Source organism: Zea mays, chromosome 8, assembly GCF_902167145.1.
Source record: "Zea mays cultivar B73 chromosome 8, Zm-B73-REFERENCE-NAM-5.0, whole genome shotgun sequence".
Lineage (NCBI taxonomy): Eukaryota > Viridiplantae > Streptophyta > Magnoliopsida > Poales > Poaceae > Zea > Zea mays.
This window is the reverse complement of record NC_050103.1, coordinates 99841510-99912905: the sequence shown is the minus strand read 5'-3', so window position 1 is coordinate 99912905 and position 71396 is coordinate 99841510. Positions and strand designations below refer to the sequence as shown.

The window sequence follows — 71396 nt, the reverse complement described above, 5'->3', positions numbered from 1 at the left end:
AAATGTCCTAGGGTACCTCGGGAGCGTAGCCCGAGCCTTGGTTATGTATCGAACGTACCCAAGGTCATCCCTCGCTCTGCGTGCTCTGAGGCGGCTGTCGAACCCTTCGAGGGCCAGCCTACGAACCCCTGATCAGTAGTGGGCGCGGAGCCCGAGCAACCTGAGGCGGCCGTTGAACCCTTCCGAGGGGCTAGCCTTCGAACCTCTGACCAGTAGTGGGCGCGGAGCCCGTGTGCTCTGAGGCGGCTGTTGAACCCTTCCAAGGGGCCAGCCTTCGAACCTCTGATCAGTAGGGGGGCTCGGGGCCCGCTTCCTTCGCGAAGAAGGATCCTTTTCGGAGTATCCCCTTTCCCGGTCCCTGTAGCAAGAGAGAGAAAGAGGAAGTGGAAAAGGATATGAAATCGAACGACGTGGCACACCTTTTTTGACGCGGTCATTATGACGGAGGTGAAGCGTCGCCTGCTTCGCCTGCCAGAGGTGCCACCTGTCCTGCCATAGAGTTAATGCGATGGGACGAGTGGTTCGCGGGGCAGCCGTTGTGCGTGCGCGAGCCGTTCGGGGAACGGAACACGAGCGCGTCGTCTTCACGCCGTGGGAGAGGGCTCTCTCGCTGTCCTAGGAGGGGACGTGAGCTTGCTGATGACTTGACTGCTGTTTCCGCCCGCCTGCCATCGCCATTACTGTCGGCCCATTTCTGGCCGTATCGATCGTCGCGCCTTCTCCCGCGGCTGACTGACCCGTGACCGATGTGCTCGGTTGGCACTATCGGGTCATGCGCAGGGTCGCCTCGAGTCGTGGCACCGGTTCCGCAGTCGAGAAGGTGCGGTACTGGCGCGAGTGGCGGTGCATTTTCTCGCACGTAGTAACCGGCGCGCCGGTTACATGACGTGTGGGCCTGGGCCTCCATGCTGGACGCGTCGAAGTCGAAAGGGTGCGCCCCCTTGGTGCGGTTGCATGCCGCATGCATGGCGGTCCGCTCTTTCACCCGCTGGTCTGGGCAAAAGTGGAGGAGCGCTTGTAACCGCTGGGCAGTTACGCGCACCGCGCGCGGCGGTTTGGCTTCTTCTGCCCTGGGCCAGCTTGCATGACGCGTGGGACCCAACCCCCGTGTCGTAGGGGGAGGACCTTGGAGCGTGTTGGAGAAGACTCGGTCCGCGCCGGCTGAGGACGCAAGTGGGGAGAGTTGCCTTTAAAAGGAGGGTGACCCCCTTGGAAGGCAACCATGTCTTCGCACTCCCTTCATGCATCGCGTCCTTCCACCTTCCGAGCCCCCGGATGGGGAGCGCCCGCGGTTCTTCCGCCTTGTCATCGTTGGAGGAACGCAACTTCGCGGAAGTTGCTACCTTTCAGCCATCGTTCGGCTTCAAGGATTTTCATCAGGCAGCCCGGCTGCATCCCCTCGCCGGTGGTCACCCAAGATGGTGACCACCAGTTCCAGGGTGGGGAGAAGCAAGCCGGGTTGCGGCCTCTGCCCCTCCCTCAGCTTCAAGGATGTTCATCATCAATGCTGGGGAGGGGAGTGCGCCGAGTTGGGGCCTGTCTCCGCGCGGGGAGCGGCCCGCTCCTTCTCTCAGTGATCGGGGGGAAGGGCGTTCGCCGTTCGTGGCGCTGGCAGCTGCCGCGTGTCTGGCTCTCCGGCCTGAGCGGCTTCGGTGCTGCTTCTAGTGCCACCTCCCACCGAGGCAGCCGGAAGAGGTTTCTCCGCCGACGAGATAGTCGGAGCCACCCGCAGACTGACCTCCAACTCCACGGCCTTGGAGGCTTGTCCTCGCCCCTCGAGCGGGGGCGTGGGCGAGGGCCTTGTTGCAGCAGCGTCCGCCGTGAGGCCATCACTACTGTTGTTTGGCCACCTGGAGCGGAGGTCGTTGTCGCTGCTGCCGGAGCAGGCGTCGGCGAGCCACCTGGGGTTTCGTCGCCCCGCAGGCCCTCCAATGTGGGGGGTTGTTCGTACCTGCGGGGGCGGAACCGGAGTTCCGTTTGTAATGGCACCTTGAGTGCCGGTGTCTGTTCATTGTGGCTGTCGGGGCCTGAACATGTATGTATTTTGGCATGAAGCCGTGTTTTTTCCTCATTTCGAGCACTAGGACTCGCCTGTCGGCTAACTGAACCGCTTCACCAAGTGTGAGTTGCCTCGTGCGAAGGTGACGAGTGAGGTATCCGTATCCCGGAGGCGTAGGAGTCCCTCGGCTCGGTCGGCCTTGCCGTCCGAGGCTTCTCTTGCTTAGTTAAAGGAACCCTCGGCCGCTCTGCGGTGAGCCGGAGCCGGGGGCAGCGGTGTCAGCATGGACAGAGGCAGAGTTGGCTCGAAAAGAAGACTTCGTCGGCCGGAGCCTGGTCGGGCCGTCCACTGGCGGGACCAGCGCCAGAGTCGAGTTGCCGAGGCCATGAGCCGGGCTGGTGTCCTCGGGGGACAGCTGGCTGAGGCTTCGGGGCGGCCGGCCGAGCCGTCTGCTCGGGTCAGATTTCTGGAGGAGACCCTGGCGGTGATGGCCCAGGCGTGGTGCTGACGTCGTCCTTCGGAGCGGAGATCCTTCGCCCGTGTTGCCGTCCGAGGCTCGGTCGGACTTCGCCGAAGGTGGAGTTGACGTCGAGGGTGCTGCTGCTCCCCCTCCATCGACGTCTGAGCCTGCAGGATCAGTTCGCCTGTAGTATGCATATGTTTTTTGCGGCCACCGAGGCCCAAACATACTGTTGTCGCATTGTAAAGCTGCGTTTCTTTTCCTCTTGTTTCGAGTATCCGGACTTATTTGTCGGTAACAGAATTGTTTGTCCCAGCGAGAGTTACTTTTCACGGAAGGTGATGAGTGAGGTATCCGTATCCCGGAGGCGTAGGAGTCCCTCGGCTCGGTCGGCCTTGCCGCTTACGTGTACTCTTATTCGTCCGTAGGATTCTGCTATCGATATAGTCGAGAAGGCACGAAAAATCGTTTCGGCAGAAAAGTTTCCGAGCATTAAGACTTGTTCGGTCGGCGGAATCGCTTATCCGAGCGTGAGTTACTTATCGCAGAAGGTGATGAGTGAGGTATCCGTATCCTGGAGGCGTAGGAGTCCCTCGGCTCAGTCGGCCTTGGCTGCTTACGTGTACTCCGTCGTTTTCAGGATCCCACTTTCGAAGTAGTCGAAAAGCACGAAAGACGTTCTGGCAGAAAGACCTTTTCCGAGGAAAATTTTGACGCGGAGGGGGCTCCCCCCTTCTAGCCCCTGAGGGAGGGTCGGGCTTTGTCGAGGCAAGGCTTACCCTTCCTTGATGGTTAGACTTCATATGTAAACAAGGTGTATGAAGGGCTTGAAAACATCTTAAGGGTAGAAGCGACGTAGCTGTCGGATGTTCCAAGCGTTGCTGTAGACCTCGCCTTGACTGTTGGCCAGCTTGTATGTCCCGGGCTTCAAAACCTTGGCGATGACGAACGGCGCTTCCCAGGGAGGCGTGAGCTTGTGCCGCCCTCGGGCGTCTTGTCGCAGCCGAAGCACCAAGTCGCCCACCTGGAGGTCTCGGGACCGAACCCCTCGGGCGTGGTAGCGTCGCAGGGGCTGCTGATACCGCGCCGAGTGTAGTAAGGCCATGTCCCGAGCCTCTTCCAGTTGGTCCAGTGAGTCTTCTCGGTTGGTTCGATTGCTTTGGTCGTCGTACGCCCTCATCCTCGGGGAACCGTATTCTAAGTCTGTGGGCAAGATGGCCTTGGCCCCATAGACTAGAAAGAACGGTGTGAAGCCTGTGGCTCGGCTCGGCGTTGTCCTCAGACTCTAGTCCACCGAGGGGAGTTCCTTCATCCATCGCTTGCCGAACTTGTTGACCTCGTTGTAGATCCTCGGCTTGAGTCCTTGCAGAATCATGCCATTGGCACGTTCTACCTGCCCATTCGTCATGGGGTGAGCCACGGCGGCCCAGTCCACCCAGATGTGGTGATCCTCGCAGAAGTCCAGGAACTTTCTGCCGGTGAACTGGGTGTCGTTGTCGGTGATGATGGAGTTTGGGACCCTAAAGCGATGGATGATGTTGGTGAAGAACGCCACCGCCTGTTCGGACCTGATGCTGTTTAGGGGTCGGATCTCGATCCACTTGGAGAATTTGTCGATGGCGACCAGCAGGTGCGTGTAGCCCCCGGGTGCCTTCTACAAGGGACTGACGAGGTCCAGACCCCACACAGCAAACGACCAGGTGATGGGTATTGTCTGCAGAGCCTGAGCGGGCAGGTGGGTCTGCCTTGCGTAGAATTGACACCCTCGGCAGGTGCGAACAATTCTAGTGGCGTCGGCCACCGCGGTCGGCCAGTAGAAACCTTGTCGGAAAGCGTTTCCAACAAGGGCTCGAGGCGCTGCGTGATGACCGCAAGCCCCCGAGTGTATTTCTTGTAAGAGCTCCTGACCTTCGGCGATGGATATGCATCGCTGGAGGATGCCGGAGGGGCTGCGGTGGTAGAGCTCCTTCCCGTCACCCAGCAAGACGAATGACTTGGCGCGCCGCGCCAGTCGTCGAGCCTCGGCTCTGTCGAGGGGTAGCTCTCCTCGGTGGAGATATTGCAGGTACGGGGTCAGCCAGTTTCGGTTAGGCGTGACCCATTCCGCTCTTCCTCGATGTGCAGTGCCTCACCCTCGGGGGCCGAGGGTGCCTCTGGCTGAGCCGAGGGTGCCTCGGGCTGAGCCGAGGGCACCTCAGGCAGGGCCGAGACCTTCTCGGGCTCGGGCGTGTCGTTTGTCTTGACTGAGGGTTGATGTAGGTCTCGGCAGAAGACGTCCGGGGGAACCGTTGTCCGCCCCGAGGCTATCTTAGCCAGCTCGTCCGCAGTCTCGTTGTATCGTCGGGCGACGTGGTTGACCTCGAGCCCGTCTTGTCCTCCAGGCGCCGAACCTCGTCGCAGTAGGCTTCCATCTTCGGGTCGCGGCAGTGGGAGTTCTTCATGACTTGGTCGATGACAAGCTGCGAGTCACCGCGAGCGTCGGGGCGTCGGACCCCTAGCTCGATGGCGATGCGCAACCCGTTTACCAGAGCCTCGTACTTAGCCACGTCGTTGGACGCTGGGAAATGGAGGCGCAACACGTAGAGGAGGTGCTTCCCGAGGGGCGAGATGAAGAGCAGGCCCGCGCCTGCCCCTGTTTTCATCAGCGACCTGTCGAAAAACATGGTCCAGAGTTCCGGTTGGATCGGAGCCGTTGGAAGCTGGGTGTCGACCCATTCAGCCACAAAGTCCGCCAAGACTTGGGACTTGATGGCCTTCCGAGGGGCGAACGAGATTGTCTCGCCCATGATTTTCACCGCCCACTTTGCAATCCTACCCGAGGCCTCTCGACACTGGATGATCTCCCCTAGGGGGAAGGATGACACCACAGTCACCGGATGAGACTCGAAGTAGTGTCGCAACTTCCGTCGTGTCAGAATCACTGTGTACAGCAACTTCTGAATTTGTGGGTAGCGGTCTTGGTCTCGGACAGTACCTCACTGATGAAGTAGACCGGCCTCTGGACGGGCAATGCATGCCCTTCTTCTCGTCTTTCGACCACGATCGCGGCGCTGACCACCTGAGTGGTAGCGGCGACGTAGATCAAAAGGGCTTCTCCGGCAGCGGGAGGCACCAGGATGGGTGCGTTCGTAAGGAGCGCCTTCAGGTTCCTAAGGGCTTCCTCGGCCTCAAGGGTCCAAGTGAAGCACTCGGTCTTTCTTAAGAGGCGGTACAGAGGTAGGCCTCTTTCGTCGAGGCGCGCGATGAAGCGGCTCAGAGCCGCAAGGCATCCCCTGACCCTCTGTATGCCTTTCAAGTCCTTGATGGGCCCCATGTTGGTGATGGCCGCGATTTTCTCCGGGTTGGCCTCGATGCCCCGCTCGGAGACGATGAACCCCAAGAGCATGCCTCGGGGGACTCCGAAGACGCACTTCTCGGGATTGAGTTTTACGCCTTTCGCCTTAAGACACCGAAATGTCGTTTCAAGGTCGGAGAGGAGGTCGGAGGCTTTCCTCGTCTTGACTACGATGTCATCGACGTAAGCCTCGACCGTTCGACCAATGTGCTCCTCCGAACACGTGGTTCATGCACCTTTGGTATGTCGCACCCGCATTCCTCAAACCAAATGGCATAGTAACGTAGCAGTACATGCCAAAAGGTGTGATGAAAGAAGTCGCGAGCTGGTCGGACTCTTTCATCCTGATTTGGTGATACCCTGAGTAGGCATCGAGGAAAGACAGGGTTTCGCACCCAGCAGTGGAATCCACGATTTGATCGATGCGAGGCAGAGGGTAGGGAACCTTCGGACATGCTTTGTTTAGACCAGTGTAGTCTACACACATCTGCCATTTCCCTCCTTTCTTTCTCACAAGCACAGGGTTGGCAAGCCATTCGGGATGGAATACCTCTTTGATGAACCCTGCGACCATCAGCTTGTGGATCTCCTCGCCTATGGCTCTGGACTTTTCTTCGTCGAATCGGCGCAGAGGCTGCTTCACGGGTCGGGCTCCAGCTCGGATATCCAGCGAGTGCTCGGCGACATCACTCGGTATGCCAGGCATGTCCGAGGGACTCCACGCGAAGACTTCGGCGTTCGCGCGGAGAAAGTCAAGGAGCACTGCTTCCTATTTGGGGTCGAGCTCGGAGCCGATCCGTATCTGCTTGGAGGCGTCGTTGCTGGGGTCGAGGGGGACGGATTTAACCGTCTCTGCTGGCTCGAAGTTGCCGGCGTGGCGCTTCACGTCTGGCGCCTCCTTGGAGAGGCTCTCCAGGTCGGCGATGAGGGCCTCGGACTCGGCGAGGGCCTCGGCGTACTCCACGCACTCCACATCGCATTCGTACGCGTGTCGGTACGTGGGGCCGACGGTGATGACCCCGTTGGGGCCCGACATCTTGAGCTTGAGGTAGGTGTAGTTGGGGACGACCATGAACTTGGCGTAGCATGGCCTCCCCAGTACTGCGTGGTAGGTTCCTCGGAACCCGACCACCTCGAACGTGAGGGTTTCCCTTCGAAAGTTGGAGGGAGTCCCGAAGCAGACGGGCAGATCGAGTTGTCCGAGGGGTTGGACGCGTTTCCCGGGGATGATCCCGTGAAAAGGCGTCGCGCCTGCCCGGATCGAGGACAGATCGATCTGCAGGAGCCCGAGGGTCTCGGCGTGGATGATGTTGAGGATGCTGCCTCCGTCCATGAGGACCTTGGTGAGCCTGACGTTGCCGATGACGGGGTCGACAACGAGCGGATATTTCCCCGGGCTCGGCACACGGTCGGGGTGGTCGCCCTGGTCGAAGGTGATGGGCTTGTCGGACCAGTCTAGGTAGACTGGCGCCACCACCTTTACCGAGCAGACCTCCCGACGCTCTTGCTTGCGGTGCCGAGCCGAGGCGTTTGCCACTTGCCCACCGTAGATCATGAAGCAGTCGTGGACCTCGGGGAACTCCTCTGCCTTGTGATCCTCCTTCTTGTCGTTGTTGTGGGCCCTGCCACCCTCCGCAGGTGGCCCGGCCTTGTGAAAGTGGTGCCGAAGCATGACGCACTCCTCAAGGGTGTGCTTGACGGGCCCCTGATGATAGGGGCACGTCTCCTTGAGCATCTTATCGAAGAGATTGGCACATCCGGGAGGTTTCCGAGGGTTCTTGTACTCAGCGGCGGCGACAAGGTCCGCATCGGTGGTGTCGCGTTTCGCTTGCGACTTCTTGTTCTTCTTCTTGGTGCCGCGCTGAGCGGACGCCTCGGGGACGTCTTCCGGCTGGCGGCCCTGGGGCTGCTTGTCCTTCCGAAAGATGGCCTCAACTGCCTCCTGGCCAGAGGCGAACTTGGTGGCGATGTCCATCAGCTCGCTCGCCCTGGTGGGTGTCTTGCGACCCAGCTTGCTCACCAGGTCACGACAGGTGGTGCTGGCGAGGAACGCGCCGATGACGTCCGAGTCGGTGACGTTGGGCAGCTCGGTGCGCTGCTTCGAGAATTGCCGGATGTAGTCCCGGAGAGACTCTCCCGGCTCCTGGCGGCAGCCTCGGAGATCCCAGGAGTTCCCAGGGCGCACGTACGTGCCCTGGAAGTTGCAAGCGAAGGCTTGGACCAGGTCGTCCCAGTTGGAGATCTGCCCCAGAGACAGATGCTCTAGCCAGGCCCGAGTGGTGTCGGAGAGGAACAGGGGGAGGTTGCGGATGATGAGGTTGTCATCGTCCGTTCCACCCAGCTGGCAGGCCAGTCGGTAGTCCGCGAGCCACAGTTCCGGCCTCGTCTCCCCCGAGTACTTTGTGGTGGTAGTCGGGGTTCGGAACCGGGTCGAGAACGGCGCCCGACGTATGGCCCGGCTGAAAGCCTGCGGACCGGGTGGTTCGGGCGAGGGACTCCGATCCTCCCCGCTGTCATAGCGTCCCCCACGCCTGGGGTGGTAGCCTCGGCGCACCCTCTCATCGAGGTGGGCTCGACGGTTGCGGTGGTGGTGCTCATTGCCGAGGCAACCCGGGGTCGCAGGCGCCGTGTTGCGCGTGCGCCCGGTGTGGACTGAGGCTTCCCGCATGAATCGGGAAGTCGCGGCGTGATGCTCCGAGGGGTGCCCCTGCCTTCGGGAGGCAGAGCTTTCGGCCCGTCGGACCGCGGCATCCTCCAGGAGATTCTTGAGCTCTCCCTGGATGCGCCGCCCTTCGGTGGTCGATGGTTCCGGCATCGCGCGGAGTAGTATTGCTGCTGCAGCCAGGTTCTGGCCGACCCCACTGGAAGCCGGTGGCAGCCTTGCCCTGACGTCGTCGGCAATGCGGTGCTGGATGCCCTGGGGTAGATGGCGCGCTTCTCCGGCCGGAGCTTGGTCTGCCCATTCCTGCCCGATGTTCCGCTGGAACGGCTCAAGTGTTCCTGCTCCCTCGTCGAGCCTGGCCTGCATCTCGCGGATTTGCTTGAGCTGTTGGTCAGACCCCCCGCAGGGACTGGGACCACAGCTAGCTCCCGAAGGATGTCAATGCGAGGCGCAGGCCTACGGGGATCACCATTTTCCGGCATACCAAGATGGTTGCCTTCACCGGGACCCCCTAGATCGACGTGGAAACATTCACGACTTGGGCCACAGTCCTCGTCGCCGAAGCTACGACTACCATCGGAACAATCGGAGAGGCAGTAGTCACATGCGGTCATGAAGTCCCGCATGGCACTGGGGTTACCGAGCTCGGAGAAGTCCCAACAAAAGTCGGGCTCGTCATCTTACTCGGAACCCGAGGGTCCGTAGGTCGAGACGGCCGTCAGTCTGTCCCAGGGGGACCGCAGATGGTACCCTGGAGGGTCGGTACATGCCTCTTTGAAGGCTTCCACCGAAGCGAGGTCGCTTGGTGGGTCGGAGCTGAATCCAAAAGGCACGAGATGGGAATCGATCGGTACCTCTTGGTCGACGGGTGGTGACGAAGTCGCGTCAGGGGCGGACTGCACCGTCGTCTCAGGTACGAGGGTGACGCCCAGCAAGTCCTTTGCGAGCGTGCTGGCGTCGGTCGTCTGCTTGGGGTTGGCATGTTGCGGGGAAACGGCGCTCGTCTTCGTCTCAGACGCAAGGTCGAAGCCCAACGTGTCCCCCGCTGGGGCGCCGGCGTCGTCGACTTGCTCGACATCCGACGAGGTGCCGCCTCCTGCTTGGCCATGGTTGCCCCGCCTCCTCCTCCGTCGGCAGGGGAGGTGACGGGACAAACCCGGATGTTGTTCTTCCGCCACGTGGGGAAGACGTCGTTGATTCCACCGCCGGCGGGCGGGCTGACGACCGCTATTGTCGTTGTCGCGCGGCGGAGGAAGGAGTATCATGTCGTAGCTGCCGTCGAGGGACATGAACTCAAGACTCCCGAAATGGAGCATCGTCCCGGGTTGGAAAGGTTGCTGGAGACTACCCATCTGGAGCTTGACGGGAGGCTGTTCGTCAACACGCAGCAGGCCCCTACCTGGCGCGCCAACTGTCAGCGTTTCGACCCCGGGGGGTCCCTGGACCGACGAGTAAATTGTCGTCGCGTGCCCCAGCCCAGATGGGTCGGCGCGAGGCGGAGCACGAAGGGGGGAAGAAACAGGCAAAGGGGAAACCCGCGGCCTTCGTGTTGCCCTACGCCCAGGTCGGGTGCGCTTGCAGTAGGGGGTTACAAGCGTTCGCGTGGGAGAGCCTTGCGCGTCGGCCCGTCCTCCCGCGTGGCCAACCTTCTCGTACGAGAGCCCTGGACCTTCCTTTTATAGGCGTAAGGAGAGGGTCCAGGTGTACAATGGGGGTGTAGCAATGTGCTAACGTGTCTAGCAGAGAGGAGCTAGAGCCCTAAGTACATGCCGTCGTGGCAGTCGGAGAGGTTTTGGCACCCTGTTCATGTGATGTCGTGGTCGTCGGAGGAGAGCTGGAGCCCTGCGGAAGGACAGTTGTCGGGGCTGTCGAGTCCTTACTGACGTCTCCTTGCTTCCGTAAGGGGCTGAGCGCCGTCGTCATGGAGCACGCGAGGCGCCATCATTATTTGTTTACCGGGGCGAACCAGAGGGGACGCCGGTCTTGTTCCCCGTAGCCTGAGCTAGTTAGGGGTAGGGTAATGATGGCGCCCCCTGTGACGTGGTCGGTCCGAGCCCTAGGTCGGGCGAGGCGGAGGCTCCTCTGAGGTCGAGGTCGAATCCGTCTTCCGAGGTCGAGGCTGAGTCCGACCCCTGAGGTCGGGCGAGGCGGAGCCCGTCTTCCGAGGTCGAGGTTGAGTCCGAGCCCTAGGGTCGGGCGAGGCGGAGTCCATCGTCGTACGGAGCCGAGGCTGTGTCCGAGCCCTGGGGTCGGGCGGGGCGGAGTTCGTCGTCGTCCGGAGCCGAGGCTGAGTCCGAGCCCTAGGGTCGGGCGAGGCGGAGTTCGTCGTCTTCCGGAGCCGAGGCTGTGTCCGAGCCCTGGGGTCGAGCGAGGCAGAGCTTCCTATGGCGCCCGAGGCTGGACTTAGCTGCTGTCAGCCTCACTCTGTCGAGTGGCACAACAGTCGGAGCGACGCAGGCGACGCTGTTTTCTTGTCAGGCCGGTTAGTGGAGCGGCGAAGTGACTGCGGTCACTTCGGCTCTGTCGACTAAAGAGCGCGCGTCAGGATAAGGTGTCAGGCGACCCTTGCATTAAATGCTCCTGCGATTTGGTCGGTTGGCGTGGCGATCTGGCCAAGGTTGCTTCTCTGCGAAGACTGGGCCTCGGGATGGCCGAAGGTGTGTCCGTTGCTTGAGAGGGCCCTCGGGCGAGACGCGAATCCTCCGGGGTCGGCTGCCTTTGCCCGAGGCTGGGCTCGGGCGAGGCGAGATCGTGTCCCTTGAGCGGACTGAGCCTTGACCTTAATTGCGCCCATCAGGCCTTTGCAGCTTTGTGCTAATGGGGGTTACCAGCTGAGATTAGGAGTCTTGGGGGTACCCCTAATTATGGTCCCCGACAACATGTGAGCGAGAGATATATTAGCTCTATTGCTCAGGTCGTTTACACACGAATTTGCAGGGATGATTCATATTCCCTTCCCCATGTATTTCATCTTTGTTGCTGCTATAGGCCGGAAGATCTCAGGGCACCCCAAATTTTAGATTTAACGTCTAGTTGATCATTCAATTTATAAATAACACCTTTCACTACTACACACCTCAAACGTTTGGAGGGTGTCCTTAATTTACAAATAACACCTTCTACTACTAAACACCTCCAACGTTTAGAGGGTGTCCTTAATCCTTAATTTACAAATAACACCTTCTACTACTACACACCTCCAACATTTAAAGAGTGTCCTTAACAAAATATACTGTTTAAAGAGTGTCCTTAACAAAATATACTGTTTGGAGGGTCAAAACACACCTCCAACGTTATACTGTTTGGAGGGTCAAAATAGACGTTAGATCTAAAATAAACAAAATATACTGTTTGGAGGGTCAAAATATACTAAAGAGACGTTAGATCTAAAATGAGTGGTGCTCCCTTTGCCAATTACACATGTGAGCGGGAGATATGCCAATTACACGTGAGCGGGAGATATATTAGCTCTATTGCTCAGGTCGTTTACACACGAATTTGCAGGGATGATTTATATTCTTTTCCCCATTTTCGTCGAACCCATGTATTTCATCTTTGTTGCTGCTATAGACCTGTTATAGACCGGAAGATCTCAGGGCACCCTAAAAATGTAGAACCTCTGCATATCCATGATAATAAGATTTGACTCGGAAGCATAATAAAAGTGTAACTTACATCTCATTCCTTCTACTTCATCACATTAACACACACACAGGATCATGAACTGAGGTGGTTACAATGCAAACACACAACACATACGTTCGTAGCTGCCGCTTATTCTTCATTGCTTTGTTTATTCTGTATACATGTAGTTATCGGCAGTCGTCAGCCGGGAGAGGCAGTTGCTTAGTGCTGACCGGGGAGTTTCTCCTTGATCTTCTCCATGAAGCCCTTCTTCTCGTGCGTACCCTCAGTCGTCGTCCCATACGTCGTGTCGGTGGTTCCGCCATAGCCACCGCCGCCACCGGTTGCCGCGGTGGTGTGCTGATGCTGGTCGTAGTCCTTGTGGCCGCCTGGGATCTTCTCCTTGATCTTCTCCACCACACCCTTCTTCTCGTGGGGGCCTCCGGTCGTCAGCCCAGCCACGTACCCTGTCCCGCCGTACGCGCCGGTGGCCGTCGCCTGGCCCTGGCCTTCCCTGTGGCCTCCTAGCATTTTCTCCTTGATCTTCTCCTTCAGGCCCTTCTTTCGGCGCCCACCCATGCCATCGTCTTCAGATGACTGCATGGAGAGAACATGCAACAACCAGGTACTGCATGCACATGCATGGTGTGGGAGTGGATATAGGCGGACGAGAATATTGCGATGGAGCAACGAAACGCACCGAGCTGCTGGAGCTGGAGCTGCTGCCGGAGCGGCGAAGGATGCCGCCGCCCGTCTTGTGCTCAGCTGCATGGGGGAACGCGCCGCCGGTTCCAGCTACGCCTGTGGCGCCGGGACGCGTGCCGTGGCCGGCGGGCATGCCGGTGGCCGCGTGCCCTCCGCCGCCTAAGACCCCCGTGTCAAGCATTCCGGTGGCACCGTGCGCGCCAGTACCGGCAGTCGTACCCATGCCTATTGCGCCATGCAGACCACCACCGGTGAGGCCGGCGGCGCCGTCCTGGATCCCGGTCACGCCGCCATGAGTGTCGTGGGCTCTCGTGCCCGTGGCTGCTCCATACGCACCTGGGCCACCGGCGTCGTGGACCCCCGTTCCGGTAACCCCGTAACCCGGATGGCCCGAGCCGCCATAGCCCCTGGTGTCATGCGTGCCGGTGCCCGTGGGGCCATACCCGGCCTGCTGCTGGCCGCCGTAGCTGCCGGTGCCTGCGACGCCGTACCCGCCGGCGGATTCACCCAGCTGCTGGCCCTGGACACCGTGGCCCCCAGGGACCAGGTTGCCGTACTCGTCCACTTGCTGCCGCCTCCCCTGCTGGTAGTGCGCCATACTTCCTGTCCTCCTCCTGCTCGCTCGCTTCTTCTGAACTTTGGCTGGCTTTACTGAGCTCACTTGTGTCACTGCACGAGATGCGATGGATGAAATGGACGAGGCCGGATCTGTTTATTTATAGACGATACATGTGTGCAACGTGTTGGATCTGGCAGTTTTCGACACGTCGCAGCTACGTGTCCGTCCGTCGTCTAGGCAGCCGAGCTGAGGACGCGTGGACTGGCCGGGTGCCTGCGTACGTGTTGTAGTGTAATAAGAGCAGTAGAGCACTACAACTAGAAGCACCGACGCGGTTTTGGCGTGGGATTGCTTTTCCTATTCCGTTAATCCGTTCCTTCCAAAGAGACCACGCGACCACCGATCAGCAACCTATAATAATATAACGGAATCGCAGGCGCTAGCTCATCATCTGGCGACGGTACGCACCGGTACGCCGACATGTAAGTGGCACGCAAGTGCATTTCAAAGTTCGTGGATTTAAGTAACGGTCTTTGACCAGCTAAAGAGCTGCACATGCATTTAGATGGTGTTTAAATGTAATAAACTAATAATTAGCGGTTAAAATTAGCTAAAGACATTTAATAGACTAGCTAATAATTCGGCTATCAGCTACTTTTAGCAAATTATATAATAATTAGTAGCTATTTGTTAGCTAGCTAATTACCCTAGCAATTTTTTAGACAACTACCTATTAGCTTAATACCTATTAGCTTAGTGCATTCAAACACCTCTTAACTGTTAAAAATAGTTACATTTCCAGACAGCAAATCTGTTCAGTTTTCACGTACAGCAGTGTAGTAGTATTTTTATTTAGATCAGTGATTGCCACAAAATTGAGAAAAACTGCCTGAAACATTACCCAAAAAAGGCAGATAGCTCTACTTGTTAGCAGTCACGTGTTGTCAACTTGACTTCTCAATGGCGCTTCCAGGAAGCATCACTCCACAAGCTCCAGTTTCCAAGACTAAAAAGAGCAAGAGAATTATCTTCTGCTACTTGGTTGCATCCTTAGCAGTAAGATTTCAGTGACATGAATTGGTCCTCTGAAAATGATGCCCGACAATTCAAGGTCACGTGTTTTTCTTCAGCTATGATAAATTTGCTTCTCTGTCATTTGTCGATGATGCCTCGCCCTTCTTGACGCCAAAAGCAATGTAGTTCACACTGATATCATCTGACAGGGACCATTCTCCGCTCAACGGATTGTAAACGAACCCTGCCATCTCTTCGACCTGAGGATAGATGTCAAGATATCAGCAACACAACTTACAGTCAAACTCAGTGTGATACAGTGGCTGAAAATTTACGGAGACGGAAGCCTTTTGCAGCATTAGGACAAGCTCCTCCGGGGTAACCAGTTTGGACCACTCATGTGTGCCTCTAGGAAGCTACACAGGTACAAAAGCTCAGAATGAGATATCAATCTTAAGCTGCATTAGTAGTCCACCTCAAGAAAAGCTATGCCAGTATAACTGTAGAACATCATAGCATGGATGTTTCTCTGGAGAAGTGGGAGCTCTTAACCGTCTAGGGCCATTACTGGATTCTAACCTGGGCAACAAAATATCAGAAAACCAGAAGCCTAAACTGACATGGCCTTGATAGAATGATGATGGATTAGCTCACAGGTTCTCTTCGTTAGATCATAATAAAGAGTTTCAAATTTGAAACAAAGTCTTCAAACCAGACCAACTTTGAGGGGCGTAAACCACTGGTTTATGGATCTAAAGACAGATTATGACAACCGAACCTACAGAAACATGTAGCTGCACAGAACAAGGGGGGCACTCTAGATGTGCAGTCCGTGACATCATATGTTAGGAAGAATAGAAGTATAGAACTACCATGTCCTTTACAACATAACTGAATATTTAATAGATTTGAAATACTGATTTGTTATAGCTCAAGTTCATAAGAAGCATTAGCTGTCAGAGTCCAGTCTACAAGTTCCACTCGAGTCAAAACGTCACTAAGCAAGCGTATTTCTCCAATACAATGGGCTACCCAACAAAATTTATTGATCCCAGAAAATGATTCCAAAACATGAAAGAAAGCTAGATACTAACCCATCTGAGGATATACTCAGTAGCAACTATTGCAGTGGCATATGCTCGCATTGATCGGTTGATTGTGGAAATCACAGTGGCACCATTAGGAATTGTCAAAGCCGAGAGGGATTCACAGAACTCCAAAGGATTGGCGACATGCTCAATCACCTGTAAGACATACAAAGTTCAATCCATATTACAGATCCAAATTACATGGGTTAACAAAGCTGTAAGCTAAATGACCCCCACCCCAACAACAAAAAAAGGCAGTGGTCACATGATCTAAAGATTATATTGTTCAGAATAAGCATGCATGCTGATATTCTGTTTCACATTTCACAAGTTTCTCATGATGAGTTATGTTGATGTACACACAGTGCTAATATCCAGATGTATGTGAAGTAAATTAGTCTTATGTAACTTTATGAACAAACTAATACAAGTATAAATATATTCTCTTATGGCTAATACACACAAAAGCATTGTCGTCCTATGATCTAATATTTCTAATAAGTAATTATGCTCAATCAGATAAACAAGATGGTGCAAACAGAAAGCTCCAAGCAATAAAGTGCAGGACCACCATGGTCTTTTTCAGTATTATTGAAACGGCTACTCCATATTATTTTGATGGAGAGGATAAATACTGATGGAACCAAAAGTATGCATACCTCAAGAGAAATTACAGCATCAAACAACCTTTTCTCTTTTACCAGTCCCTCTGCATATAAACAGTTCTCATATAAATTTCTTCTAGTCACAGTCATAAGAAATATCAGGAATGGATAACTTTGATATCCAAATTCAGTCTCATCAAAATTTGAAAGGTAATGCTCTTTATTTTGTGCTATGACTAGTTCTACATACAATACAATGCATTAAAAATGTAACCACATTAAGTATTAGCAAAGTTTACAGTAAATAATCTGCACAGCTTAACCCACATGCGAACTAAGGACCTTATTCCTTGTAAAAGATTACATCAAAGTATGGTGTCAATGGAAAAGAACTCCCAGGATCAACTCAGTAGCTCATCTATCATTGTTCAACAGATACAATAGGTACATGGAGGGAGGAAAGTACCAGCTGTTGCACAACAATACTCAATCGAAGCAGTTGTTGGATCAGATGCCTGAGAAGATAAGAACAAAGAATCATTGACTGAAGGAATAGTGAAGTTACTGATTATTGTGCTTATAAAAGCCAAAACTAACTCTTGAGACAAACAAACAAACAAACCTAAATTCATATTACATGATCAAGATTTTGCACATACCGCATGAATACTTGCAATCTTTATATTCTTGTCAACAACATCAATTGCAGTAACCGTAGCACCCATTCGAGCAAGAGGCTGCAATCCAGAAGATAGAATTATTTTAATACCCTTTTCCAGATTGATCACAGAACAAAGAAGCACTTCTTACAGTCTATAATTGCACTCAAAACACCCGAAAGGGATTGCACAAACATTATGATAAAATGTTACTTTCAAACAATTACTTACATTATATTAAGCCATATTTGTAAAATCTATTAAACTAATTAGTAATAGCATGTGCAATGTTCCGAGCTGAACTAATAGGCATTGATGTTCCGATGTTCATTGATATTTAAAGTTTTGGTGTTTCATCATAACCATTTGGACTAACATTATTTGCTAGTGTCTTTGGTTATAGTTCAAAGAATGCAGAGTAGACTTGGACAAAGGCAAAGTGGTGATCCAGATGATCAACACCTCAAAAAAGACATTAGAAGACTCGTTGAAGACCTACAAAAACATGCAAGAATCTAAGACACGAAATGGAACCGAGTCAGTCGAAAAGATAACGAAGAAATGAAGCAAGAGAAAGGTTTGCAGGCGTCAAATCGAGACATCGAACCATTTCCGAGGGAAGCGTTGAACCATATGGTTGAATACAACCCTAACCGGCATAAAAACAATAAGCTTCCGACACATGTGTCGAACCCACCAAGGCCAGGCAAGGGTGTCAGACCAAAGTTTCCCACTGTTAACACTCATAGAAGGCTTCGGACCATTGCAATAGAGTCTGACAATCATGCTGAAAGGTTCCATAGAGTGAAATAGGGCAACAGACTAGTTCGACTAGGGATATAAATAGCATGAATATTATCCGTCTGTATTCGAATTCGGTTTGTCTAAGGCCTTGTTCGGTTGCATGGGGACCAGAGGAGATTGAGGGGATTAAATCCCTTTCTATTCAATTTTGACTAGCAAGGGATTTAATTCCCTACAAAAGAGCTTCTAGCTGAGTTGGTTAGGTCGTCTGAGTAGCACTCCTTAGGTCATAGGTTCGACTCCCCTTGGGAGAAAAAATTGGTTAAAAAACTTCCTTGTCTGTCCCACGCCAGAGCATAGGTCTAAGGTCCAGTCCCGGTAACGGACGTTTCTCACATGGGCTACGGTGCCGCTATGTATGGGTGGGGTAGGGGATCGAAGGTTTTCTCGACCTGTGTGAGAAGGTCTTCTTAATATAATGCCCTGGGGTTGTCTTACCCCCTGCAGGTCGAGTTTTTAAAGGATTTGATTTCCTCCAATCCCTTTTAATCCACTCCTAACTAAACAATCTCTAAGGCCTTGTTCGTTTGCATGGGGAACAAAGGGGATTGAGGGGGATTAAATCCCCTTCTATTCAATTTTGAGTTTTTGACTAGCGAGGGATTTAATCCCCTGCAATCCACTTCATTCCAATCCACTCCTAACCGAACAAGCCCTAAGAGGGCTGAGATCTAATCTGTATCAAGTCCGGGTATTCAATATCCGATTCGTATCCGATTTATATTCATATTCGTATTCTTGAAGTTGAATATTTAAGATGTCGATATTCATAACTCGATAATATCTGTATTTGATACGAGTCCGAACAGAAATTTGAAAATAAATATGAAACGAGTAATATACGTCCATATCTGATCCAATTACATCCCTAGGTCCGACAGTAGACGTCAGATTATACGGGCTTACCCAACGATCGGCAACGGCTAGTGATGACACTACTAAGCTAGTGTGTTTGGTTGCAATGACAGGACGGGATGGGATGGGACGATCCCTCAAATTAGGTTGTTTGGTTCTAGGTCAAGGGTTAGGACAGTACTATCTAGTGTTGTCCCCTGTTGTCCCTCAAAATTGGAGGGACGAGAGAGGACATCAGGGGACGATCTCGTCCTAGCTGTCCCACAATCAAACACACCCTAAGAGACATTGGACCCTAACACAATGGTCATGAAACTCCATGGATAGTCCCGGACCTTCTCCACGCGTAAGTGGTGCTTTGGTGTGGGCTCTCCCGGATGCTCTTCGATGCCTTCACTATCGAGTTTTCGATTGTCGAAAGCCTCGTTCCCTCTAATAAATGGTGGTGGCCACACCATAAACGCGGTTGATGTGATCTCACAAGACTACAAGCCTCTCTGGTACGACTAATACAATTGTGCGTTCTACTCGATACTTTGATAAAAATACCAAAGTCGTTGACAGGAACAGGAGTTCATAACTCTATCGACAAGATTGCTTTTACTCTAATGCAGGTAACATGAATGTTGTTAGGAGTTTCATTAATTTAGAAAATTCCAGTAAGTCAAAATGCACACTGCTAAAAGGTTATTATATATGTGATGATAATCTCAACCTAAACTTTTAACAAGCTTGCCTATACATTAATAGATTTCATCAAGCAATGTTGAAGCTCAATTCTATATTGCTTGAAGCTCAATTCTATCTGAAAATCACATATGAAATTCATAGTGTGTAAGCCACAAAGAACTACTACTTTATTCCAAATTGTAAGTCATTTCAGGTTTGTCCTACACTTTTGTAGCTTTAACCAAGTTTATAGAAAAATACACAAACATCTACAACATCAAAAAGATTCATTACATACACCATGAAATATATTTTGATAGTGCATCTATTTGATATTTTAGATGTTAATGTATTTTTCTATAGATTTGGCCAAAGTTAGACGATTGTCTTAGGACAAAACTAAAATAACATACAATTTGAAATAGAGGGAGTACATCATAAGCCATATGAATATATGCGTGCACTAAATCACTAACAATCCCATTCTCCAAAGACATCCTCCAAGGAACAAAGTTCATGCATGCACAAGATCAATTAACAAAAAATCACCAAGGTCCACCACCAACTCAATCCCCTAAGTAGTATAAAGATATGAGTGCATTGCACAAAATACAAACTCAAAACAATTGGATAAACAAAATGCCAACTACTAGATGTCAGTATCTGTTTCTATAATCTATAACTGTTGTCAAACGATGCACGCACTTGTTCCTTTGTTGGTCTTTTATGTTGGAACCGGACTGCCGACACATGGCGTGTCCGTCGGGGCCGCCCGCACACACGGCGCGCCCACCCAGGCTGTCGGGCCGCGACACACGCGCCCGCACGTATAGCAGCGGGCTTTTAGGTCTCTTGGGCCAACACTCCCCCAAAAAGCTAGCCTTTCAGCGGTTGCACCCTCAACCATATAAACCATGCTTTCTCACTCTCACCACACAATGTGGGACTATTCCCAATAATCTCCCCCTCACACATTGTGAGCCGAGATTTGTTTAAGAGTGCACTGGGCCAACCTGGCTCTGATACCTATTGTTGGGCCTGAACAGCAATGAACGGCACCGGCGAACACTCGAACTCAGCAGAAGCGAAGAGCTTCACTCACACACACAGTTTCTGGAACAAACTGGACACACGTATTTGGTGCTGCCTGAAAGCGCAACTTTTATGTTCTATTTGCTTCTCCTTTATTATGCATTACACAGAGGAGGGCTCTGGTAGCCGTCCGCACGACGCGTCCATCCCCACGTCCGCATCTTTCGTTCAGCCCCAGACGCCCAGGTCGTGCGGTGTCACACCCGGTTTTGGAAGGCAAACCGAATGCGAACTATGTACGTGCCAGGATCAGAACTCACGTACACAGCGATTACATAAATGAACATCGTCGCACAATGCTCGAATAATAACATAAAAGAGTATTAACTTATTACATCACAGAGTCATAGACATCCACATAGTCATCAAGTTAACAGTTAAATCAAAGTGCTAGCGAAACACAGTAAAGATAAGGCCTTCACAGGCAGCTGACTGGGGGTTGCCGCCAACCCACACCTAGAATTCGTCGTAGTCTTGGAACTCCTGGAAGTCTCCTTCCACGGCTTCGCCTTCTCCTGAGCAGTGGTTACAATGCGGACAACCTGGTGTTTGGTGGTAAAGCAAGGATGAGTACACATCAACGTACTCAGCAAATGTCCCGTTTGGCTGAAGTGGACTAGCTTTATGTGGGGTTAGGCTCAAGCAGTTGCTTTTAGTTGGTCAGGTATTTATCATTAGTAGAAGCCAGATTTTAGCATTAACCAATCCCATGAACCATTTCCTCATCGAGGAACAACATCATCATATTCGAACCAAAACCATAACATAATCCCTGTACCTCGAACCATCTGTATCTCTAATCAAAGAGGATCCCAAGGCTGCTCTTAACCGTGAGCACGGCTGATATATCAGTTTCACTACCCTCTGCAGAGGTCGCACACTTTACCCATGAGTCATGATTCCCTTTCTGCCCGGGGAGAGCTAATCCCCATTGACCACTACCTAGGTGGTCCGGCAGGGTATCACTACGTAGCTGTTACAAAGATTCCCTAGAGATCATAGCTGCCCGTTAGGTTTCTCCAGTTTGATAAACACAGTACTCCTCCCCGCAGGAGAGTGACTAACAAAAGCAAAACGAAAGAACCTCGGCACTCAGCCTCGGCAGAGCAAGCACTGTGCCTGGACCCCATTGACGGCACGACGGCGAAGCAACTACACCTCTAGTTCCTCTAATTAATTAGCTAAGGGCGCCCCATTTCACCCTCATGGTTGCACTGTTATCCCGGGTGGTCTCTCAACGAACAGGTCCTTACGGAGAGGTACTCAGGAAACAGCCTGAGCCCCCTAGAGTATCACAAGATCATCAACATCATCAGGGTAACAGTATCATAAATAGTCACATCATGTTCATTGATTAAGTTAAGGCAATAGCAGAATGCTAACCATAAGGTCATCAAGGATAAAGTAAAGTGTAAAGCTAGTCAATCCTTAGGTTTCAAGTAAGTAATGCGGGATAGTAAGTTATAAGTGAATAGGACATAATGGGTCAGAGGACACTTGCCTTCACCAAACTGCTGATCAGGGACTTCCTCTGCAACTTCCTCGGGAAACACAGACTGCTCGTTGTCTACGTAAAGTAATCATTCACACTATGCACTTGGGAAATAACAAGCAAAAACAATATACCAAACATATGCAGCAGAGAGAGATCACAAGTTCATAATAGAAAAGGGATAGGCACTCTGGTATTCTCTAGGTCTGGAGTAGAGGACTATACAAAGTGATTCATTATCCACTAATCAGGTTTAAGTCAGGGGTGGGGGTTAAATCATTACATAGTGTTAAGTCCATAAACTTAAGTGCTCCAACTTTTATTAAAGTCTACTATCTTTTATTTATCTCAAATAAGTTTCCCATAACATTGATTTTACCCTAAGGATCAACTATTAATTGGGACATAGAAACAGCAGGAAAACATTGCATAAACAGATAGATAATAATATTATGAACATTTTGCAATTTGAAGCACCTAATTTGGAGTTCATATGGCAAAGTTATGAATTTTACAAGTTTAGGGGTTAAAAATATACCCTAAGGACCTATTTTGAATTAAATAAAAGGTCCAAGGACCTAACTATAAGAAACCAGGGACGGCGGGTTCAATTTCCAGAAAACCGGGGGGCTCTTTAAGAAAACGCGCGGGCGAAGGGGTATCGGACGTTAATAGCCGTTAGATCTCAGTCGGACGGCCAGGATTAGATCCTGCGGGCGGGCGCGCGAGCGCGCGGCGGCCTGGGTGGCTGACAGGCGGGGCCGGCGGGCAGCGCGAGCGCGGCGGCTGACAGGCGGGACCGGGCGGGCAACGCGGGGCGCAGGCGGGCTGACAGGCGGGGTCGGGCGAGCAGCGCGGGGCGCAGGCGGGCTGACAGGCGGGGTCGGGCGAGCAGCGCGGGGCGCAGGCGGGCTGACAGGCGGGGCCCAACTGGCAGGGAGGCGGGGCGCGGGGGAAACGGCTCTGGGCCGTTGGATCTTGGGCGAACGGCTGAGGTTGGGTTCGGGCTATTTGAAACAGGACCGTCCGATCTATGATGGACGGCGGAGATCTGGCGGCTGGCTTCTACCTTCACCTCCGGCCAGCAGAGGCGACGGCGCCCGTCCCGCGGCGGAGAACTCGCCGGAGACGAGGAGCGCAGGGGCTCTGCGGGTCTCTGGGGCGACCGGAGAGGCCGGGAAGGTTGGGGAGGGCACGGGGAATCCTTTGGTGGGGTCTGGGTCGGGGCAGGGGCACCGGAGGGGGGCGGTCTACAGCAAAGCGGCTCGGCGGCGGCGTTGAACAACTCCGGCGAGGAATTAAGCGCAGCAGAGAGCAAAACAAAGGTCAATAGGGCCGGGAGAGGTTCTTTACCTCAAGGCGGGCTCCGGGGACTCCTCGGTGGCGGCGATGACGCGACGGCGGCCCGGGTCGACGGTGGCGGCTGCACGGAGGACGGCGGGTGAGCGCGGGCCGAGAGAAATAGGAAGGGGAAGGGGAAATTGGAGCGCGTTCCGGGTTGCGGACGCCGGGGCGAAGCTCACCGTGGCAATGGACACGGCGGAGCTCCAACGGCGGCCGGGAAACGAGCTCGGGACGGCGGGGATTCGTGGCGGCGGCGCTCTGGCGTGCGCGCAGCGAGGGAGAGGTGGAAGAGGGGTCGGCAGGTGCGCAAATGAGGGAGGGGGAGAGGGCGAGTGGGGTTCGGGGCTCTAGTGGCCGAGGCGAGGCAGGCGCGAGCTCCACGCGCGACGTGGGCGCGGAGTCCGCGGCACGCGCGGCGGCGGTTACGCGGAGACGACGGGGCTGACTGAGGGGGCCCACGGGCAGAGAGAGAGCGAGGGAGCGGGCGCACGTGGGGAACGGTTGTGCCAACAGGCGGGGCCCGCGGGCAGAGAGAGAGAGGCGGGCGCGGGTGCGGAGGAAACGGCTGCGCCGACGGGTGGGGTCGGGCGAGCAGAGAGAGAGGGAGGCGGGGCGCGGAGACGGCGGCCGCGCTGACAGGCGGGCCCGCCAGGGCAGAGAGAGCGGGAGGGGGAGGGCGCGCGCGCGGGATGGGCCTGATGGGCCGAAAGGCCGAGGGGGCGGGGGTTTGGGCTCTTTTCCCTTTTTCTTTTATTCCAGCAATTGTTTTCTCTTTTCTTTTTATTTTCTCCTTTTGATTCAAATTCAAATGAGCCACAAATTCAAATTAGACTTTTTGAGAATTATGCACCAAACAAAAGTGAAATCTAGGGTTCAACATGATGCAACAGTTCATACTCCCTTGGAGTTCGAGCTAATAGACTATAGTTACAAATAAAATAACCACTTTTCTCCTATAGAAATGAGAAAGAGAAGATTGGGGAAGGATGAGAAAAGGGAAGTAACACCTGAATTTGTGAATATGAGCAAAGAAATTTTATACCCCCAAATTCAGGGTGTTACAAACCTATCCCCCTTAAAAGAATCTCGCCCCGAGATTCAAGGTTGGTCAGCAAAGAGTTCAGGGTATTTGGCCTTCAGATCATCTTCTCGTTCCCAGGTTGCCTCTTCCTCCGAGTGGTGACCCCATCTGACTTTGCACATTCTAACGGTATTCCTCCGGGTGACTCTGCGAACTCCAGAATCTGCGTTGGCTTCTCTATGTACGTCAGATCCTCCTGGACTTCCAAACCCTCCACTGGCAACTGTTCTTCTGGTACTCGCAGACACTTCTTCAATTGTGACACGTGGAACACATCGTGCACTGCCGACAAACTTTCTGGTAGGTCGAGTTGGTAAGCCACTTCTCCACGCTTTGCTTGAATCTGATATGGTCCAACGTACCGGGGTGCTAACTTGCCTTTAACTCCGAACCTTCTGACTCCCCTGATAGGTGACACCCTTAGATAGACGAAATCCCCCACTTCGAAACTCAGTTCTCTTCTCCTTCGGTCCGCATAGCTTCGCTGTCTTGATTGTGCTATCTTCAGATTCTCCCGAACCATTTTGATATTCTCTTCGGCTTGAAGCAAAATGTCGGGGCCAAACACCTGTCTCTCTCCAGGCTGGTCCCAATGCAGCGGAGTCCTACAACTCCGCCCATAGAGTGCCTGAAACGGCGACATCTTCAAGCTGGCCTGGTAGCTATTGTTGTAGGAGAATTCTGCATAAGGTAACCTTTTGTCCCACCCTGATCTTGCAACGCACAGGCTCTCAGCATATCTTCTAGGATCTGATTAGTTCTTTCAGTCTGACCGTCTGTCTGCGGGTGATAAGCCGAGCTGAAGTTCAAATGTGTGCCCAAAGCTTCTTGTAGCTGCTGCCAAAAATGAGAGGTGAACTGCGTTCCTCGATCTGACACTATCTTCTTCGGCACACCATGAAGGCAGACTATCCGTGACATGTATAACTCAGCTAACGTTGCTCCGGTGTATGTGGTCTTCACAGGTATGAAATGGGCCACCTTCGTTAAGCGGTCCACAACCACCCAGATGGAATCATAACCGGCCCGGGTACGAGGTAAGCCAACTATAAAATCCATCCCGATCTCATCCCACTTCCACTGAGGAATCCGCAATGGCTGCAACAATCCGGCGGGCCTTTGATGCTCTGCTTTAGTTCTTTGACAGCTATCACAGATGGCGACATATTCTGCGATTTCTCTTTTCATGCCATACCACCAAAACCTCCTTTTTAAATCCTGGTACATCTTTTCACTTCCCGGGTGTATGGAGTAGGCTGTCTCATGAGCTTCCTTTAGGATCAGCTCCCGAATAGGTTTGAGGTCGGGGACACACAATCGGTCCTTGAACCATATTACTCCCTCTTCATCCTCTCGAAAGTCTTTGCCTCTTCCTTCTAAGATTAGCTGCCGGATCTTGTTGATGCTTTCATCATCCTTCTGCCCTTCCTTGATCTCCCGCTCTAGGGTGGGCTCTAATTCCACTGTTACTCCTTGCGTACTGTTCAGGAAACCGAGACTCAGTCTGTCGAACTCCTTGGCTAACTCATATGGCATTGGGTACGTGGCCAACATATTGACTTGACTCTTCCTGCTCAGAGCATCTGCAACAACATTGGCTTTGCCTGGATGGTAATGTATCTCCAACTCATAGTCTTTGATCAATTCCAACCATCTTCGCTGTCTCATGTTTAACTCTGACTGGGTGAATATGTACTTCAGACTTTTATGATCTGTGTAGATGTCGCACTTCTGTCCATACAAGTAATGTCTCCATGTCTTTAGAGCATGAACCACTGTTGCCAACTCTAGGTCATGTGTGGGATAATTTTTCTCATGGATCTTCAGTTGTCGAGATGAATATGCTACAACTCTTCCTTCTTGCATTAGCACACATCCCAATCCGGTGTAAGAAGCATCGCAATACACTGAGAATGGCTTGTGAACATCAGGCAGGACTAACACCGGAGCTGTAGTCAATCTATTTTTCAGTTCTTCAAATGCTTCCTGACACTTTTTGGTCCACTTGAACTCAACTTTCTTCGCTAGTAATGCTGTCATTGGTCTAGCAATCTTTGAGAAGCCTTCGATGAAACGCCTGTAATACCCAGCCATTCCAATGAAGCTCTTGATCCCACGAACATCCTTTGGTGCTTTCCAGTTTAGGATATCTGCTACCTTCTTCGGATCCACTGCCAACCCATCTTGATTTATGATATGACCCAGAAATAAGACTTCATGAATCCAGAACTCGCATTTACTCAGTTTGGCATACAACTGATGCTCTCGAAGTCTTTGCAATACCATCTTCAAATGCTCTACATGATCTTCCTCACTTCGAGAGTATATGAGAATATCATCGATAAACACTACCACAAACTTGTCCAAATAATCCATGAACACACTGTTCATCAGGTACATAAAGAAGGCTGGCGCATTTGTCAAACCAAAGGACATAACTGTGAATTCATATAACCCGTACTTGGTGATGAATGCCGTCTTCGGTATGTCCGAGGGTCGGATTCTGAGTTGATGGTAACCTGATCTCAGATCTATCTTCGAGAATACGCTGGCACCTCTGAGCTGGTCGAACAAATCTTCTATCCTTGGCAGGGGGTACTTGTTCTTGACAGTGACTTCATTCAAGGCTCTGTAGTCTATGCACATCCTTTTGGTACCATCTTTCTTCTCTACAAACAACACCGGAGCGGCCCAAGGCGAGGTACTTGGTCTGATGTAACCCTTCTCTAACATCTCATCTATCTGCTTCTTGAGTTCCACCAATTCTGGTCCAGACACTCGGTAGGCTCTTTTGGAAATGGGGGCGGTACCAGGGATAAGCTCTATGGCAAATTCGACTTTCCTCTCGGGTGGCATGCCCGTTAGCTCCTCGGGAAATACGTCCGGAAAGTCCGACACAACCTTGATAGCCTCGAGCGGGTTGGGCTCCTTACTATCAACTGAAATCTGGTGACAGACACCCTCCGCTGATTTAGGCATCCTTAACTCGGCCACTACCTCTTCTCCTGATGGAGACTTCAATGTTACGGTCCTCTTGTCACAGCTAACATTCGCTTCATACCTCATTAACCAATTCATCCCTAGAATGACATCTATCCCAGGGGTGTCTATTACTATTAGATCACTGGGGAACCCTATCCCCCTTATTTCCACCCTTATATTCGAGCATATTTTATCTGTTTGCACCTTGCCACCAACCGAATTAATCCTCATGGGCGGCATCATTGCCTCTACTGAGATGTTATGCAATTCTACCCAGGTTGCAGTGACAAATGAATGAGTTGCACCAGTATCAAATAGCACTTTCGTGGGATGAGATTCGATTGAGAACATACCTACTGCCACATCTGGTGCATCCTGGATCGCTTCGGCCTCCAAGTGGTTCACCTTTCCACGGTTGTACGCTTGGTTACGATTGCCTGCTGTCGGCTGCAGTACACCTTGCCTTGTTGGAGCATTGGGGTTGGTCTGCTGCTGCGCCGCCTTCTTCGGGCATTGCATCGCCCAGTGGCCTTGTTCTCCACAGTGGAAGCATCCTCTGCCTCCTCCTTGTGCTGGGGCTGCTTGGTTGCTCTGGTTTGCTGCTGGGGCAGGAAGGCGAGGTGCCTGGTTGTTCTGCTTCTGATACTGATTACCTCCCTGCTGACTGTGTTGACGATACTGCTGCTGCTGCTGCTGATACTGCCTCTGAAACTGCTGCTGATGCGGACGCTGGTTCTGATTCTGATATCCCTGTGGGTGACCGGGCCTGCCTTGCTGAGATGAACTGCCTGAGAAACGTGGACGGCTGATGCTTCCGGACTGGGGTCCACTCATCTTGCGCTTCCGATCTTCCATATCCTTACGCTTCTTCTCAGTCATAACTGCCCTATCGATCAGGTGCTGGAAGGTGGGGAAGGTGTGATTCATCAGCTGGTAATGCAGGGGATCCACCAAACCCCTCATGAACCTGTACTGCCTTTTAGCATCAGTGTTGACATCCTCAGGTGCATAACGAGATAGCTGCAGAAACTTGTCTCTGTATTCAATAACAGACAGGGGTCCCTGCTTCAGAGCCAGAAACTCCTTCTTCACGATCATCAGTCCCTCCGGCACATGGTACCTGCGGAAACTCTCGCTGAACTCTTCCCAGGTGATGGCTTCGGGGTCAGCATGTGTGGCGAGGTAGGACTCCCACCAGGACTGGGCTGCTCCCCTTAGCTGACGGGGACCATACAGAACCTTCTCCCTGTCGTTACATTGGGCGGTGCGCAGTTCTCTCTCCACTGCGCGCAGCCAGTCTTCTGCATCCATGGGGTCGGCAGAATGGGCGAAGGTAGGAGGGTGCCCTCTCATGAACTCACCACGCTTATCTCGTGGTATCTGGGGCATCTGCACTTGCAACTGGGGTTGGGGTTGCTGTTGAGCCTGCTGCATGGCTGCCAGAGTCTGCCCAATGGCCTGCACTGCCTGAGTCTGCATCAAGAACATCTGCTCCACTGTCATCGGGGGTGGCGGGGGAGGCTGCCTCTGTTGTTCCTCCTGCTGGTCATGCTGCTCCTGCTGAGCACGCCTGTTGCATCGGCGCCTGTTGTCCGACATCTGTGGAAGACATTCATACATCAGCATTGATCTTACAACCCTCCAGCATAAGAAAAGAGAATACGGAATTCTTCATGGCACTGAGTGAACAAAGAGCTTCACTGATCCTCACTATGATCCAACACAGCTTCTCAGATAAGAAGGAAAGTAGAAGTAAATGGCTTCCCAACTAAATAACTGACTTTACTAACATTATAGCTAGGCCAAACTGCAGGAGAAACCCACAGGTTGGCAACAATCATTACAAAGATTCAAATCCAGCACAAGTTCACCATAACAAGCATGCAAGCAACTGATAAGCAAACTAAGCTAATTGGAAACAACTGATAAGCAAACTAAACTAACTATCTAAGACTGAGACATCTGACTTAAGAATTATTACAACTTCGACGCTAACGATCTAAGGATCCAGATCTATCCTGGTCTTACAGGCAGGGGAACCATAAGTGTGGTGACCACATGGCGGCGAGCGGTAAGGGTGCTGAGTCCCAACAGGAGCGGGAGAACCACCCTCCTGGTGATGGCGCTCTGCCAGCTCAGCACACAACTCCGCAATCTCCGTTCGAGCCCTGCTCAGCTCGTCCAGAGAGTGATCCGGCTCAGTGTTAAGCACTGCGACTAGGTTGACTGTGCTGCTCAACCTAGGGTTAGCCTCACCAACAGGTGAGACAACCACACTCTCTGTGCTGCCAGTAGGGCGGAGGGGGTAGTACCGAAGGTTAAGACCGTCGGCCACGCCACCGAACAAAGAACAGTACTGAGAGAGTGCACGTCGTGCTGCATCCTGCATAGCCGCCTCTGCAGTGTCCCTCTCGGAGATGGAATAGTGCTCCGAAACGGCCTCCGCACCCCGGAGGTCATCCTCCGGACGGCGAACTAGGCAGGTAGCCTCCCAGCGGTCCGGGTACCTCCCGCGACTGTGCTGGTAGACTACACAACGATACTCGATCGACCAGGTGTGCCGGTCAAAAGCCTGGCGCAGCAAGGTGTCGAGTGCGTCGTGGAAGTGACAACCGCGAGCGGCGTCACGGGTGATGGGTCGGGCGACCCATCCTTCCGCCTCCTGCGGCTCAGAAGACTCCGTGCTGTGGTCTGAGTCGTCGTCGTCGGGGTCTCCTCCAGTAGCTCCTCCAACAGCCGGGGCGTCCCGCGGTGGTGCAGGGGGCGCCTCCAGCTGGGCAACAGAGGAACGGGGCCTCACGGACTCCACCTCTCGCTGGGATGAGGAGGAAGAGCCCTGCTGCTCTCTGTGCTGGCGCCGGCGTTCCTGCTCCTCACGCAGGCGGTGGTGCAGTCTCTCCAGGTGACTCGACTGACCGGACACGGTGCGGTGCAGAGGACGCTCCGCAAGTCGAGACGGCAGGAAAGGAATCACCGACTTACGTGCAATGTGTCTAAGACGAGCCATCTACAAAAGACACCGTAAGCATAAGAGTAAGAGCAGAACTAATATGACAAGTGAATAAACCATAGACAGAATAAGATAAAAATTTTAACAAGGTATAATATAGTATATATATATGTAGTAAAACATAGGGTTGGTCGAGGTGACCGACTTTTGAAGTAACATCAGAGGTCAAGGTGAGGGGGAAGGTCAATAGTCCTTAGTACGACCAGTGCTACTCTAGGTCAGCGGTCCTACAGTCAGCACGGCTTTGATACCACTTATGTCACACCCGGTTTTGGAAGGCAAACCGAATGCGAACTATGTACGTGCCAGGATCAGGACTCACGTACACAGCGATTACATAAATGAACATCGTCGCACAATGCTCGAATAATAACATAAAAGAGTATTAACTTATTACATCACAGAGTCATAGACATCCACATAGTCATCAAGTTAACAGTTAAATCAAAGTGCTAGCGAAACACAGTAAAGATAAGGCCTTCACAGGCAGCTGACTGGGGGTTGCCGCCAACCCACACCTAGAATTCGTCGTAGTCTTGGAACTCCTGGAAGTCTCCTTCCACGGCTTCGCCTTCTCCTGAGCAGTGGTTACAATGCGGACAACCTGGTGTTTGGTGGTAAAGCAAGGATGAGTACACATCAACGTACTCAGCAAATGTCCCGTTTGGCTGAAGTGGACTAGCTTTATGTGGGGTTAGGCTCAAGCAGTTGCTTTTAGATGGTCAGGTATTTATCATTAGTAGAAGCCAGATTTTAGCATTAACCAATCCCATGAACCATTTCCTCATCGAGGAACAACATCATCATATTCGAACCAAAACCATAACATAATCCCTGTACCTCGAACCATCTGTATCTCTAATCAAAGAGGATCCCAAGGCTGCTCTTAACCGTGAGCACGGCTGATATATCAGTTTCACTACCCTCTGCAGAGGTCGCACACTTTACCCATGAGTCATGATTCCCTTTCTGCCCGGGGAGAGCTAATCCCCATTGACCACTACCTAGGTGGTCCGGCAGGGTATCACTACGTAGCTGTTACAAAGATTCCCTAGAGATCATAGCTGCCCGTTAGGTTTCTCCAGTTTGATAAACACAGTACTCCTCCCCGCAGGAGAGTGACTAACAAAAGCAAAACGAAAGAACCTCGGCACTCAGCCTCGGCAGAGCAAGCACTGTGCCTGGACCCCATTGACGGCACGACGGCGAAGCAACTACACCTCTAGTTCCTCTAATTAATTAGCTAAGGGCGCCCCATTTCACCCTCATGGTTGCACTGTTATCCCGGGTGGTCTCTCAACGAACAGGTCCTTACGGAGAGGTACTCAGGAAACAGCCTGAGCCCCCTAGAGTATCACAAGATCATCAACATCATCAGGGTAACAGTATCATAAATAGTCACATCATGTTCATTGATTAAGTTAAGGCAATAGCAGAATGCTAACCATAAGGTCATCAAGGATAAAGTAAAGTGTAAAGCTAGTCAATCCTTAGGTTTCAAGTAAGTAATGCGGGATAGTAAGTTATAAGTGAATAGGACATAATGGGTCAGAGGACACTTGCCTTCACCAAACTGCTGATCAGGGACTTCCTCTGCAACTTCCTCGGGAAACACAGACTGCTCGTTGTCTACGTAAAGTAATCATTCACACTATGCACTTGGGAAATAAGAAGCAAAAACAATATACCAAACATATGCAGCAGAGAGAGATCACAAGTTCATAATAGAAAAGGGATAGGCACTCTGGTATTCTCTAGGTCTGGAGTAGAGGACTATACAAAGTGATTCATTATCCACTAATCAGGTTTAAGTCAGGGGTGGGGGTTAAATCATTACATAGTGTTAAGTCCATAAACTTAAGTGCTCCAACTTTTATTAAAGTCTACTATCTTTTATTTATCTCAAATAAGTTTCCCATAACATTGATTTTACCCTAAGGATCAACTATTAATTGGGACATAGAAACAGCAGGAAAACATTGCATAAACAGATAGATAATAATATTATGAACATTTTGCAATTTGAAGCACCTAATTTGGAGTTCATATGGCAAAGTTATGAATTTTACAAGTTTAGGGGTTAAAAATATACCCTAAGGACCTATTTTGAATTAAATAAAAGGTCCGAGGACCTAACTATAAGAAACCAGGGACGGCGGGTTCAATTTCCAGAAAACCGGGGGGCTCTTTAAGAAAACGCGCGGGCGAAGGGGTATCGGACGTTAATAGCCGTTAGATCTCAGTCGGACGGCCAGGATTAGATCCTGCGGGCGAGCGCGCGAGCGCGCGGCGGCCTGGGTGGCTGACAGGCGGGGCCGGCGGGCAGCGCGAGCGCGGCGGCTGACAGGCGGGACCGGGCGGGCAGCGCGGGGCGCAGGCGGGGTCGGGCGAGCAGCGCGGGGCGCAGGCGGGCTGACAGGCGGGGTCGGGCGAGCAGCGCGGGGCGCAGGCGGGCTGACAGGCGGGGCCCAACTGGCAGGGAGGCGGGGCGCGAGGGAAACGGCTCTGGGCCGTTGGATCTTGGGCAAACGGCTGAGGTTGGGTCCGGGCTATTTGAAACAGGACCGTCCGATCTATGATGGACGGCGGAGATCTGGCGGCTGGCTTCTACCTTCACCTCCGGCCAGCAGAGGCGACGGCGCCCGTCCCACGGCGGAGAACTCGCCGGAGACGAGGAGCGCAGGGGCTCTGCGGGTCTCTGGGGCGACCGGAGTGGCCGGGAAGGTTGGGGAGGGCACGGGGAATCCTTTGGTGGGGTCTGGGTCGGGGCAGGGGCACCGGAGGGGGGCGGTCTACGGCAAAGCGGCTCGGCGGCGGCGTTGAACAACTCCGGCGAGGAATTAAGCGCAGCAGAGAGCAAAACAAAGGTCAATAGGGCCGGGAGAGGTTCTTTACCTCAAGGCGGGCTCCGGGGACTCCTCGGTGGCGGCGATGACGCGACAGCGGCCCGGGTCGACGGTGGCGGCTGCACGGAGGACGGCGGGTGAGCGCGGGCCGAGAGAAATAGGGAGGGGAAGGGGAAATTGGAGCGCGTTCCGGGTTGCGGACGCCGGGGCGAAGCTCACCGTGGCAATGGACACGGCGGAGCTCCAACGGCGGCCGGGAAACGAGCTCGGGACGGCGGGGATTCGTGGCGGCGGCGCTCTGGCGTGCGCGCAGCGAGGGAGAGGTGGAAGAGGGGTCGGCAGGTGCGCAAATGAGGGAGGGGGAGAGGGCGAGTGGGGTTCGGGGCTCTAGTGGCCGAGGCGAGGCAGGCGCGAGCTCCACGCGCGACGTGGGCGCGGAGTCCGCGGCACGCGCGGCGGCGGTTACGCGGAGACGACGGGGCTGACTGAGGGGGCCCACGGGCAGAGAGAGAGCGAGGGAGCGGGCGCACGCGGGGAACAGTTGCGCCGACAGGCGGGGCCCGCGGGCAGAGAGAGAGAGGCGGGCGCGGGCGCGTAGGAAACGGCTGCGCCGACGGGTGGGGCCGGGCGAGCAGAGAGAGAGGGAGGCGGGGCGCGGAGACGGCGGCCGCGCTGACAGGCGGGCCCGCCAGGGCAGAGAGAGCGGGAGGGGGAGGGCGCGCGCGGGATGGGCCTGATGGGCCGAAAGGCCGAGGGGGCGGGGGTTTGGGCTCTTTTCCCTTTTTCTTTTATTCCAGCAATTGTTTTCTCTTTTCTTTTTATTTTCTCCTTTTGATTCAAATTCAAATGAGCCACAAATTCAAATTAGACTTTTTGAGAATTATGCACCAAACAAAAGTGAAATCTAGGGTTCAACATGATGCAACAGTTCATACTCCCTTGGAGTTCGAGCTAATAGACTATAGTTACAAATAAAATAACCACTTTTCTCCTATAGAAATGAGAAAGAGAAGATTGGGGAAGGATGAGAAAAGGGAAGTAACACCTGAATTTGTGAATATGAGCAAAGAAATTTTATACCCCCAAATTCAGGGTGTTACAAACCTATCCCCCTTAAAAGAATCTCGCCCCGAGATTCAAGGTTGGTCAGCAAAGAGTTCAGGGTATTTGGCCTTCAGATCATCTTCTCGTTCCCAGGTTGCCTCTTCCTCCGAGTGGTGACCCCATCTGACTTTGCACATTCTGATGGTATTCCTCCGGGTGACTCTGCGAACTCCAGAATCTGCGTTGGCTTCTCTATGTACGTCAGATCCTCCTGGACTTCCAAACCCTCCACTGGCAACTGTTCTTCTGGTACTCGCAGACACTTCTTCAATTGTGACACGTGGAACACATCGTGCACTGCCGACAAACTTTCTGGTAGGTCGAGTTGGTAAGCCACTTCTCCACGCTTTGCTTGAATCTGATATGGTCCAACGTACCGGGGTGCTAACTTGCCTTTAACTCCGAACCTTCTGACTCCCCTGATAGGTGACACCCTAAGATAGACGAAATCCCCCACTTCGAAACTCAGTTCTCTTCTCCTTCGGTCCGCATAGCTTCGCTGTCTTGATTGTGCTATCTTCAGATTCTCCCGACCCAAGTTCCAGCAGGGAGCTGTCCAGTTTGGCATACCAGGCGCGAGGAGCTTGACAGAGCCCGTACAGCGCCTTGACGAGGCGCAGGACCTTCCCTTCTTGGCCCTTTAGCACGAACCCCGGCGGCTGTTCGACGAAGACTTCCTCCTGCAGCTCGCCGTTGAGGAACGCGGACTTAACGTCCATATGGTGCACGACCCAGCCCTCGCTTGCAGCGTGCGCCAGGAGAAGCCGCACGGACTCCATGCGCGCGACGGGCGCGAAAACCTCGTCGAAGTCGACGCCTTGCCGCTGGACGTAGCCCTTCGCGACCAGTCAGGCTTTATACTTGGAGATGAACCCGGTTGCGTCCTTCTTCGCCTTGTACACCCATTTGAGCCCAATGGGTCAGGAACGCGGCGGAGGGTCGACGAGCTCCCATGTACCGTTCGCCTCGATTGCCGTCATTTCATCGAGCATGGCGTGGCGCCAGCACTCGTGCTTCTGTGCCTCATCGGAACACGACGGCTCCGCGTCGCTGGTCAAAAAAAGATGCTCCTTCAGCTCTCTTCGTGCCAGCCCAGGTGCTGATGCAGAGCCCAGCAGGTTGTTCATCCTCTTGAACCTGAGTGGTGCATCCTCTTCATGATCGACGTCCAGGTTCTCATCAAAACCTTCTGGTGGCGACGCGAAGTCCGCCACTCCTCCTGCGCCGTGCGCTGGAGTGATGGGCTCGTCTTGACCAGCAACGTACTGAGCTGGATAGGGTGGCGACGTAGATGATGCTGGACTTGACGTCATGCCTGCAGACGTAGAGGTCACAGTGATCCCCTGGGGCGACACAGCAACAGCCTCCTGGATGTTGAAGTCCTCCTCGCTGGCCTGTTCTCCGGTCCAGCACCATTGCGCGCCTTCGTCGAAGACGACGTCACGGCTGATGTGGACTCGCCGCGTCGACGGGTCGTACAGGCGGTAGGCCTTGGAGCCTGCCTCGTACCCGACGAAGATGGTACGCCTGCTTCGATCATCCAGTTTCTTCTGATGCGGCGCCGTGAGCTTCATGTGTGCGACGCACCCAAACGTCCGCAGGTGTTGGACTCCCGGTGTGCTCCCGGTCCAGAGCTCGTATGGGGACTTGCCGCCAACGCTTTTGGATGAGGATCGGTTCAGCAGGTATACCGCTGTTGTAACAGCCTCGCCCCAGAACATGCCCGACAACCCCTTCGCCTTGAGCATGCACCGAGCAGTGCCAACCACTGACTGGTTTCGTCGCTCGACGACGCCATTTTGTTGGGGCGAGTAGGGCGCCGTGCGCTCACGGCGGATGCCGATATCAGCGCAGTACTGCTCGAAGTCGCCCGCCAGAAACTCCCCACCGCGGTCAGTGCGGAGCGCACGTACCCGCTTGCCTGTCTTCCGCTCCGCCGCGGCTTGGATACGCTTGATCGTCGCGGCCGCGCCATCCTTGCTAGGAAGTAGTGCGATCCACATATAGCGTGAGTAGTCATCGACGATGAGAAGAAAATACCGGTTCCCACTCGGCGTCGGTGGCGAGATTGGACCACAGAGGTCCCCATGCAGCAGCTGAAGCACCTCCGTGGAGCGCGACAGGGCGTGCTGGGGAAACGGCGAGCGCCTATGTTTCCCTGCCAGGCAGGCGTCGCACACCTGCTCCACCTGGTCGAGCAGAGGCATGCCTCGAACAAGCCTCTCCCGGCCCATCTTCCTTAGCGCAGTGAAGTTGACATGCCCGAATCGGGCGTGCCACAACCACGCATCTTCCTTCGCGTGTGCCGCCAAGCACACTGGTCGAGCAATCTCGGCGTCGAGGATGTAGAGCCGGCTTGGGCTCCGGTAGATCTTGGCGAGTAGACGACGCGCCTTGTCATGAATCCGCATCACTCCTCCCCTTACGTGCACCTCAAACCCCACCTCATCGAGCTGGCCAACACTGATTATACTCGTAGTGAGGAGGGGAATGTAATATGCATTTGCGAGGGTGTGATGCTCCCCGTTCTTGCAGGCGAAGAGGATGGTGCCCCGGCCTTCGATGTTGACGATGGATCCGTCTCCGAAGCGCACCGTGCCGGCGATGTTCTTGTCGAGGTCGGAGAAGACACCACGACATCCGATCATATGGTTCGTGGCGCCAGTGTCCAGGACCCATCGCCGTGAGTCCCGGTGCCCAGCCACGTCGAATGAGGCGAACACCTTTGCCTCCACAAGGTTCACGTGATGTGGCGTGTGGACACTTGTGGGGCCGTCGATGTTCACAGCAGCATCGACAGGTGTCGGAGAAGACGTGTTCGCAGCGCCGCCAGGGTCCTCAATGTCGAGGGCAAACATTAGCGTGGGCTCGTCGTCCTGAGCCACGTGTGCCTGCTCCTCCATCTTCAATTGTCCACGACAATTGCGAGCCCAATGGCCCTTTTGCCCGCATCGCCTGCATTTGTCATCCGGGCTGGCACGACTCGAGCTCGTGCCGGAGTTTGCAGCGCCATTGTTACGGCCTCCGCGGCCGCGTGGCTTGCCGCGGTGCTTGCCCCGTCCTCCAGCACGCGCACCACCGTGTCCGAAGTCCGACCCCTTCTGCTTGTACCTCTCCATCCACTGCTCCTCCGTGAGCAGCAGGCTCCCACCAGCGGCTTGAGGCGGCGTAGGCTCGACGTCGTCCGTCGCCTTCAGCCTTCCGGTGATTTCCTCGACCGAGAGCTGGGAGATGTCAAAGAGCGTCTCAATGGAAATGACGAGCTGCATGTACCTCGGTCGAACGACGCGCAGATACTTGGCCACGACCTTGTCATCTGGCTCGGGATCACCCAGCGATGCCAGCCGCTGGACAATTCCCGTCAGACGGAGCGCGAAATCCTCGATTGCTTCTCCATCTCGCAGCTTGATCGTCTCGTACTCGGCGCGAAGGTTTTGCGCCGTCGCCTTCCTCACTCGGTCATCACCGATGCGGAAGGTTTTGATGGCCTCCCAGGCTTCCTTTGCGGATGGCTTGGCCACCAACACGGGAACCATCTCCACCGGAACTCCGCTGCAAATCGCGTCGAGCGCACTGCGGTCGTCGTCATACTCCGCGTCATCGAACTCGATGGCGTCCCAGAGATGGCGTGCCTACAGCTTCAGCCTCATGCGAAGGGACCACTCGTGGTAGTTTGTCTTCGTCAACTGCGGCCAGTTGCTGGAGCTGCTGCCCTCTCGGATGACGCGCTCGATCACCACCTCCCGCTGATGGCGTGCACCACGGGTGCGTGAGCGACGCCCGTCGCGCGTGCGTGGTCGGCGTGGCGGAGTAGGCATGCGCGGCGGCGTCTTGGTGCCTGAGTCCGTGCCCTTCTCCTTCCGTGTTGGGGAGCGTCCTCGTGGGCGCGGTGGAGATGCCATGGGTGCCGCGGGTATACCAATTGTTGGAACCGGACCACCGACACATGGCGTGTCCGTCGGGGCCGCCCGCACACACGGCGCGCCCACCCAGGCTGTCGGGTCGCGACACACGCGCCCGCACGTATAGCAGCGGGCTTTTAGGTCTCTTGGGCCAACACTCCCCCAAAAAGCTAGCCTGTCAGGGGTTGCACCCTCAACCATATAAACCATGCTTTCTCACCCTCACCACACAATATGGGACTATTCCCAACAATCTCCCCCTCACACATTGTGAGCTGAGATTTGTCTGAGAATGCACTGGGCCAACCTGGCTCTGATACCAATTGTTAGGCCTGAACAGCAATGAACGGCATCGGCGAACACTCGAACTCAGCAGAGGCGAAGAGCTTCACTCACACACACAGTTTCTGGAACAAACTGGACACACGTATTTGGTGCTGCCTGAAAGCACAACTTTTCTGTTCTATTTGCTTCTCCTTTATTATGCATTACACAGAGGAGGGCTCTGGTAGCCGTCCGCACGACGCGTCCATCCCCACGTCCGCATCTTTCGTTCAGCCCCAGACGCCCAGGTCGTGCGGCGAGCGATTCTCGCGGTCACGACCTCCTACGCGCACGGCAGCCACAATCCGGCGCTCATGCGCATGTATCGCAACAAAACGGAAATATGCAACTAACTACATGCGAGGCTTATCCAACAAATCTCCTCCTAAGCCTTGCATCTCTGCTTAATCTTGACGAGCCTGAGCTTGTCGCGCAGTTCGCAGAAACGTTCCCGTGCAAGCGCCTTCGTCAAAATGTCCGCCAGCTGCTCGGTGGTGTCGATGGAGACGACGTTCACCCTGCCTTCCTCGACGCACCCACGAATGAAGTGATATCTGGTGTCTATATGTTTGCTGCGTTCGTGAAAAACAGGGTTCTTACTGAGCTAGATGGCGGACTGGTTGTCGATAAAGATCGTGATCGCACCCTCCTCATTGTTGGAACCGGACCGCCGACACATGGCGTGTCCGTTGGGGCCGCCCGCACATACGGCGCGCCCACCCAGGTTGTCGGGCCGCGACACACGCGCCCGCACGTATAGCAGCGGGCTTTAGGTCTCTTGGGCCAACACTCCCCCAAAAGCTAGCCTGTCAGGGGTTGCACCCTCAACCATATAAACCATGCTTTCTCACCCTCACCACACAATATGGGACTATTCCCAACAATCTCCCCCTCACACATTGTGAGCCGAGATTTGTCTGAGAGTGCACTGGGCCAACCTGGCTCCGATACCAATTGTTGGAACCGGACTGCCGACACATGGCGTGTCCATCAGGGCCGCCCGCACACACGGCGCGCCCACCCAGGCTGTCGGGTCGCGACACACGCGCCCGCACGTATAGCAGCGGACTTTTAGGTCTCTTGGGCCAACACTCCCCCAAAAAGCTAGCCTTTCAGGGGTTGCACCCTCAACCATATAAAACCATGCTTTCTCACTCTCACCACACAATGTGAGACTATTCCCAATATTTTATACTATGTTAAGTGCCAATAGCGATTCTCAGAAATGATTGACACAGAGAAGCTTTCTACCTCTGACAGAATGCCACCTCCACATCCAACATCAATAACTTTGAGACCTTCAAGTGGCTTAGATGAATTTGGATCCCTCCTGGTTGAACAATTATGCACACTTATGCAGTTAGCAAAACGTTAACAAATAACATGTGCTGTTTCATAAGCTATATCAGTTTACAGTCGAAACAAAGAAGTTTGATCCCAGACATAAATGCAAATGGAATACCACACAAATTTACGAACACCATTACTGATTTCATTATTCTAGTAAAGCATACTAATTAATCAGCTCAATCAAGAAATCAATTCTATAGGAAAACACTGCCAATGTAGACCAAGAACGCCTTAAGAGATGATATTCACAAACAGCATGATTTATCAACTCTGGCTTTAAGATGGTAAGATACACCATCAAAGGAACATTAGAATTCATTGTTCATGATTGGTAAAACGAATGTGTTAAATGGCCGGAGAAGTGAAATAATGTCGATTCAACCTTTAATTTATTCGTATACCATGAGAAATATAGCTGACAGTAGATTTCATGTATATTTCAGGCGGCTCACTGTGGTACCAACAAAAATGAACAAGATCAAGGGGTGCACAATTGTACCTGAAATGTCTACAGAGAGTGGAGCAGATAAAAGACAGTCGGGTTGGATTCATCACATGCAAAGGTTTGAATGGGCCACTAGAATCCCACCTGTTTATTCCAGAAGAATAGCACCATGTCAATGAGCTAAAACATACAAAGAGATACCTGTAGTTCGCCACCGATTTAGCATTTCATCTGTGATTCTAAGTTACAGTGTTAGCTGAACAGTCCTACCTTACTCAGGTCTAATTGCGTGATTCCTTGCCGGTATTCATAAACATGGGTGGTGATCCAACACTAGTTATAGCATCATTGTCTATATCCATCCATACCGCAACCAAGGGCAGTAAGTAAATGAAGGATGGTAGGGATTCTGTTCAAATGCGTTCGGAAACGGGTTGCCAACTGATCTGTTTAAACTTTGCCTCCCATGTTACATAGGCTGTAGCTGTTTCACCACCATCCTTCGAATACACGCACGCGCTCAACCATGCTGTCGCCCAACCTCACACACGCTCAAAAATTTATCCAAACGTCCACGAACAAGCACGGGAGGTCGTCGTCCTAGGCAAAGTAAGGAAAGATCTCATTTCTCACCAGGTCTCGGCGATGGAGGCGAACTTGGCGACCTCTGCAGGGTTCAGCGACGAGGAAGTGGGACCTCCACCGCTCGACCTCGATGGACCTCGAGGCGGAGATGGAGGGGGCGGCGGCAGCGGCGGCGGGGCCGAGGATGAGACCACGGAGGCGTACCTGCTCCATTGAGCGAGAAGGGCTTGGATAGGAGAGTAGCTGGGGCTCGGGATTCGTACCGTTCCGTGGAGTGGGGAGACGGAGGAGAGGAGCGCGCGGCGGAGCATCGTTCGCGGCTACCGGACCCCGGCGAGGTGAGAAGTTTAGGACGCGGGGGCGACACGGTGGTGTCCGCCTGAAATGTGGACAAATCAATTTTCCACTTTGCTAGTCGGACCTCGGAGAACACATACGCCATTGGATGCAGAATCGAGTGGCTCAGATGAGACGAAAGTGTGGTAAGGATTATTATTTTCCCTGGTTACTTTCTTGTGGAAAAATAAAGCGTGCGCCCCTTTAATCCTTATTCGTTTACATCAATCCAACTCTGGATTAGTATGGATTGAAATTAAATCTATGTCATAATCCAAGCCTACTAAAAAATTAATTTGGTTAAACTCATGAATTAGAACCCAAGGGTTAGGAATTTTTTAAACTATGAAATGCATGGATTATATCCATAACTCATTAGGTATAGAACAAATCCATAAAGATATTACACGTGTTTATATTAGAATCAATGGATCAAAAGAATAACTAGCTTTGAGATATACAGGATTAAACGATGAATTTAATTCCATCGTAAGATTGGATGTGAGGTATGGATTTACACAATTCAGACCCGGATTAAATCCATAGTGAAATTTCATCCCTTGTAACCAAACAAAGGTTTTATGATGCAAAATCATGAATACACCAATTCTATTTGTCTTTCTCGAACACCTAGTTTATGATTTGACTTAAAACAAAGACTATTGTACAGTTACTGTTGTTTTGGTAACAAGAGGATTAGAGGGAATATATGGGAGAGAAACCCCCATGGATCCCACCAAATTAGTTTTTATGGGCTAGTTTGGTGGAAGAAGAATTGGAGGTGATCAATGGGAGAGTAATTATCTTGCTATTTATTTTGAGTAGCAAGGTAATTTCTCCCTATAGATCCCCTACATTTCCCTTCCACCAAATTAGCCCTAAGTTTCTCATGCAACCATCTTACAATTAAACTAACAAAAAAATTCAAAGTTTTAAAAAATATAGATATATTTTATTTTTACTCTTTTAATCTCTACTACTACTTAAGTGCCTAATGTAGGCGTGGACACTGGGATGTTCTGCCCAAACCGCGTCCCGCCCGCACGCCGCGCTTTCTGCCTTTCTCCACGCCCCGCTTCGCCACCGCGCCGCCATCCTCGCCCCGCTCCCCGCGGTCCCCTTCCATCGGAGACACCATCCTCGCCCCCATCACGTTCTCTCTAGATGGAAGGCACGATTCATGGATCTGCGCGGCCACCCCCGCCATCCTCGCATGCAGCCGGGGTTATATAGCAACGCCCACAGAGCATAGAGCACACGTCCCCGCCGCCCGCTTCCCTTCCTCCCCGTCGTTCGCTTGCCTCCCTCTCCGCCCGCGTTGTGTTGCGCCTCACCTCTCCTCCTCGTCCTGTCGCTGCAGACCTGCACTGCTCCGGTGCGTGTCCACGGGGGTGTGTAGGGTGGCGCCGGGCGCCGTGGTGAAGCCGGTGCCGGCGTTGCCAGGGGCCACCTGCGGGAAGGTGCCGGCGGGGCACATGCCTGTTGAAAGGGAATTAGGCTTACACCCAGTCCCTAAATAATTTTGGTGGTTGAATTGCCCAACACAAATATTGGACTAACTAGTTTGCTCTAGTGTATAAGTTATACAGGTGCAAAAGGTTCACACTCAGCCAATAAAAAGATCAAGTTTTGGATTCAACAAAGGAGCAAAGAGGCAACCGAAGGCACCTCTGGTCTGGAGGCACCGGACTGTCCGGTGTATACACCGGACAGTGTCCGGTGCGCCACCGGACTGTGTCCGGTGCACCATAGGACTCCAACTCGAACTCGCCACCTTCGGGAATTTCTCAGGCCGCAGCGCTATAATTCACCGGACTGTCCGGTGTACACCGGACAGTGTCCGGTGCTCCATAAAAGCGCGGCCTCCTCAACTAGCCAGCCTCGGGATCGCGCAGCAGCCGCTCCGCTATAATTCACCGGACATGTCCGGTGTGCACCGGACTGTCCGGTGTAACCACGGAGCAACGGCTATTTCGGCGCCAACGGCTACCTGCGTCGCATTTAATGCGCGCTCTGCGCGCGCAGAAGTCAGGCGCGCCCATACTGGCGCACCGGACAGTGAACAGTAATGTCCGGTGTGCACCGGACATCCAGGCGGGCCCAGAAGTCAGAAGCTCCAACGGTCAGAATCCAACGGCATTGGTGACGTGGCGGGGGCACCGGACATGTCCGGTGTGCACCGGACTGTCCGGTGCGCCATCGACAGACAGCCTCCACCAACGGTCAAGTTTGGTGGTTGGGGCTATAAATACCCCAACCACCCCACCATTCATTGCATCCAAGTTTTCCAACTTCCAACCACTATACAAGAGCTAGCATTCATTGCAAAGCACAACAAAAGAGATCAAATCCTCTCCCAACTCCACACAAAGCCCTAGTGACTAGAGAGAGTGATTTGTAGTGTTCATTTGAGCTCTTGCGCTTGGATCGCTTCTTTTTCTTTGGCATTCTTTCTTGTGATCAAACACTCACTTGTAATTGAGGCAAGAGACACCAATTGTGTGGTGGTCCTTGCGGGAAGTTAGGTTCCCAAGTGATTTGAGAAAGAGAAGCTCACTCGGTCAGAGGGACCGTTTGAGAGAGGGAAGGGTTGAAAGAGACCCGGCCTTTGTGGCCTCCTCAACGGGGAGTAGGTTTGAGAGAACCGAACCTCGGTAAAACAAATCCGTGTGTCTCACTTTATTATTTGCTTGCGATTTGTTTTTGCGCCCTCTCTCGCGGACTCTATTATATTTCTAACGCTAACCCGGCTTGTAGTTGTGATTATTTTTGAGATTTTCAGTTTCGCCCTATTCACCCCCCCTCTAGGCGACTTTCAATTGGTATCAGAGCCTGGTGCTTCATTAGAGCCTAACCGCTCGAAGTGATGTCGGGAGATCACACCAAGAGGGAGATGGAGACCGGCGACAAGCCCACTACAAGCCAAGGGAGCACTTCATCGGAAGAGTCCCGCACCAAGAGGAGGGAGAAGAAGAAGGACTCCTCCAAACGGAAGGAGAAAAGATCTTCCTCTTCTCACCACAAAGAGAAGAAGGAAAAATCTTCTTCTCACAAGTCGCATCGGAAAGGCGACAAGCACAAGAGGATGAGGAAGGTGGTCTACTACGAGACCGACACTTCATCAACATCCACCTCCGACTCCGATGCACCGTCCGTAACTTCTAAGCGCCAAGAGCGCAAGAAGTTTAGTAAGATCCCCTTACACTATCCCCATACATCTAGACATACTCCATTACTTTCTGTTCCATTAGGCAAACCGCCAACTTTTGATGGCGAAGATTATGCTAGGTGGAGTGATTTAATGAAATTTCATCTAACCTCACTCCACAAAAGTATATGGAATGTTGTTGAGTTTGGAGCACAGGTACCATCAATAGGGGATGAGGATTATGATACGGACGAAGTGGCCCAAATCGAGCACTTCAACTCCCAAGCCACAACCATTCTCCTCGCCTCTCTAAGCAAGGAGGAATACAACAAAGTACAAGGGTTGAAGAATGCAAAGGAGATTTGGGACCTACTCAAGACGGCGCACGAAGGTGATGAACTCACCAAGATCACCAAGCGGGAAACGATCGAGGGGGAGCTCGGTCGCTTCCGTCTTCGCCAAGGGGAGGAGCCACAAGATATGTACAACCGGCTCAAGACCTTGGTGAACCAAGTGCGCAACCTCGGGAGCAAAAAGTGGGATGACCACGAGGTGGTTAAGGTTATTTTAAGAGCTCTTATTTTCCTTAACCCCACTCAAGTTCAATTAATTCGTGGTAATCCTAGATATCCACTAATGACCCCTGAGGAAGTTATCGGGAATTTTGTGAGCTTTGAATGCATGATTAAGGGCTCAAAGAAGATCAACGAGCTTGACGAACCTTCCACATCCGAGGCGCAACCGGTGGCCTTCAAGGCAACGGAGGAGAAGAAGGAGGAGTCTACACCAAGTAGACAACCAATTGACGCCTCCAAGCTCGACAATGAGGAGATGGCCTTAATCATCAAAAGCTTTCGGCAAATCCTCAAGCAACGGAAGGGGAAGGACTACAAATCTCGTTCCAAGAAGGTTTGCTACAAGTGTGGTAAGCCCGGTCACTTTATTGCTAAATGTCCATTATCAAGTGACAGTGACAGGGACAACGACAAGAAGGGCAAGAAAAGAGAAAAGAAGAGGTACCACAAGAAGAAGGGCGGCGATGCCCACGTGTGCCGCGAGTGGAACTCCGACGAGAGCTCCACTGACTCCTCCTCCGACGACGAGGACGCCGCCAACATCGCCGTCACCAAGGGACTTCTCTTCCCAAACGTCGGCCACAAGTGCCTCATGGCAAAGGACGGCAAAAGGAAGAAGGTTAAATCTAACTCCTCCACCAAATATGAATCTTCTAGTGATGATAATGCTAGTGGTGAGGAAGATAATTTGCGTATCCTTTTTGCCAACCTTAACATGGAACAAAAGGAAAAATTAAATGAGCTAATTAGTGCCATCCATGAAAAGGATGATCTCTTGGACTCCCAAGAGGACTTCCTAATCAAGGAAAATAAGAAGCATGTTAAGGTTAAAAATGCTTATGCTCTAGAGGTAGAAAAATGTAACAAATTATCTAGTGAGCTAAGCACTTGCCATGACACTATTGCCAACCTTAGAAATGAAAATGCTAATTTAATTGCTAAGGTTGATTCTCACGTTTGTATTAATTCAATTCCCAATCTTAGAAATGATAATGATAATTTGCTTACTAAGATTAAGGAATTGAATGAGTCTCTTGCTAGCCTTAAGATTGAGAATGAAAAATTGTTTGCTAAGGCTAAGGATTTTGATGTTTGCAATGCCACTATTTCCGACCTTAGAACTAAAAATGATTTATTACATGCTAAGGTGTAACACCCTAAATCTCATTTTGAGAATATAGTAATTTAAAAAAAAGATCTTGAATTAGAATATTTTTTTTCTCTCCTTAGAATTACCATAACGTTTGAAGTCATATCTCCTTAAATAAAAGTTTTGTAACAAAAATTCAATAAAAAGATTTTTATATAAAATTAGCCTTTATTGAAGTTTATAAGTATTAATGTGAGAACATTTTTTTAGAGATCATACAATATAAACTATTATTCTTAAAATAATTACATTGGTGCTACATATTCAAAAGCAATTTCTTATGTAGAATAATAAATGAATGAATAAATAAATATATAAATAAAATTAATATTGCACCATGCTGAATTCTTATTGTGTATTTTGTTTGAGATAGAAAATTCAAAACTCGGATTCAAAAGTGAATTTTATTGGAAATAGAAATGGAAATAGAAAAGGAAAAAGAAAAAAAAAGAAAGAAAACTCGCGCGTGGACCCATTTCCGCTTTCGGCCCACTTCGCCTCCTTCTACCGCGCGGCCCACTCGCTCCCCGCGCTGGCCGGCCCGGATGCTTTCACCCCGCGCCAGCCCGTTTACCCCCCCACGTCCACTCCTCCTCGCTCTCACGCTGGCAGGTGGGGCTCATTCGTCAGATTCACCTTCTCCAGACCGTGAAGCCAGCAGCTGGAGCGTTTCAGGTAGGGCCTCTCAGGGCGCAGCAGGCACGCGCGCACTCCTGTCCACCACCGCTTGGGCCCACAGGGCAGGACAACCGCCCATCGCCAGGCCCCCTTACCCTCCTTCTCCCCCTGCTTTCTCGGCAACAAATTAGGTGCCCAGTAACTGTCATCTTAACCGAATGAGCGCAAGATCTCCGTAGAAATCCCCAGCTGGCGTAACCACCCCAATGGCTCAGCCGCCTCACCAACACGGGGGTATAAAGGCATACCCCATGTCTCTCGGCTCCTCATCGATGTGCATCAAGCGATCCATCACCATCACCGAGAGGGAGGGGGAAACAATGGGGGAGCCGCCATGGTTGATTCAGACGCATGGCAATATCGGGATTTCTGGGAGGATTTGACCATCCTAGGGTACCTGTGTGATTCGCCAGAGTTCCACGTGCACGTCGGTTGTCTCTTTGGGCGGGAGCATCGATTCCTTGGGCGCCAATTTCTTGTCGGTGGCGAGATTCCTTCCCCTTGCCGCCGTGCCGCGTGGGCAGAGTTCACCGCTGCTCGATCACCCGTAAGTCTACCCCCATCAGATCCTCCTTACCTTCCTCTCTATTTTCCGTGATGTCATGCGCTGGTTGGGGCAGGGGGGGCCGACCGTGCGGGGTGCCGGCGATGGCGCCGCCGTATGGGTGTGTATGCCGTTGTTTGTTCGGTCGATTGGAGAAGACGGCCGGGGGTCGTTGAATGCGTAGCCAACGGCTAGGATCGGCGACAGAATACCGTTTCGTGGCATCGGGTCGTGACCGTCCGATTAGAAATTAGCGGGTGGATCCGGCCCCGCGTTGCAATCCGTGTATCGATCGTGGACGGTTGGATTCTGATCCAAGGGCGGAAATAGAATATCGGTTCGCGTTCTGTTGTGGGTCGTGGATCGGTGATCTGACGACTCAGAATGGACAGTACCCCTTCGTGGCCAGACATTTTGCATATGAATCCATGTGATAGATAGAAAATAACCCGTGGTCCAGTCCAGGTTTCGCTGAGTCTGAGTATCTTTTCGCTTAAGTCCCTGTGTTTTCGGCTAATAGTAGGCGCAGTCCAGTAAATAGAAAATACAGGAAAAAGAAATAGAAATCTATTTTTAATATAAAATAATGACTAGAGTTTGTTTAATTCATATAAAATTCATATTTACTCCAAATTGGTCCATTCCAATTTCTATAATTTTGTAATAATGTTGTTTATCACCTAATGCCTCTGTTTTGATATGAAAACAATAATAAAATTGATCTCCTAATTAATCTCATATCAAATACATAAAATCTTAGGAAATTCATAAATCCTCCGTTTTAACTCCGATTTGATCCGTTCAAGTTGCGTTAGTCTCGTAAAAATATTTAATATGCAATAACAACATTTATTATATCATGCCTGATTATTTTATAATTAGAGTTGTATTTAACTGATGCTGGATAGCCATGTTAATCTGCTTATCATTATAATCTATTAAAATATGATCTATGGTCCATTTATAACTTAGATCCAAGTGAGTTAATTATTTATAAGATATTCTCTCATATAATTTATACTAACCAATTTATAATATAGTTTAATCACACAAATCTTTTATAAAATCATAACTCCTTAACCGTAACTCCGATCTTAGTAGCTCTCGTTCCTACGATCTCGTAGCAGCGCGTAGAGTATTATTACGTAGCTTGTTCTTATGTTTGGTGTGATGTTTATTTTACCTATACCATGTTTGTTTGTATTGCTACGATTAGCAGTGAGGTCATGAGGATCTGAAGAATCATCCTGGTACCTGGAATCTCAAGTCCCAGGCAAGTTGTGCCCTTGATCACTTCTTTTTACCCACTCATGTTCTAATTAATCATAATGATCTGCATAGGTTAATTTTGATGGGACCCAATAGGTTACCCTAGTTTGACTATCTTTATACATTGTTCACCACTGAATCTTTGGGTAGTACTTGCTATCGCTTTATGTGGTTTTGGGTATAGAGATACACATTACTTTTCATGATTATACTTTTATTGTCAGTTGTTATTTACTGTTCATGTTAAGATCATTATGTTAATTGGAACATGGAGAACCACCCGGGAAAACAGTGCTACCACAAGGGAGGAATGGGACCCCTTGGCTGATTAATTAGGAAAGCTAGTGGAAGACTACCTTACCCGAAAGGGGCAAGGGCAGTAGGGGAGTGGTCAGTGTAGGGAGGCCCTCGGGAGGATTTTGCTGCGATGGCGGTCCTGCAAGGGATTCCTGCATTGGAACTTCCTATAAACTGTAGCGGGTTTTCTGAAGCTAGTGGAACTTTGTAAAGGCCTCGTAGTGTTACCCTGCCTCGCCTCCTCGGTAGAGGTGTATGGGAAGTCGCGATCCCTTGGCAGATGGGTAACATGACTTGTGGGTAAAGATGCGCAACCTCTGCAGAGTGTAAAACTGGTATACTAGCTGTGCTCACGGTCAAGAGCAGCTCGGACCCTCACATGATTAAATTATGGAACTAAATTCAATTTGTCATATGCATTGCATCGCAGGTGATGTTGTTACCTTTGTTCTACTACTTAATTGGGTTTGGTATTTACTTATACTTAGTAATTGCTAATAAAATTTTGACCAACTTTAAAAGCAATGCTCAGCTCTAACCATCTCCTTTGGTAAGCCTTACACTTCACGTGAGCTCCCACCTTTGGCGAGTTCATGCACATTATTCCCCACAACTTGTTGAGCTATGAATGTATGTGAGCTCACTCTTGCTGTCTCACACCCCCCCACAGGTCAAGAACAGGTACCACAGGATGAGGCGCTTGGAGGATGCTGCGATGTGTTCGTGAGAGGTCTAGGCCGTCGTCTCCCAGTCAACTTTGGGTTGCTGGACCGTTGTCTCCTTATAATGTAATTATTTATTTTGTATAGAACTCATGTTATATATAAAGTTGTGACATTCGATCCTGTGCCATGATTCATCATATGTGTGAGACTTGGTCCCAGCACACCTGGTGATTATGTTCGCGCCCGGGTCTTGGTGCCCTAAAACCCGGGTGTGACATAAGGTTATTGAATTAAAATCTTGCAAACCCTCTACATCTAATGTTGAGCATGTTTCTATTTGTACTAGATGTAGAGATGTTGATATCAATGCTATTCATGATCACATGGCTTTAATTAAACAACAAAATGGTCATATAGCATTATTAGATGCAAAAATTGCCGAGCATAACTTAGAAAATGAAAAGTTTAAATTTGCTAGAAGTATGCTCTATAATGGGAGATGCCCTGGCATCAAGGATGGCATTGGCTTCCAAAGGGGAGACAATGTCAAACTTAATGCCCCTCCTAAGAACTTGTCTAACTTTGTTAAGGGCAAGGCTCCCATGCCTCAGGATAACGAGGGTTACATTTTGTACCCTGCCGGCTATCCTGAGAGCAAAATTAGGAGAACTCATTCTAGGAAGTCTCACTCTGGCCCTAACCATGCTTTTATATATAAGGGTGAGACATCTAGCTCTAGGCAACCAACCCGTGCCAAGATGCCTAGAAAGAAAACTCCTAATGCATCAAATGATCATAGCATTTCATTTAAAACTTTTGATGCATCATATGTTCTAACTAACAAATCCGGCAAGGTAGTTGCCAAGTTTATTGGGGGCAAACACAAGGGCTCCAAGACTTGTGTTTGGGTACCCAAAGTTCTTGTTTCTAATGCCAAAGGACCCAAAACCGTTTGGGTACCTAAAGTCAAGAACTAAAATTGTTTTGCAGGTTTATGCATCCGGGGGCTCAAGTTGGATACTCGACAGCGGGTGCACAAACCACATGACAGGGGAGAAAAGATGTTCTCCTCATATGAGAAAAACCAAGATCCCCAACGAGCTATCACATTCGGGGATGGAAATCAAGGTTTGGTCAAAGGATTGGGTAAAATTGCTATATCACCTGACCACACTATTTCCAATGTTTTTCTTGTAGATTCTTTAGATTACAATTTGCTTTCCGTATCCCAATTATGTCAAATGGGCTACAACTGTCTATTTACTGATATAGGTGTTACTGTCTTTAGAAGAAGTGATGATTCAATAGCATTCAAGGGAGTGTTAGAGGGTCAGCTATACTTGGTAGATTTTGATAGAGCTGAACTCGACACTTGCTTGGTTGCTAAGACTAACTTAGGTTGGCTCTGGCACCGCCGACTAGCCCATGTTGGAATGAAGAATCTTCACAAGCTTCTAAAGGGAGAACACATTTTAGGACTAACCAATGTTCATTTTGAGAAAGACAGGATTTGTAGCGCATGCCAAGCCGGGAAGCAAGTTGGCACTCATCATCCACACAAGAACATCATGACTAGTGACAGGCCACTGGAGCTCCTACACATGGACCTATTCGGCCCGATCGCTTATATAAGCATCGGCGGGAGTAAGTACTGTCTAGTTATTGTGGATGATTATTCTCGCTTCACTTGGGTGTTCTTTTTGCAGGAAAAATCTCATACCCAAGAGACCTTAAAGGGATTCTTGAGACGAGCTCAAAATGAGTTCGGCTTAAGGATCAAGAAAATTAGAAGCGACAACGGGACGGAGTTCAAGAACTCTCAAGTTGAAGGCTTTCTTGAGGAGGAGGGCATCAAGCATGAGTTCTCTTCTCCCTACACCCCACAACAAAATGGTGTAGTGGAGAGGAAGAATCGAACTCTATTGGACATGGCAAGAACCATGCTTGATGAGTACAAGACACCGGATCGGTTTTGGGCCGAAGCGGTCAACACCGCTTGCTACGCCATCAACCAGTTATATCTTCACCGAATCCTCAAGAAGACATCCTATGAACTCCTAACCGGTAAAAAGCCAAATATTTCATATTTTAGAGTTTTTGGTAGCAAATGTTTTATACTTGTTAAAAGAGGTAGAAAATCTAAATTTGCTCCTAAAACTGTAGAAGGCTTTTTACTAGGATATGACTCAAACACAAGGGCATATAGAGTCTTTAACAAGTCCTCAGGACTTGTTGAAGTTTCTTGTGACGTTGTGTTTGATGAGACTAACGGCTCTCAAGTAGAGCATGTTGATCTTGATGAGATAGGTGAAGAACAGGCTCCATGCATAGCGCTAAGGAACATGTCCATTGGGGATGTGTGTCCTAAGGAATCCGAAGAGCCTCCACATGCACAAGATCAACCATCCTCCTCCATGCAAGCATCTCCACCAACTCAAATTGAGGATGAGGCTCAAGATGTTGAACAAGAAGATCAAGAAGATGAGCCACCTCAAAATGACGGCAACGATCAAGGGGGAGATGCAAATGATGAAGACAAGGAGGATGAACAACCAAGGCCGCCACACCCAAGAGTCCACCAAGCAATACAACGAGATCACCCCGTCGACACCATCCTCGGCGACATTCATAAGGGGGTAACTACTCGATCCCGTGTTGCACATTTTTGTGAACATTACTCTTTTGTTTCCTCTATTGAGCCACACAGGGTTGAGGAAGCACTTCAAGATTCGGATTGGGTGATGGCGATGCAAGAGGAGCTCAACAATTTCACAAGGAATGAGGTATGGCATTTAGTTCCACGTCCTAATCAAAATGTTGTAGGAACCAAGTGGGTTTTCCGCAACAAGCAAGACGAGCATGGTGTGGTGACAAGGAACAAAGCTCGACTCGTGGCCAAAGGGTATTCACAAGTCGAAGATTTGGATTTTGGTGAAACCTATGCACCCGTAGCTAGGCTTGAGTCAATTCGCATATTATTGGCCTATGCTACTTACCATGGCTTCAAGCTTTATCAAATGGACGTGAAGAGTGCCTTCCTCAATGGACCAATCAAGGAGGAGGTCTATGTTGAGCAACCTCCCGGCTTTGAAGACAGTGAGTACCCTAACCATGTTTATAGGCTCTCTAAGGCGCTTTATGGGCTCAAGCAAGCCCCAAGAGCATGGTATGAATGCCTTAGAGATTTCCTTATTGCAAATGGCTTCAAAGTCGGCAAAGCCGATCCTACTTTATTCACCAAAACACTTGATAATGATTTGTTTGTATGCCAAATTTATGTTGATGATATTATATTTGGGTCTACTAACAAATCTACATGTGAAGAATTTAGTAAGATCATGACACAGAAATTCGAGATGTCTATGATGGGGGAGTTGAAGTATTTTCTAGGATTTCAAGTCAAACAACTCCAAGAGGGCACATTCATTTGCCAAACAAAGTATACTCAAGACATTCTAAGCAAGTTTGGAATGAAGGATGCCAAGCCCATCAAGACTCCTATGGGAACAAATGGGCATCTCGACCTCGACACGGGAGGTAAGTCCGTGGATCAAAAGGTATACCGGTCGATGATTGGTTCATTGCTTTATTTATGTGCATCTTGACCGGACATTATGCTTTCCGTATGCATGTGTGCAAGATTCCAAGCCGACCCTAAGGAATCACACCTTACGGCCGTAAAACGAATCTTGAGATATTTGGCTTATACTCCTAAGTTTGGGCTTTGGTACCCTCGGGGATCCACTTTTGATTTGATTGGTTATTCGGATGCCGATTGGGCAGGGTGTAAAATTAATAGGAAGAGCACATCGGGGACTTGCCAGTTCTTGGGAAGATCCTTGGTGTCATGGGCTTCAAAGAAGCAAAATTCGGTCGCTCTTTCTACCGCCGAAGCCGAGTATATTGCCGCAGGCCATTGTTGCGCGCAATTGCTTTGGATGAGGCAAACCCTGCGGGACTACGGTTACAAATTAACCAAAGTTCCTCTTCTATGTGATAATGAGAGTGCAATCCGCATGGCGGATAATCCCGTTGAGCATAGCCGCACTAAACACATAGCCATTCGGTATCATTTTCTTCGGGATCACCAACAAAAGGGGGATATCGAGATTTCATACATTAACACTAAAGATCAATTAGCCGATATCTTTACCAAGCCACTTGATGAACAATCTTTTACCAGACTTAGGCATGAGCTTAATATTCTTGATTCTAGGAATTTCTTTTGCTAAACTTGCACACATAGCTCCTAAGAATACCTTTGATCATGTCTCTTTTATATGCTATGACTAATGTGTTTTCAAGTGTATTCCAAACCAAGTCATAGGTATATTGAAAGGGAATTGGAGTCTTCGGCGAAGACAAAGGCTTCCACTCCGCTCTACTACTCATCCTTCGCCGTCGCTCCGCATCACTCTCCAACATTGGTATAATCTTCACTACTTTATTTTATGACCAAAGGAGGAGAAAGTACTTCTAAGGGCCTATATTTCATTCCAAGAATCCGTTTTTGGCGATTCATGCCAAAGGGGGAGAAAGTATTGGCCCAAAGCAAAAGGACCGCACCACCACCCTAATTTTTAAATTAATGATTTTCAATTGGTAAATTTCAAATTGGCATCTCTTTGTGTTCTAAAGGGGGAGCAAGTAGTATTTTCAAAACTTGATATCTTAAAACCCTCTTGAACACTAAGAGGAGAATTTATTTGAGGAGGAGTTTTGTTTAGTCAAAGGAAAAGCATTTGAACAAAGGAAGAAAATTTCAAAACTTGAAAATGCTTTGCAAAATCTTATTCAGTTACCTTTGACTATCTTGCAAAAAGACTTTGAAAAGAATTTACAAAAGAGTTTGCTAAAACAAAACTTTTGGTGCAAATATGGTCCAATATGTCAAAAACAAAGAAAACAATCCATGCGCATCATGTAAGTATTTATATTGGCTCAATTCCAAGCAACCTTTGCACTTACATTATGCACACTAGTTCAATTATGCACTTCTAGATTTGCTTTGGTTTGTGTTGGCATCAATCACCAAAAAGGGGGAGATTGAAAGGGAATTAGGCTTACACCCAGTCCCTAAATAATTTTGGTGGTTGAATTGCCCAACACAAATATTGGACTAACTAGTTTGCTCTAGTGTATAAGTTATACAGGTGCAAAAGGTTCACACTCAGCCAATAAAAAGATCAAGTTTTGGATTCAACAAAGGAGCAAAGAGGCAACCGAAGGCACCTCTGGTCTGGAGGCACCGGACTGTCCGGTGTACACCGGACAGTGTCCGGTGCGCCACCGGACAGTGTCCGGTGCACCAGAGGACTCCAACTCGAACTCGCCACCTTCGGGAATTTCTCAGGCCGCAGCGCTATAATTCACCGGACTGTCCGGTGTACACCGGACAGTGTCCGGTGCTCCATAAAAGTGCGGCCTCCTCAACTAGCCAGCCTCGGGATCGCGCAGCAGCCGCTCCGCTATAATTCACCGGACATGTCCGGTGTGCACCGGACTGTCCGGTGTAACCACGGAGCAACGGCTATTTCGGCGCCAACGGCTACCTGCGTCGCATTTAATGCGCGCTCTGCGCGCGCAGAAGTCAGGCGCGCCCATACTGGCGCACCGGACAGTGAACAGTGATGTCCGGTGTGCACCGGACATCCAGGCGGGCCCAGAAGTCAGAAGCTCCAACGGTCAGAATCCAACGGCATTGGTGACGTGGCGGGGGCACCGGACATGTCCGGTGTGCACCGGACTGTCCGGTGCGCCATCGACAGACAGCCTCCACCAACGGTCAAGTTTGGTGGTTGGGGCTATAAATACCCCAACCACCCCACCATTCATTGCATCCAAGTTTTCCAACTTCCAACCACTATACAAGAGCTAGCATTCATTGCAAAGCACAACAAAAGAGATCAAATCCTCTCCCAACTCCACACAAAGCCCTAGTGACTAGAGAGAGTGATTTGTAGTGTTCATTTGAGCTCTTGCGCTTGGATCGCTTCTTTTTCTTTGGCATTCTTTCTTGTGATCAAACACTCACTTGTAATTGAGGCAAGAGACACCAATTGTGTGGTGGTCCTTGCGGGAAGTTAGGTTCCTAAGTGATTTGAGAAAGAGAAGCTCACTCGGTCAGAGGGACCGTTTGAGAGAGGGAAGGGTTGAAAGAGACCCGGCCTTTGTGGCCTCCTCAACGGGGAGTAGGTTTGAGAGAACCGAACCTCGGTAAAACAAATCCGTGTGTCTCACTTTATTATTTGCTTGCGATTTGTTTTTGCGCCCTCTCTCGCGGACTCTATTATATTTCTAACGCTAACCCGGCTTGTAGTTGTGATTATTTTTGAGATTTTCAGTTTCGCCCTATTCACCCCCCCCTCTAGGCGACTTTCACCTGTGGTGGTCGGCGCGGAGGGGAGGATACGCAGTGATTCGTCATCCCTGCCGAGCTGCTGGGCCGCCCACCCATCGTCGAGCTGCTCCGTCGTGCCACGCAAGAGTACATGTACGCGTGTCCGGGCCCGCTCTACATCCCCTTCCCGTGGTCGCGTTCCACCGCCTCCTCGGGACACTCGTTGGGACCGCCGTCGCCGCCGCCAGGCCCGACGATGGGCTCACGCTCGCTTGCTTCGCCATGGTCGTCTGAGATGAGATCCCTAGCGTAGCGGGTTCCTTCTTCTGCTGCTTCTCCTAGGCATGCGTTGTGCTGTCAGTGTTCTTGCTTCTCTAGATTCCATTTGTTTCTTCTTCCTTTTCTCGTTTGGGCTCCAGCAGCTGCTCCACCTCTACAAGGCTACAAGCTTTGCAACAAGAGCGACCACGTACGGGTCACTACAGGTGTGCCTCACCTTCTCCTTCCGCCAAAAGCAATACGGGTCACTACAGGCGTACGGGTCACTACAAGCTCTGCAACAAAAGCAGTACAAAGAGTTACTCGAAGAGTTTGCAGAAAGCCAATAATCATTAAACACGTACCTGTTCAGCAAGAGCAAGGTTTGCCTCAAAGAAGGACTTAATAGTTGCAATATCTTCCCAGTAACCGCTGGGCAGTTACGCTTGTAACCGCTGGGCAGTTACGCGCACCGCGCGCGGCGGTTTGGCTTCTTCTGCCCTGGGCCAGCTTGCATGACGCGTGGGACCCAACCCCCGTGTCGTAGGGGGAGGACCTTGGAGCGTGTTGGAGAAGACTCGGTCTGCGCCGGCTGAGGACGCAAGTGGGGAGAGTTGCCTTTAAAAGGAGGGTGACCCCCTTGGAAGGCAACCATGTCTTCGCACTCCCTTCATGCATCGCGTCCTTCCACCTTCCGAGCCCCCGGATGGGGAGCGCCCGCGGTTCTTCCGCCTTGTCATCGTTGAAGGAACGCAACTTCGCGGAAGTTGCTACCTTTCAGCCATCGTTCGGCTTCAAGGATTTTCATCAGGCAGCCCGGCTGCATCCCCTCGCCGGTGGTCACCCAAGACGGTGACCACCAGTTCCAGGGTGGGGAGAAGCAAGCCGGGTTGCAGCCTCTGCCCCTCCCTCAGCTTCAAGGATGTTCATCATCAATGCTGGGGAGGGGAGTGCGCCGAGTTGGGGCCTGTCTCCGCGCTGGGAGCGGCCCGCTCCTTCTCTCAGTGATTGAGGGGAAGGGCGTTCGCCGTTCGTGGCGCTGGCAGCTGCCGCGTGTCTGGCTCTCCGGTCTGAGCGGCTTTGGTGCTGCTTCCGGTGCCACCTCCCACCGAGGCAGCCGGAAGAGGTTTCTCCGCTGACGAGATAGTCGGAGCCACCCGCGGACTGACCTCCAACTCCACAGCCTTGGAGGCTTGTCCTCGCCCCTCGAGCGGGGGCGTGGGCGAGGGCCTTGTTGCAGCAGCGTCCGCCGTGAGGCCATCACTGCTGTTGTTTGGCCACCTGGAGCGGAGGTCGTTGTCGCTGCTGCCGGAGCGGGCGTCGGCGAGCCACCTGGGGTTTCGTCGCCCCGCAGGCCCTCCAATGTGGGGGGTTGTTCGTACCTGCGGGGGCAGAACCGGAGTTCCGTTTGTAATGGCACCTTGAGTGTCGGTGTCTGTTCATTGTGTCTGTCGGGGCCTGAACATGTATGTATTTTGGCATGAAGCCGTGTTTTTTCCTCATTTCAAGCACTAGGACTCGCCTGTCGGCTAACTGAACCGCTTCACCAAGTGTGAGTTGCCTCGTGCGAAGGTGACGAGTGAGGTATCCGTATCCCAGAGGCGTAGGAGTCCCTCGGCTCGGTCGGCCTTGCCGCCCGAGGCTTCTCTTGCTTAGTTAAAGGAACCCTCGGCCGCTCTGCGGTGAGCCGGAGCCGGGGGCAGCGGTGTCAGCATGGACAGAGGCAGAGTTGGCTCGAAAAGAAGACTTCATCGGCCGGAGCCTGGTCGGGCCGTCCACTGGCGGGACCAGCACCAGAGTCGAGTTGCCGAGGCCATGAGCCGGGCTGGTGTCCTCGGGGGACAGCTGGCTGAGGCTTCGGGGCGGCCGACCGAGCCGTCTGCTCGGGTCAGATTTCTAGACCTTGGCGATGACGAACGGCGCTTCCCAGGGAGGCGTGAGCTTGTGCTGCCCTCGGGCGTCTTGTCGCAGCCGAAGCACCAAGTCGCCCACCTGGAGGTCTCGGGACCGAACCCCTCGGGCGTGGTAGCGTCGCAGGGACTGCTGATACCGCGCCGAGTGTAGTAAGGCCATGTCCCGAGCCTCTTCCAGCTGGTCCAGTGAGTCTTCTCGGTTGGTTCGATTGCTTTGGTCGTCGTACGCCCTCGTCCTCGGGGAACCGTATTCTAAGTCTGTGGGCAAGATGGCCTTGGCCCCATAGACTAGAAAGAACGGTGTCAAGCCTGTGTGTCACACCCGGTTTTGAAGGTAAACCGAATGCGAACCATGTACGTGCCAGGATCAGTAATTCACGTACACAGCGATTACATAAATGACTCATCATAGCACAATGCTTCGAATTACAATAAAGAGTAAGTAATGGTATTACAGACTAGAGTCATTTACATAATATAATCAAAGTACACAGAATAGAAACGTAGCCAACGTAAATAAACCCACCACAGGCAGCTGACTGGGGGAGGTCGCTAGCCTAATCCTCGAACTCATCGAAGTCCTAGAACTCCTGGAGATTCGCCTCGACGACTTCTTCTTTACCTGAGCATAGATTACACCAAAGGCAACCTGGTGTTTTGTGAAAGCAAGGGTGAGTACACATCAACGTACTCAGCAAATGTCCCGTTTGGCTGAGGTGGACTAGCTTTATGTGGGGTTAAGCTCAAGCAGTTGCTTTTAGTTGGTCAGGTATTTATTATTAGTGGAAGCCAAGTTTTATCATATAACCAACCCGTGAATCATTTCCTCATCGAGGAACATCATTATCATCATCGAACCAAAACCATAAATAGAACCATCGTATATCGAACCATCTGTATCTCTAATCAAAGAGGATCCCAAGGCTGCTCTTAACCGTGAGCACGGCTGATATATCAGTTTCATTACCCTCTGCAGAGGTCGCACACTTTACCCATGAGCCGTGATTCCCGTTTTGCCCGGGGATCATGACTCCCCATTGATCACTTCCTAGGTGGTCCGGCCGGGTATCACTACGTAGCTTTTACAAAGATTCCCTAGAGGTCATAGCCGCCCGTTAGGTTTCTCCAGTTTGATAAACACAGTACTCCTCCCCGCAGGAGGGTGACTAACAAAAGCAAAACGAAAGAACCTCGGCACTCAGCCTCGGCAGAGCAAGCACTGTGCCTGGACCCCATTGACGGCACGACGGCGAAGCAACTACACCTCTAGTTCCTCTAATTAATTAGCTAAGGGCACCCCATTTCACCCTCATGGTTGCACTGTTATCCCGGGTGGTCTCTCAACGAACAGGTCCTTACGGAGAGGTACTCGGGAAACAGCCCGAGTCCCCTAGAGTATCACAAGATCATCAATATCATCAGGATAACAGTATCGTATCATAAATTGTCACATCATGTTCATTGATTAAGTTAAGGCAATAGCAAAATGCTAACCATAATAACCCAAAAAGGTCATCAAGGATAAGGTAAATATAAAGCTAGTCAATCCTTAGGTTTCAATTAAGTAATGCGGGATAGTGAATTATAAGTGAATAGGACATAATGGGTCAGAGGACACTTGCCTTCACCAAACAGATGCTCAGGGTCTTTGATCTCATAGAACTCGAAGAGTTCGATCACTTGGTCGCCATGCTTGATCGTCGATTCCTCGAAGCTCAGAAACGAACCGCGATCTAATCGCAACGCGACGCGAAGACGAACAGGCACAAGCAAACAAACATATACATATGCATAAGAACATTACACCATACAAGATAAAATGTTATAAAAGCGAGCAATATAAAATAGAGAGCGCTTCTACGGTTACGCGAGAAAAAGAACCATGATAGACGAAGCTATGGTCGAGGGGTTAGTACGTTTACGTTAAACAAGTACTAATTAGAACATCTAATTCAACATAATTATATTAATTGATATTAATCAAATATAAATTAATACTACTACTTAGTTTTGACTAACTTACTATTTTAATAGTTGACAGTTAAGCAAGTAACTTAATGAATATGAGCGATTCTAAGCGAGACGAATTAAGGACGCACGACGTGCAAACACGATGTGCGCAACGCGCGGACACAAACGACTTAGCGCGCGGACAACGCGTGATACGCGCGAACGGCACGCGGCAAGGCGCGCGACACACGCGAACGGCACACGACAACGCGTGCGAACAACACGCGCAACACTCGCGAACGACACGCGACGATGTGCGCGAAACAGCACCGCGACACACGCGGACCGACATGCGAAACTAATAATTAAACAACGTGATTAAACTAAATAGTTATTAATAAATAACATTTCAGTTAAGGTTAATCATATTGGTGACTAATTATAAATGCGCAAATAGAATTCCTAAATTAGGTTTTTAAATTGAAACGTCGTTCTAGTAGTCACCGGTTAAACAAACGTTTAACTAAATTAAATAAAATGTGAAAAAATTAGGATAAATATTTCTAAATTAAGATAATTTTAATACGAATCTAACGCAACTTGAATGGATCGAATCGGGTTTAAAACGCAAAAGTTATGAATGTTTTAAACCATACTGTAATTCGCGCGGACTAAATTTACAGAATTGTCATCTTCTTCTTCCTCTCTTCTCTCAATCTCACGCAGGAAATTCATGGCAATGGGGCTGCGCAGGGGAGGGGGAAGAGCTCGACCACCGCTAGGGGCCCGGCCACGCCGCGCAGGGCACGCGCCCGCGGGCAGGGGCCGCACCTAGGGGGAAGCTCGCGCGGGCAGGGGGCCGCGGCCAGGCCATGGCCGGCCGGCCAACCGCGCCGAGCCGCTGCACCGCCGCAGGGGCCACGCCCGCAGGGGGCCACGCGCGCATGGGCTGGGGGCAGGGCGCCGCGCCGCCGGGGCTGGTGGGGAGAGAGAGGGGCTGCGCAGGGAGGAGAGAAGAAATGAGAAACTAGGGTTGAAATCCATGGAGGAGGCTCACCGGGGAAGAAGACACTCGCCGGAGCCGAGGAGAAATCCGTCGATTGCCGGAGATTCGGGGATCCAATCGATGAACCGAACGCGCTGCGACGAAGCCTTCGACGAGACGAACGCAGCGGTACTCTCGGATTCCGCAGACGATGCACGGATTGGGAGTAATTGCTCGCCGGAGTTGTCGCCGGAGTTGGAACCGCCCCGAACTTCGGCGAGCAATACCGGGAGCTAGGGATTGGATTTGGGGGAAACGTTTGGTGTTCTGGAACGGGCTCGACAAGATGAAGCCGGACATGTATATATACCTAGGGTTTGGACGAGATAAAAATTCAGTTAAAATTCGGATTTTACTATTTTTAAAATTCGAAAAAGCCTAGAAATCCATATTTTGTGCTCAAAATATTATAGATACTTTCAAAAATTCCAGAAAAATTCCTATAAATGTTTTGGGACCTAATGAACTCAAAAAACATAATTAGAATTTCTAAAAACATTTTTAAGTTCCACAAATAAATAGATTTTGGTTTCCGGAAAATAGAAAAATATTCCGAAAAATATGAAAATTTACCGAGCGCTTCTATAAGATATGTTAACATGTTTCAAACACATTTTGCACTTAGAAACACCATGCAACAGCATGAATGCAACAACCAAAATGCCTCTAGGGCTCATTCCACTAGGTTTACGCTAATATAAAACAAAATGATTCTCCATTTTTAGGGAAAAGAGAAAGGAAAGCGAAGAACTGAGAGAGTAACACCTGAATTTGGTGGATATTAGAAAAGAAATTTTATACCCCCAAATTCAGGGTGTTACAAATCTAACCCCCTTAACAGAATCTCGCCCTCGAGATTCAAGAAGAGGCTAGCAGGAAAATGAGATTGGTTCATTAGTCTTTCATAGCTTTTTCTAACTCAACTTTGACTCCGCCGGCTTGACTTGTGGATTGGTTGCTTTGACCATCAGATGCTTGAGACCGATTGATGCAATTCTTGAGGATCTCCTGAACCTGTGGGTTAGGACCCACACACGCTTTCGCTGCGCCAATCTGATCTTGTTAGTTGATGTTGATTGCATTGTCTTCATTGGGGTTAGCGGCTAACCCCCTTAACAAGAGCATTGATACACACTTGATGAAGATGTCGTCGACTCTGATCTTGACTGATTTGAAGGAGTTGGAGATTGCCAAATGGACAGGTGTAAGAGGAAAGAATAGCGAGAAAAGGTAAGTATAGACGGATTAGAGAGAACAGGGGGAGAACCCAACTACTTAACTCTATGGCACTCACCTAGTAAACAGATTCCATTGCAGACCAAGGGCCACAACACATCAACACTCATTCCAAAGAAGCAAATCATTCATAGCAGAAGGACAAACATCATGAGTACACAACAACAAACATCTCGTTGCTATACGTTCCTTTTAATTAAATGGTGGTCTTTCCTTAAAAGTGGAAACTACTCTAAGGCCAACAAAAGGCAAGGGGAATAATAAGTCATGGAGGGTAGGGGCATGAGCATAATAAAGGATGGAGCTAAAGCAATGATTGTAACCGACAAGGGAGACAATGCAACCAAGGTCAAGATAGGTAAAACACCATTCTCAAATCGAGATGGAAAAGATGATATTTCAAAAGGTAGGCATAAGATAACATCATGGAAAGATCTAGAGATTACAAAGGTAAGGGAAGTGAAAGGCAAAAACACACCAAAAGATAGAGTTAGGACAAGACTTGCGACGCAACAGTGGAAAAAGGGAACGAACAAGAGCGGGATAGGGAAAACAACATTCTTGGATTGAAATGGAATAAGTGAGGCTAAAAAAAATAATTAAACATTATGGTAAATATGGAGAGAGGTCAAGGGTCAAAGGTGATGATAGGCAAGGATATAAAGGAAGAGGTAAATGTGCATAAAAAACCAGGAATTTAGGTACAACCAAGAATAGAGTTCAGATAAGTCTTGCAAGTGGTAAAGTATGGGATATAACCACGGGTGAGATAAGTAAGAGACCACGCTGGAACTAAGGTGGGAGATTGGAGGCTTTAGATAACGAACATAGCGTAATTACCAAGGTAAGATTGAGAGATGATAAGGGTAAAGGCAATAAGAAGCAAAAGCACAACAAAGGGTGAGGTTACAAACTCGTGAGCCAAAGAAGAGGATACGACCAAGAGAAAGAAGGTATGAGACGGAAGAGGGGCGATTTTAAAGGGCAGGTATGAGGCAAACATCAATGTAGGATATAGAGGTGTCAAGGGTGCATATGATGATAATTAAAAAGCATAACAAAGGAAATAGTTAAGACAAGACTCGCGAAACGACAAAGTGGAGAAAACAATCAAGGGTAAGATCGGTAAGGTTCCAACATAAGGGTTGAAGTAAAGATTCATTACCGAGTGGAGTTACAAGGAAACAACGAGATTACTACAGGTGTGCAAAATAAAACGATCACTCATGGATCATTAGGAAACAAGGGTGGTCAAGGGCATGTTAACCGAAATATTTCAAACAGATATTGGGATATAAAGGTAAGCATATATAAAAATAGGAGTATGCAAGATTCCAATGGTACGAGCATACCAAGACCAAGAAAGTACAATTTGCCAAAAAGATAGAGACTTAACAAGAGAATAGGAAAGGGTCTCAAAAGACAGTAAGATCATGGACATATAAACTGAAATGTTTAAATAGGCAGTAGAAATTTAGAGGCAAGTATTTGAAACAAGGGTATTGAAGAATTCAGGGATACAAGTATGTCAATACAGAGGACAAGAGTTTGCTAGATGGTAGCAATTTAATGACGAAAGAGGAAAGAACCCCAAAAGACAAGAGGGTTATGGTCATGGGGCATCTACAAAGATGTTGCAAGCACAAGAGTGAGATCAGATCTAGTAGATTGAGAAAAGTATAGACCATACTAGAATAAAATACTTTTGGCAAGGGGGCATATAGGAGCACAACATAGAATTAGTTGAGGTGACTAATATTTTGAAGCAGAATCAAGGATGAGGTGAAGTAAAAATCAATAAGTCCTTAAAACGGCCAATGCTACTCTAGGTCAGCGGTCCTACAGTCAGCACGACTTTGATACCACTTATGTCACACCCGGTTTTGAAGGTAAACCGAATGCGAACCATGTACGTGCCAGGATCAGTAATTCACGTACACAGCGATTACATAAATGACTCATCATAGCACAATGCTTCGAATTACAATAAAGAGTAAGTAATGGTATTACAGACTAGAGTCATTTACATAATATAATCAAAGTACACAGAATAGAAACGTAGCCAACGTAAATAAACCCACCACAGGCAGCTGACTGGGGGAGGTCGCTAGCCTAATCCTCGAACTCATCGAAGTCCTAGAACTCCTGGAGATTCGCCTCGACGACTTCTTCTTTACCTGAGCATAGATTACACCAAAGGCAACCTAGTGTTTTGTGAAAGCAAGGGTGAGTACACATCAACGTACTCAGCAAATGTCCCGTTTGGCTGAGGTGGACTAGCTTTATGTGGGGTTAAGCTCAAGCAGTTGCTTTTAGTTGGTCAGGTATTTATTATTAGTGGAAGCCAAGTTTTATCATATAACCAACCCGTGAATCATTTCCTCATCGAGGAACATCATTATCATCATCGAACCAAAACCATAAATAGAACCATCGTATATCGAACCATCTGTATCTCTAATCAAAGAGGATCCCAAGGCTGCTCTTAACCGTGAGCACGGCTGATATATCAGTTTCATTACCCTCTGCAGAGGTCGCACACTTTACCCATGAGCCGTGATTCCCGTTTTGCCCGGGGATCATGACTCCCCATTGATCACTTCCTAGGTGGTCCGGCCGGGTATCACTACGTAGCTTTTACAAAGATTCCCTAGAGGTCATAGTCGCCCGTTAGGTTTCTCCAGTTTGATAAACACAGTACTCCTCCCCGCAGGAGGGTGACTAACAAAAGCAAAACGAAAGAACCTCGGCACTCAGCCTCGGCAGAGCAAGCACTGTGCCTGGACCCCATTGACGGCACGACGGCGAAGCAACTACACCTCTAGTTCCTCTAATTAATTAGCTAAGGGCACCACATTTCACCCTCATGGTTGCACTGTTATCCCGGGTGGTCTCTCAACGAACAGGTCCTTACGGAGAGGTACTCGGGAAACAGCCCGAGTCCCCTAGAGTATCACAAGATCATCAATATCATCAGGATAACAGTATCGTATCATAAATTGTCACATCATGTTCATTGATTAAGTTAAGGCAATAGCAAAATGCTAACCATAATAACCCAAAAAGGTCATCAAGGATAAGGTAAATATAAAGCTAGTCAATCCTTAGGTTTCAATTAAGTAATGCGGGATAGTGAATTATAAGTGAATAGGACATAATGGGTCAGAGGACACTTGCCTTCACCAAACAGATGCTCAGGGTCTTTGATCTCATAGAACTCGAAGAGTTCGATCACTTGGTCGCCATGCTTGATCGTCGATTCCTCGAAGCTCAGAAACGAACCGCGATCTAATCGCAACGCGACGCGAAGACGAACAGGCACAAGCAAACAAACATATACATATGCATAAGAACATTACACCATACAAGATAAAATGTTATAAAAGCGAGCAATATAAAATAGAGAGCGCTTCTACGGTTACCCGAGAAAAAGAACCATGATAGACGAAGCTATGGTCGAGGGGTTAGTACGTTTACGTTAAACAAGTACTAATTAGAACATCTAATTCAACATAATTATATTAATTGATATTAATCAAATATAAATTAATACTACTACTTAGTTTTGACTAACTTACTATTTTAATAGTTGACAGTTAAGCAAGTAACTTAATGAATATGAGCGATTCTAAGCGAGACGAATTAAGGACGCACGACGTGCAAACACGATGTGCGCAACGCGCGGACACAAACGACTTAGCGCGCGGACAACGCGTGATACGCGCGAACGGCACGCGGCAAGGCGCGCGACACACGCGAACGGCACACGACAACGCGTGCGAACAACACGCGCAACACTCGCGAACGACACGCGACGATGTGCGCGAAACAGCACCGCGACACACGCGGACCGACATGCGAAACTAATAATTAAACAACGTGATTAAACTAAATAGTTATTAATAAATAACATTTCAGTTAAGGTTAATCATATTGGTGACTAATTATAAATGCGCAAATAGAATTCCTAAATTAGGTTTTTAAATTGAAACGTCGTTCTAGTAGTCACTGGTTAAACAAACGTTTAACTAAATTAAATAAAATGTGAAAAAATTAGGATAAATATTTCTAAATTAAGATAATTTTAATACGAATCTAACGCAACTTGAATGGATCGAATCGGGTTTAAAACGCAAAAGTTATGAATGTTTTAAACCATACTGTAATTCGCGCGGACTAAATTTACAGAATTGTCATCTTCTTCTTCCTCTCTTCTCTCAATCTCACGCAGGAAATTCATGGCAATGGGGCTGCGCAGGGGAGGGGGAAGAGCTCGACCACCGCTAGGGGCCCGGCCACGCCGCGCAGGGCACGCGCCCGCGGGCAGGGGCCGCACCTAGGGGGAAGCTCGCGCGGGCAGGGGGCCGCGGCCAGGCCATGGCCGGCCGGCCAACCGCGCCGAGCCGCTGCACCGCCGCAGGGGCCACGCCCGCAGGGGGCCACGCGCGCATGGGCTGGGGGCAGGGCGCCGCGCCGCCGGGGCTGGTGGGGAGAGAGAGGGGCTGCGCAGGGAGGAGAGAAGAAATGAGAAACTAGGGTTGAAATCCATGGAGGAGGCTCACCGGGGAAGAAGACACTCGCCGGAGCCGAGGAGAAATCCGTCGATTGCCGGAGATTCGGGGATCCAATCGATGAACCGAACGCGCTGCGACGAAGCCTTCGACGAGACGAACGCAGCGGTACTCTCGGATTCCGCAGACGATGCACGGATTGGGAGTAATTGCTCGCCGGAGTTGTCGCCGGAGTTGGAACCGCCCCGAACTTCGGCGAGCAATACCGGGAGCTAGGGATTGGATTTGGGGGAAACGTTTGGTGTTCTGGAACGGGCTCGACGAGATGAAGCCGGACATGTATATATACCTAGGGTTTGGACGAGATAAAAATTCAGTTAAAATTCGGATTTTACTATTTTTAAAATTCGAAAAAGCCTAGAAATCCATATTTTGTGCTCAAAATATTATAGATACTTTCAAAAATTCCAGAAAAATTCCTATAAATGTTTTGGGACCTAATGAACTCAAAAAACATAATTAGAATTTCTAAAAACATTTTTAAGTTCCACAAATAAATAGATTTTGGTTTCCGGAAAATAGAAAAATATTCCGAAAAATATGAAAATTTACCGAGCGCTTCTATAAGATATGTTAACATGTTTCAAACACATTTTGCACTTAGAAACACTATGCAACAGCATGAATGCAACAACCAAAATGCCTCTAGGGCTCATTCCACTAGGTTTACGCTAATATAAAACAAAATGATTCTCCATTTTTAGGGAAAAGAGAAAGGAAAGCGAAGAACTGAGAGAGTAACACCTGAATTTGGTGGATATTAGAAAAGAAATTTTATACCCCCAAATTCAGGGTGTTACACTGTGGCTCGGCTCGGCGTTGTCCTCAGACTCCAGTCCACCGAGGGGAGTTCCTTCATCCATCGCTTGCCGAACTTGTTGACCTCGTTGTAGATCCTCGGCTTGAGTCCTTGCAGAATCATGCCATTGGCACGTTCTACCTGCCCATTCGTCATGGGGTGAGCCACGACGGCCCAGTCCACCCAGATGTGGTGATCCTCGCAGAAGTCCAGGAACTTTCTGCCGGTGAACTGGGTGTCGTTGTCGGTGATGATGGAGTTCGGGACCCTAAAGCGATGGATGATGTTGGTGAAGAACGCCACCGCCTGTTCGGACCTGATGCTGTTTAGGGGTCGGATCTCGATCCACTTGGAGAATTTGTCGATGGCGACCAGCAGGTGCGTGTAGCCCCCAGGTGCCTTCTACAAGGGACTGACGAGGTCCAGACCCCACACAGCAAACGACCAGGTGATGGGTATTGTCTGCAGAGCCTGAGCGGGCAGGTGGGTCTGCCTTGCGTAGAATTGACACCCTCGGCAGGTGCGGACAATTCTAGTGGCGTCGGCCACCGCTGTCGGCCAGTAGAAACCTTGTCGGAAAGCGTTTCCAACAAGGGTGAGAGCACCTAGAGGGGGGTGAATAGGTGATCCTGTAAAACTTCAAAAACTTATAGCCACAAAAACTTGGTTAATTGTTAGCACAATAATTGCCAAGTGGCTAAAGAGGAATCCTCAACAAAACACAATAACCAACAAGGATCAATCACAGAGATGGCACGGTGGTTATCCCGTGGTTCGGCCAAGACCAACGCTTGCCTACTCCACGTTGTGGCGTCCCAACGGACGAGGGTTGCAATCAACCCCTCTCAAGCGGTCCAAAGACCTACTTGAATACCACGGTGTTTTGTTTGCTTTTTCTCAATCCCGTTTGCGAGGAATCTCCACAACTTGGAGCCTCTCGCCCTTACACTTGAAATTCACAAAGAACACAGAGCAAGGGAGGAATTAGCAACGCACACAAGACACAAGAGTCAGAGTGTCAACACGCACACAAATCGCAGCAAGAGCTCGCAACACGACTCAATGAGTTCACAACTCCACAAGAGCTCTATATGCTATCACAATGAAACGAATGCGCGAAATCTATGTCTTGGTGCTTAGAAATGTTGTAGGAATGCTTGGTTTCCTCCTCCATGCGCCTAGGGGTCCCTTTTTTAGACCCAAGGCAGCTAGGAGCCGTTGAGAGCAATCAGGGAAGGCAATTCTTGCCTTCTGTCGTCTGGCGCACCGGACAGTCCGGTGCATACCGGACACTGTCCGGTGCCAGATTTCTTTCCTTAAATGGCGAAGCCGACCGTTGGCAGACCTAGAGCCGTTGGCGCACCGGACATGTCCGGTGCACACCGGACAGTCCGGTGCCCCCTTCTAGCCGTTGGCTCGGCCACGTGTCCTGCGTAGATCGCGCGGCCGACCGTTGGCCCGGCCGACCGTTGGCTCACCAGACAGTCCGGTGCACACCGGACAGTCTGGTGAATTATAGCCGTACGTCGCCGGTGAATTCCCGAGAGCGGCCAGTTCGCTCGAACCAGCCTGGCGCACCGGACACTGTCCGGTGCACCACCGGACAGTCCGGTGCACCCAGACTCAGCAGATTCTTGGCTGCTCGAGCCAAGACATTTCAAATTGGATTTTTCCTGTTTCCAGCACTTAGACACAATACATTAGTCCATAAAACAATGTACTAAGTCTGAGAAACATACCTTTATCCTTAATTTGTACTTTGTCCACCTCTTTACACTTAGGCACTTGTGTTGGACACTAAATCACCAAAACACTTAGAAATGGCCCAAAGGCACATTTCCCTTTCAAAGGGCTCGAGGCGCTGCGTGATGACCGCAAGCCCCCGAGTGTATTTCTTGTAAGAGCTCCTGACCTTCGGCGATGGATATGCATCGCTGGAGGATGCCGGAGGGGCTGCGGTGGTAGAGCTCCTTCCCGTCACCCAGCAAGACGAATGACTTGGCGCGCCGCGCCAGTCGCCGAGTCTCGGCTCTGTCGAGGGGTAGCTCTCCTCGGTGGAGATATTGCAGGTACGGGGTCAGCCAGTTTCGGTTAGGCGTGACCCATTCCGCTCTTCCTCGATGCGCAGTGCCTCACCCTCGGGGGCCGAGGGTGCCTCTGGCTGAGCCGAGGGTGCCTCGGGCTGAGCCGAGGGCACCTCGGGCAGGGCCGAGACCTTCTCGGGCTCGGGCGTGTCGTTTGTCTTGACTGAGGGTTGATGTAGGTCTCGGCAGAAGACGTCCGGGGGAACCGTTGTCCGCCCCGAGGCTATCTTAGCCAGCTCGTCCGCAGTCTCGTTGTATCGTCGGGCGACGTGGTTGACCTCGAGCCCGTCTTGTCCTCCAGGCGCCGAACCTCGTCGCAGTAGGCTTCCATCTTCGGGTCGCGGCAGTGGGAGTTCTTCATGACTTGGTCGATGACAAGCTGTGAGTCACCGCGAGCGTCGGGGCGTCGGACCCCTAGCTCGATGGCGATGCGCAACCCGTTGACCAGAGCCTCGTACTTAGCCACGTCGTTGGACGCCGGGAAATGGAGGCGCAACACGTAGAGGAGGTGCTTCCCGAGGGGCGAGATGAAGAGCAGGCCCGCGCCTGCCCCTGTTTTCATCAGCGACCCGTCAAAAAACATGGTCCAGAGTTCCGGTTGGATCGGAGCCGTTGGAAGCTGGGTGTCGACCCATTCAGCCACAAAGTCCGCCAAGACTTGGGACTTGATGGCCTTCCGAGGGGCGAACGAGATACTATTAAGAGGGGTCAATGACTTTGTTCTTTGTAAGACTTAGTGCCTCATAGAGCATCTAGTGGTTGCATTTGCATGAGGACTAACAGCGCTTCCGATTCCGAAAGTTAAAATCTTTTCAAAAGCGAGTTTGAAAAGTGGCTAAGTCATGGGGTCGGCGGACCGTCCGGGCCAAGTGGTCGGACCGTCTGCGACCCATCCAGAGGGGTCCAGTGTTTGTCCATTTCGGTCTGGTCCAGTATGTTTGCACTACGGACCGTCCGGGCCTTGGGCCCGGACCGTCCGCAGTCATGTCCAGAGGAGGGTGACTTCGGGACAGTCCCTGAATTATAGGCGGACGGTCCGCCTCTGAGGGGCGGACGGTCCACAAGTTTCAAACTCGTTTTTGGACAGGGACTGTGTGTTTTTATAGATCTGTACTACGGACTGTCCGGGGGTCCAGTCCGGACAGTACTGTCTTAGGTCGCGGACCGTCCGGGATTTATAGCCGGACGGTCCGCACGTGTTAACTTCTTTTGATCCGAGGCTCGGGTGTTTCATTCTGCCAGGTCGCGGACGGTCCGGCCTTGAAGGGCGGACTGTCCGGACCCACCTTTTGAGTCAACTCTGACATGTTTCAAACGGTCATTATAGCCGTTATGAGTACGACGGACCGTCCGGCCCTAGGGCGCGGACGGTTCGCGTGTGCGCAGAACTGCCCCCTTTTGCACATAACGGTTGGTTTTAGATGGGGGACTATAAATAGAAGGGTAGCTCATGTGAGAGACTCTCTTTGGCTATTCCTTGCACACATTGAGCTCATTTGTGATCCTCCAACTCACTCTCTCACACTCTTTGCTTGAGATTGCATTCTAGTGAGAGATTGAGGGTTCCTAGTGCATTTGCATCATTTGGTGATTCTTGAGGCACTAGGTGGTACACCGAGCAAGCGTCGTTGACTTGTTACTCTTGGAGGTTGCCGCCTCCTAGACGGCTCGGGTGATTGTCTCCGTCGAGCTCTCCAAGAAGATTGTGGAGAAGCCGCGGTGTGGATTGTGAGGGGTTCGCGCCTACCTCGCCGGAGCGGCAAAGGTGACATTAGTGGAATCGAGGTATTGAGTGATTTCTTGTCCACTTGGCTCAAAGATCAAGTCGTGTCTTGATAGAGGAGCAAGTGAGAGCTTGAAGTCCACCTCAACGTGGATTAGGGGTGATCGGCAAATCACCGATACCACGGGATAAATTTCGGTGTCTATTCTTTCTAGCATTAC

General features: G+C 50.7%; 2 protein-coding genes and 1 pseudogene across 2 annotated transcripts; all 3 read right to left on the bottom strand.

Moving 5' to 3' along the window:
* Window positions 1-12301: 12301 nt before the first annotated feature.
* LOC109941990 (cold shock protein CS66) lies at window positions 12302-13414 on the bottom strand. Its single transcript, XM_020543322.2, has 2 exons — window positions 12780-13414; window positions 12302-12676 (listed from the first exon to the last, which is right to left on the bottom strand). The coding sequence occupies exons 1-2, from the start codon at window positions 13380-13382 to the stop codon at window positions 12302-12304; spliced, it is 978 nt and encodes a 325-aa protein (XP_020398911.1). The 5' UTR covers window positions 13383-13414.
* A 702-nt stretch (window positions 13415-14116) lies between these two features.
* On the bottom strand, window positions 14117-40999 carry LOC103635598 (ubiquinone biosynthesis O-methyltransferase, mitochondrial). The gene is made up of 9 exons (XM_008658011.3): window positions 40643-40999; window positions 40064-40153; window positions 39466-39544; window positions 16710-16787; window positions 16517-16565; window positions 16105-16154; window positions 15452-15601; window positions 14693-14773; window positions 14117-14617 (listed from the first exon to the last, which is right to left on the bottom strand). The coding sequence occupies exons 1-9, from the start codon at window positions 40903-40905 to the stop codon at window positions 14474-14476; spliced, it is 984 nt and encodes a 327-aa protein (XP_008656233.1). The 5' UTR covers window positions 40906-40999; the 3' UTR covers window positions 14117-14473.
* A 1261-nt stretch (window positions 41000-42260) lies between these two features.
* On the bottom strand, window positions 42261-55880 carry LOC103637129 (uncharacterized; annotated as a pseudogene).
* Window positions 55881-71396: the final 15516 nt, after the last annotated feature.

What these genes read in the sequence shown, in the direction of transcription:
- LOC109941990 (XM_020543322.2), bottom strand. Translation starts at nt 13,382, where the DNA reads ATGGCGCACTACCAGCAGGGGAGGCGGCAGCAAGTGGACGAGTACGGC. An exon ending in GCTCCAGCTCCAGCAGCTCG is followed by an intron (nt 12,677 to 12,779) that starts GTGCGTTTCGTT and finishes CTCTCCATGCAG; the next exon opens with TCATCTGAAGACGATGGCAT.
- LOC103635598 (XM_008658011.3), bottom strand. Translation starts at nt 40,905, where the DNA reads ATGCTCCGCCGCGCGCTCCTCTCCTCCGTCTCCCCACTCCACGGAACG. An exon ending in GAGGTGGCATTCTGTCAGAG is followed by an intron (nt 16,788 to 39,465) that starts GTAGAAAGCTTC and finishes TCTGGATTGCAG; the next exon opens with CCTCTTGCTCGAATGGGTGC. An exon ending in ATGCTGTAATTTCTCTTGAG is followed by an intron (nt 15,602 to 16,104) that starts GTATGCATACTT and finishes TATGTCTTACAG; the next exon opens with GTGATTGAGCATGTCGCCAA.